The 72,089-nt window shown below is 36.2% G+C and overlaps 3 protein-coding genes and 1 long non-coding RNA gene across 9 annotated transcripts; 3 read left to right on the forward strand and 1 right to left on the reverse strand.

Annotated features, from left to right (window-relative positions):
• Positions 1–19,247: 19,247 nt before the first annotated feature.
• Positions 19,248–20,178, forward strand: LOC110803401 (uncharacterized). Its single transcript, XM_022008907.2, has 2 exons — positions 19,248–19,399; positions 19,708–20,178. The coding sequence occupies exons 1-2, from the start codon at positions 19,342–19,344 to the stop codon at positions 19,995–19,997; spliced, it is 348 nt and encodes a 115-aa protein (XP_021864599.1). The 5' UTR covers positions 19,248–19,341; the 3' UTR covers positions 19,998–20,178.
• A 3,486-nt stretch (positions 20,179–23,664) lies between these two features.
• Positions 23,665–30,648, forward strand: LOC110803402 (pentatricopeptide repeat-containing protein At1g77360, mitochondrial). Of its 5 annotated transcripts, none has more exons than XR_008927985.1 (4): positions 23,665–23,880; positions 25,998–26,064; positions 27,715–29,282; positions 30,079–30,648. XR_008927985.1 is itself a non-coding variant. In XM_022008908.2 (3 exons), exon 3 carries the CDS (start codon positions 27,744–27,746, stop codon positions 29,187–29,189), a length of 1,446 nt encoding a protein of 481 aa, XP_021864600.2. In that variant the 5' UTR covers positions 23,665–23,880; positions 25,998–26,064; positions 27,715–27,743; the 3' UTR covers positions 29,190–29,422. The 5 variants fall into 5 exon arrangements, 3 of the variants coding, with proteins under 3 accessions (XP_021864600.2, XP_021864603.2, XP_021864602.2); XR_008927986.1 differs by having other exon boundaries at positions 30,215–30,646; XM_022008908.2 differs by lacking the exon at positions 30,079–30,648 and having other exon boundaries at positions 27,715–29,422.
• A 133-nt stretch (positions 30,649–30,781) lies between these two features.
• Positions 30,782–35,619, reverse strand: LOC110803405 (probable purple acid phosphatase 20). 2 transcript variants are annotated; one of them, XM_056837012.1, is made up of 5 exons: positions 35,302–35,619; positions 32,367–32,658; positions 31,698–32,275; positions 31,377–31,465; positions 30,782–31,042 (listed from the first exon to the last, which is right to left on the reverse strand). In XM_056837012.1, the coding sequence occupies exons 1-5, from the start codon at positions 35,467–35,469 to the stop codon at positions 30,892–30,894; spliced, it is 1,278 nt and encodes a 425-aa protein (XP_056692990.1). In that variant the 5' UTR covers positions 35,470–35,619; the 3' UTR covers positions 30,782–30,891. The 2 variants fall into 2 exon arrangements, with proteins under 2 accessions (XP_056692990.1, XP_021864606.2); XM_022008914.2 differs by having other exon boundaries at positions 30,782–31,078.
• A 13,458-nt stretch (positions 35,620–49,077) lies between these two features.
• Positions 49,078–52,212, forward strand: LOC130466994 (uncharacterized). Its single transcript, XR_008927154.1, has 5 exons — positions 49,078–49,890; positions 49,986–50,070; positions 50,145–50,267; positions 50,924–50,988; positions 51,946–52,212. It is a non-coding gene; the product is annotated as an uncharacterized lncRNA (long non-coding RNA).
• Positions 52,213–72,089: the final 19,877 nt, after the last annotated feature.

The raw sequence follows: 72,089 nt of genomic DNA on the forward strand, positions 1-72,089 counted from the left end.
TTCCGGCAATATCATCGTTTCCGGAGTATTCATTCCTTGCCTGTGACGATCTTAGCTCCCACTGAAACCAAGATCCGTCGGTTCCGAATATTCATAGATGGAGTATTTAATGCTATTAAATACTTGATCCGTTTACGTACTATTTGTGTGACCCTACGGGTTCAGTCAAGAGTAAGCTGTGGATTAATATCATTAATTCCACTTGAACTGAAGCGGCCTCTAGCTAGGCATTCAGCTCACTTGATCTCACTGAATTATTAACTTGTTAATTAATACTGAACCGCATTTATTAGACTTAACATAGAATGCATACTTGGACCAAGGGCATTATTTCCTTCAGTCTCCCACTTGTCCTTAGGGACAAGTGTGCATTTCCTAATTCCTTTGTCGCTCGATGCTTGCTCTTGAACATAAGGTAAGAGTTGTCATCCTTATTATGTCCAGAGGTGTTCCTCGGTTTCAGAGTTCAACTGATCAAATAAACAGATAATCATAGCCTATGATTCATCCGAGCACGGCCATGCATTTCACAGTTTCTAGCTCTCCGAGTGGCCTTGTACAACTTTTAAGCATCTCATCCCGATTTATGGGAGGACAATCCCAATCTTGCGATCTTGAGATTAGACTTCGTTTGATAGGTGATTACCTGAGCGTTGCCTTTATAGCCTCCTTTTATGGTGCGACGGTTGGTCAACGTCAAAGCAACCAGTTCTCAAACAAGTAATCTTCAAATCACTCAGGTATTGAGGATTTAGTGTCTAATAATTTAATGAAATTTACTTATGACAGACTTTCATCTCTTACAGTAAAGTTTCATAGGTCTCGTCCGATACTAGTCTTCCCAAAGTAAGTATCTATGCAAATGATTATGACATTGCCATGTCCACATAGTTCAAGAAACAGAACTACTAGTCATCTTGCATTCTAATCGTCTAACGTTTTCTATGCGTCCAATTTTATAGAAAACTCCGATTAGGGACCATTTTCAACCTTTGACATTCAAGTTCACTTGATAGACATTTCTTAGTCACAGGACTGGTCCTGACAGTCTATCTTGAATATATCGTCAAATTGAAGGGACTCATCATTTAATAAACCACAAATTAAATGGAAAAATGAATTCTTTTCATTTATTGTGAATGATTAACCAATAATGTTTTACAAAGATTTAAACTCTAAAACTTTAAAACATTAAACAGAGACATCAAAGCCATTCTCCAATATGCTTGATTCCCATAGCTGCAGTGTGCGAGTTGTGCTTCGCCTGCGGCAGAGGTTTAGTTAATGGATCTGATATGTTGTCATCAGTTCCAATTTTTCTTATCTCGACTTCTTTTCTTTCAACGAACTCTCGTAGAAGGTGAAATCTACGAAGTACATGCTTGACTTTCTGGTGGTGTCTAGGCTCTTTTGCCTGTGCAATAGCTCCGTTATTATCACAATACAGGGCTATTGGTCCTTTAATGGAGGGGACTACACCAAGTTCTCCTATGAACTTCCTTAGCCATATAGCTTCCTTTGCTGCTTCATGTGCAACAATGTACTCCGCTTCAGTTGTAGAATCCGCAATGGTGCTTTGCTTAGCACTTTTCCAGCTTACTGCTCCTCCGTTGAGGCAGAAGACAAACCCAGACTGTGATCTGAAATCATCTTTGTCGGTTTGGAAACTTGCGTCCGTATAGCCTTTAACAATTAATTCATCATCTCCACCATAGACCAGGAAGTCATCTTTGTGCCTTTTCAGGTACTTCAGAATGTTCTTGGCAGCAGTCCAATGCGCCTCTCCTGGGTCTGACTGGTATTTGCTCGTAGCACTGAGTGCGTACGCAACATCCGGGCGTGTACATATCATAGCATACATTATTGAACCAATCAATGATGCATATGGAATCCCATTCATTCGTCTACGCTCATCAAGTGTTTTTGGGCACTGAGTCTTGCTTAGAGTCATTCCATGAGACATGGGTAGGTAGCCTCGCTTGGAGTCCGCCATCTTGAACCTATCAAGCACCTTATTGATATAAGTGCTTTGACTAAGTCCAATCATCTTTTTAGATCTATCTCTGTAAATCTTGATGCCCAATATGTACTGGGCTTCTCCTAGATCCTTCATCGAAAAACATTTCCCAAGCCAAATCTTGACAGAGTTCAACATAGGAATGTCATTTCCGATAAGCAATATGTCGTCGACATATAATACTAGGAAAGCAATTTTGCTCCCACTGACCTTCTTGTATACACAAGATTCGTCCGCGTTCTTGATGAAACCAAAGTCACTAACTGCTTCATCAAAACGTATATTCCAGCTCCTGGATGCCTGCTTCAATCCGTAGATTGACTTCTTTAGCTTGCATACCTTTTTAGCATTCTTTGGATCCTTAAAACCTTCAGGCTGTGTCATAAACACAGTTTCTGTTAAAACGCCGTTTAAGAAAGCAGTTTTGACATCCATCTGCCATATTTCGTAATCGTAATATGCAGCGATTGCTAACATTATTCGAATAGACTTTAGCATTGCAACTGGTGAAAAGGTTTCATCGTAATCCACACCGTGGACTTGCCTGTAACCTTTTGCAACCAATCTAGCTTTGAAAACTTCAAGTTTCCCATCCTTGTCCTTTTTCAGTTTGAAAACCCATTTGCTTCCAATGGCTTGGTAGCCATCTGGCAAATCGACCAAATCCCATACTTGGTTTTCAGACATGGAGTCTAATTCAGATTGCATGGCTTCTTGCCATTGCTTGGAGCTAGGGCTCGTCATAGCTTGCTTGTAAGTCGCAGGTTCATCACTTTCAAGTAATAGAACGTCATAGCTCTCGTTCGTCAAAATACCTAAGTACCTTTCCGGTTGAGATCTATATCTTTGCGATCTACGCGGGGTAACATTTCTAGATTGACCATGATTCTCACCAGATTCTTCTAAAGATCTCTGAGTTTCATCCTGAATGTCATCTTGAGCATTCTCTAGAGTTTGTTGTTCGACTCGAATTTCTTCGAGGTCTACTTTTCTCCCACTTGTCATTTTGGAAATGTGATCCTTCTCCAAAAAGACACCATCTCGAGCAACAAACACTTTGTTCTCAGATGTATTGTAGAAGTAATACCCCTTTGTTTCCTTTGGATAGCCCACAAGGATACATTTGTCAGATTTTGGATGAAGTTTGTCTGAAATTAATCGTTTGACGTATACTTCACATCCCCAAATCTTAAGAAAAGACACATTTGGAGGCTTTCCAAACCATAATTCGTATGGAGTCTTTTCGACAGCTTTAGACGGAGCTCTATTTATAGTGAGTGCAGCTGTATTTAGTGCATGTCCCCAAAATTCTAATGGAAGTTCGGCCTGACCCATCATTGACCTGACCATGTCTAGCAAGGTTCTGTTCCTCCGTTCTGACACACCGTTCCATTGTGGTGTTCCAGGAGGAGTCAATTCTGATAGAATTCCACATTCTTTCAGATGGTCATCAAATTCATAGCTCAGATATTCACCGCCTCTATCAGACCGCAGTGCCTTAATCTTCTTGCCTAATTGATTCTCTACTTCACTCTGAAATTCCTTGAATTTGTCAAAGGATTCAGACTTATGCTTCATTAGGTAGACATAACCATACCTACTGAAGTCATCAGTGAAAGTGATAAAGTAGCTGAAACCACCTCTAGCATTTGTACTCATTGGTCCACATACATCTGTATGGATTAAACCCAATAGTTCATTTGCTCTTTCTCCAACTTTAGAGAAAGGTTGCTTCGTCATTTTGCCAAGTAAACATGATTCGCATTTACCATAATCCTCTAAGTCAAATGGTTCTAGAATTCCTTCCCTTTGAAGTCTTTCTAAGCGTTTCAAGTTTATATGGCCTAATCGACAATGCCACAGATAGGTGAGATCTGAATCATCCTTTTTGGCCTTTTTGGTATTTATGTTATATACTTGTTTGTCGTGATCTAATAAATAAAGTCCATTGACTAATCTAGAAGATCCATAAAACATCTCTTTAAAATAAAACGAACAACTATTGTCTTTTATTATAAAGGAAAATCCCTTAGCATCTAAGCAAGAAACTGAAATGATGTTTTTAGTAAGACTTGGAAAGTGGAAACATTCTTCCAGTTCCAAAACTAGCCCGGAGGGCAACGACAAATAGTAAGTTCCTACAGCTAATGCAGCAATCCGTGCTCCATTTCCCACTCTTAGGTCGACTTCACCCTTGCTTAACTTTCTACTTCTTCTTAGTCCCTGTGGATTGGAACATAAGTGTGAGCCACAACCTGTATCTAATACCCAAGAAGTTGAATTAGCAAGTATACAGTCTATAACGAAAATACCTGAAGATGGAACGACTGTTCCGTTCTTCTGATCTTCCTTTAGCTTCAAGCAATCTCTCTTCCAATGCCCCTTCTTCTTGCAGTAGAAGCATTCGGATTCAGAAGTGGGTTGACTAACCTTTCTCTTTGCAGATTTGGCGCCAGTTTTCTTAGTTGGGCTGGCTTTGTTGCCACCTTTCTTAGCATTCCTCTTCTTTCCAGATTTCCTGAACTTGCCCCCACGCACCATAAGCACATCCTGCTTATCACTTTTGAGCGTCTTTTCAGCGGTCTTCAGCATACCGTGAAGCTCAGTGAGCGTTTTGTCCAGACTATTCATACTGTAGTTCAGTTTGAACTGATCATACCCGCTATGAAGAGAATGGAGGATGGTGTCTATAGCCATTTCCTGAGAAAATTGCTGATCCAGCCGACTCATATTCTCAATGAGTCCAATCATTTTGAGAACATGTGGACTTACGGGCTCGCCTTTCTTAAGCTTGGTCTCAAGAATTTGCCTATGAGTCTCGAATCTTTCGACTCGAGCCAGATCTTGGAACATGTTCTTCAACTCACTGATGATTGTGAAAGCATCTGAGTTGATGAACGTTTTCTGCAGATCCGCACTCATGGTGGCGAGCATTAGACATTTCACATCCTTGTTGGCATCAATCCAACGATTGAGGGCTGCCTGAGTGACCCCGTCGCCTGCAGCTTCGGGCATCGCCTCATCTAGGACATACTCCTTTTCTTCCTGCATAAGAACTATTTGCAAGTTCCTTTGCCAGTCAAGGAAGTTTTTCCCGTTCAACTTCTCCTTTTCGAGAATTGATCGAATGTTGAATGAATTGTTGTTTGCCATATTAAAAACTACAATTGAAAAGAATAAACAAATAAATAACCATTCACAGTTTCTCTTAATAAACTTAAATTCTAGCATACATGCATAATTCAATGTTTATCAAGCATTTTATTCAAATTATGTGCTCCGGCAGGTGTGAATAAAATGATTCCAAGATCCTAAAATCATTGAAGAACTAAGCACACTTTGTCGACTTAATCCTAGAACATCTTAGGTAAGCAAAAGCCTTTTGCTAATATTCTAGAAACTATTCTTGGTTGATAGGTACGTCTAAGAACTTATTAGGTAAACCTATCGAATTTGCCACGACATAAAAGGACTCCTTACTTATATCGTTGAGTTTCACCAAAACTAACATGTACTCACAATTATTTGTGTACCTTGCCCCTTTAGGACCAATAAGTAACACCTCGCTGAGCGAAAACTATTACTAGATTGATGTAAAGGATATCCAAGCAAGTGTATATTTTGGCATGGCACCTTTTAACTCAATTTTTAAGTTTGGAACTTAAGGCTCTTACTATGTTGGTTAGATTTTAAGTGAACTAAAATCCTTAATCATGCAACATAATCAAGCTTTTGATCTCATGCATTTTAAGACATATTTAAAGCAATAAATAACTTAAAACATGCATAAGATATTTGTGATCTAGTATGGCCCGACTTCATCTTGAAGCTTTGACTTCAAAGTCCGTCTTGAAAATCTCCGTGGGAGGCACCATTTTCTTCAAATAGGATAAGCTATAACTAATTACAACTATTTGATGGTTCGCAGACCATATTGAATTGAAAAATAACTTTGGTACTTTAGACCAATTACATTCAAATTAATGGTACGCAGACCATATTTTCTATCCTATTTGGGCCATACTAGTCACTTCATAACCTGCAAAACAGTACATATACAATATATACCATTCACCCATTCATTATCATGAATGGCCCACATAGCTGGTTAGTAAAACACATTATGCATCACGTAAACATTTGCAGCAATTAATCAAGGGCACCAATAATCTACCAATTATTCAGTCCTTATTAATTCTAATCAAGTTGTTTTAACCTTAAGGATTTGTAGACCTAATCAAGAGTTTATGACTAAAAGCGCTCCCACTTAAACCAATAAATTCATATGCTTTACCAATTTTAAACATAAAAATGTATTTCTAGTCTAACCGGAAACATACAAATTTAATTAAAATTTAAAGCTCATATAAATTTATAATTGAATCCAAAAAGTTTAATTTAATTTCAGTCGCATTTAAATTAATTCATGATTTTAATTTTAGTAAAATAATTAGAATAAATAACATTTATTATAATTATAATATTCAAAATTAAAATCCAAGAAAATAATTTAAATTATTAATTTTAAAATTAATTAAAATTACGTGAACTGAAATTTTCAAATTAAACATTCAGAACGATCTAATCGTAACGCAAACACCCTACGCGTTGCACGCCCATGGGCCGCACGCACACAGCCATTGCTGGCCATGTGCGCGCAGCCCATGCGCTCGTCGCATAGCTGCTGCATCCCTATCGCAAGCCTCCGCACGCATTGGTGCTCGCTGCGCGCGCCAGCGCTCATCGCACGCGGGCTATCGCTCGCAGTGCGCGCGCGACATCGCTCGCTGGGCGCGCGAGCCATCGCTCGCTGGGCGCGCGACATCGCTCGCTGTGCGCGCGAGCAATGCTAGGCGCAGCGCTCGTGGCACGCGAGCTTGCGCTCGCTGCGCGCGAGGCTGCGCGCTCTTGTGCGAGGCAGCGCGCGTTGTGGCGCAGCTCGCTTGCTGCCCACACGTGACTGCCTTGGCTCGCCCTACGCCCATGCCCATTCGTCCATTGGTCGTGGCACACGACACAAGGCAGGGCTGCTGCCTTGTGCTCGTGCACTACGCCCTTGCTCATTGCATTCGTGCCGCACGGGCGACGAGCTCCCTTGCTCGTCGTCGCATGCCCGCATTATACAACACCCCTTAAGGGTAACACGAAGCGTCCATTGCTTCGTGCGTGCAAGTTATATGAACGAATCGCATAAAAATTTAAAATTTATATTTAAAATTAATGACAAATTAATAAATAATATTAATTTCATAATTTTTGGGCGAAAAATCGAAAATTTATTATCCAATTGATTTCCGATTGTTATGGATTCAAGTCTAGGTCATAAAAATTTAAAATTTATCGTAAATTTACAATTTTTATGGTGGTTTTTAATCATAGGTTTCTAATTAAATTACAATTAATTATGAAAATCAAATTAATTCTAAATTATTCTAATTTTCAACAAATTAATCATAATTACAAATTAGATTGCATAATTAACAAGACTAGGCATTCAAACTTGTTAAACATATGCAGTAGGTCAATCAAAATTCAAGATTTATCAACAAGAATCGCAAATATTTAATTTAACATCTTAAATTTACGAAATTTTTGCATTCGAAAAACTAAAACCTTCGAAAAGTCATAGTTAGGCTTCGAATTTGAGAATTCTGGGTTCGGCAAAAAATTACTATTTTTGTCAAAATTTTAGAATGCCTTTTACATGCGGAATTGACACAAAAATCACTCAATTCGGATGAGTAACGAAGAAACTGCCGAAAAACTGCGTACGTATAATTAAATAAACGCAATTTGCAATTAATTAACAATTACGAAAATTAATCACCCCTTTTAATTCTTGCAAATTTGTAATATTTAACCATGTTCATGCAATTTAGATTATGAAAATAATAAGGGGCTCGTGATACCACTGTTAGGTTATGATACATATGACAATTCATAAATCATGCGGAAAAACCATAAACCCATGAAAACATATTATTTACACATAATCATTTAGCATAGATTAGATGCATACTCTTTGTTGCGTGCCTTCCCTAGCTGCGCCCGAACCGAACAAGAACAAGTCTTTAGGACTCCAAGTGTCGTCCCTCCGTAGATAGTCCACAGCACGTCCGGATCCGCCTTAAGATTGACCAACTAGAATCGCCCTTAAGGTACTATTATTTTCGGCACTTTATAGGCAAATGTGTGACTGAATTTTTCTCTCAAAAACTCACTTTGAATACTTTGAAACTTGTGTTATAAATTGTGAGCCCTAGCCTCATATTTATAGCGGTATGGAAAGGGAATCGAAATCCTATTCAGATACAAATTAATCAAACCTAGAATCCTACAAGAACTCTAATTTAATTAATTTATCAAATAGAATTAGGAATTTAATCATTAACCGAACTCTGCATGTTTTAGGAAACGTGCACGAACACAAACTCTTGCTCACACACGCACGGCAGCCACGATGGGCCCCATGCGTGCGCGCGAGCAGCAGCCCACTCAGCGCCCGCGCGCGCTGCGCGCTGCGCGTGCTGTGCGCGCTGTGCGCGCTGTGCGCGCTGTGCGCGCTGTGCGCGCTGCGCGCTGCGCGCAGCCTGCTGGGCCTGGCCTTGCGCTGGGCCTGGCGTGGCTGTTTGTGCGGCGCGCTTGGCTTGCTGGGCGATGGCCTGGCTTCGTGCTGGGCCTCGTCCGGCAGGCCTCGTCCGATGCTTATTCGTACGATGCGCTTCCGATTAAATTTTCCGATTCCGGAATTCATTTCCGATACGAACAATATTTAATATTTCCGATTCCGGAATTAATTTCCGTTTCGAACAAATATTTAATATTTCCGTTTCCGGAATTATTTTCCGATTCCGGTAATATTTCCGATTCTGACAATATTTCCGTTTCCGGCAATATTTCCGATTCTGGCAATATTTCCATTTCCGATAATATTTTCCGACACGTACCATGTTTCCGTTTCCGGCAACATCTACGACTTGGATAATATTTATATTTCCGATACGGTCCATATTTCCGTTTCCGGCAATATCATCGTTTCCGGAGTATTCATTCCTTGCTTGTGACGATCTTAGCTCCCACTGAAACCAAGATCCGTCGGTTCCGAATATTCATAGATGGAGTATTTAATGCTATTAAATACTTGATCCGTTTACGTACTATTTGTGTGACCCTACGGGTTCAGTCAAGAGTAAGCTGTGGATTAATATCATTAATTCCACTTGAACTGAAGCGGCCTCTAGCTAGGCATTCAGCTCACTTGATCTCACTGAATTATTAACTTGTTAATTAATACTGAACCGCATTTATTAGACTTAACATAGAATGCATACTTGGACCAAGGGCATTATTTCCTTCAGTAGCCTCCCCTCCTTGCATGTAGAAGTTCAACTTAAAGTTATGAAAATCTTCAGGCAAGGATCTGATGACTATGTCAGTTGCCAGGTCCTTAGGATAAGGGAAACCCAATTTCTCCATGGTCTGAAAATGTCCAATCAAATCGAACACATGCGGACCAACGGGCTTCCCCTCTTCCAACTTGGAATCCAGAAGTTTGCAGTTTGCTTCAAATCTCTCCAATCTAGCATTTTTCTGAAACAAAGTTTTCAGTTGCTGGATTATGCTGTAGGCATCCAGACCATCAAAACGTTTTTGATACTCTGGTTCCATGCAAGCAAGCATCAAGCATGTTACTTGCAAGGAGTTATCCTCTAGAGTTTGTCTAGCTCGCTTTTGAGCTGCAGTAGCATTTTCTGGCAAGGGTTCAGGTAGAGGATTGTCAAGAACACTTTCTTTTCCTTCCGCTCTGAGAACAATTCTCACAGCCATTTGCCATTGTAGGAAGTTGGTAGCATTCAGTTTGTCTTTTTCAATTAGAGGGCGCAAGTTAAAAGTAGAGTTGTTTGCACCAGACATGATAACTACAATAAAAAGTAAAGCAAGATTCAATATAATGTTTATCAAAAGTAGCAATTAAACAAATTCAATTCACTACTACCCTTTATTCAAAATTAGAAGTCCCCATTGAATAAAGAATTAACCAAGATCCCCTCCCACTACAATCAAACGGACTTTGGCCCTGCTACTTTAATGTATAGTATTTGAGGTAAGTAAACATTTTACTAATTATAACTGATTATAACTCTTGGTAGACAGGTTAACAACTCTTTGTATTTTCCTATCTCTTAGCTTCAAAACCCAAAACTTTGTCTTTTGATAGTTTTGTTGAGTTAAACCAAACATTAACATGTAAGTTTCAAAAACCTACCCTACTATCCCCGGAATTATAAGCAACACCCTGCTTTGGCAGAACCTATTACTCATGATCTAAGGCTTTATAGGTGTTGTATGGAAAAGCACTTAAACTCAATATTATTTTGGGACCTAAGTTTACTATGTTGGTTAATTAAAAGTGAACACATTGCTTTAAATAACCACATACATAAACTCAATAAGCATTTTAAGGCAATATAAAATGCATAAAAATAAATGTGATCCTAGTATTGCCCCTAAAAAATAAGCTCAAATCTTCTTGGGTTCCTGTTCATCTTTCTTGGATCTCCATCCTTGAATTTTTGATTGAACCTTCTTACTTCATCGAACTCATAATACGAACTTTATAATCTAATTTAAACTTTTAAATTAAATTACAACAATACAGAACGATGCGCAGATCGTATTTCAAAATTTACAAGAATACAAAACGATACGCAGATCGTATTTTCTATCCTATTTTGGGCCATACTAGTCACTTGCCTGTAACAAAATATCATAATATTCCATACACGCATATAATATTAAAATATATTAGACAAAAATTATTTACTTATTAACTATTAATAAGCAAATAACATTTCCAAAATAATACTAAAAACTTAAACAATTTAAGTTTAACATTATTTTAATTCAATTAATATTTAAATATGGCTAGAATAATCTCATTAATCTAGAATTTGCATTCATTGAAAATTACGAATTATGCTCAAAACGAAGATCTGATTTTCCAATTTAAAAAAAAAAAAAAAAATCAAATTACTCAAACTTTTTGGAAATTAATTGTATTTCCAACTTCCAAAACTGATTTAAAAGAGCTGATACATTCAATTGGACTTTTAATTCAAGTACTCAAACTGATTTTGAAAAATCCCCTTTCTTCTTTTCTCTTTTTTTTTTTTTATTTTTTTTTTTTTTAAAGCAAGAGAACAGCAGGCAGGCATGAGACCCGCCCCTGCCTCGCCGTGAAGCACAGAAAAATCCCTTCACGCCGGTCATCTTCCTGACCCAGTCACGCCGACCGACCCGACCACCAGAATAATCCGGCAGCCCGGCCGAGCAGCGAGCCAGGCCAAAACGACGAGTCCATCGCAACTGTCATTCAGTTGCAACAGCACGATCCTACGCTGCCTTACTGCCGCCCATCCGCCGCCCCTTTTCCCGCTGGAACGCCGCCCTAATTATCCCTCCACCGTGGCTCCACCGTCGCGGGTGGTGGCCACCCAGCCATGGAGGTTGTTATTTTAATTTGGGTAACAATTACCTAAATTAAATTAATCTTTATTCAACTTTTGTTAAAGATTAACAATTTAATTAGGGTTTAATTATCCGAAAATAATGGAAAAAAATTTGAATAAATTAACAATCCTTAAACTGAATTTTAGGGTTGTTAGAAGTTAGATTTCAATTTAAACTCTTTATTAAAATTAAATCTAACAAGAATTCAAAATTTAAGGCATAATTATCTCATTTTATTCAAATAATTCAAGAAAATAACAATTATAATCCGAAAAATTCGAATTAAATTACCAGGCAGATCTATTGAATTTTCTTAACAAATAAAATCAAAAATTTTAATTGTTATCCTTAAATTTTATGATTAATCGAATTAAACATAAAAATTAACCAAATTCAATAATTAATATACAAAAATTCCAAAAATTAGTTAAAAAATTACCAAAAAAATTCGGCTATTGTATAAATATTAGGGGATAATCAGTAGATTTATTTAACAAATTAAAAATCAAATCTTTAATTGTTAACAAACTATTTCCATGATTAATCTTATTAACCATTAAATAATTTAAAATCTGACGAATTTAATTTTAAAAAATCCGAATTTTTTTATGAGATATTAACTGTTAATTTCGACCCTGTGATAAAAATTTCGGAATTTTATAAATTTATTTTGAGCAAAAATTAATTAAATCACGATTTAATGATTCCAATCAATTAATATCATATATTAATTTTGCAAATTCAAGCCATAAATAAATCTTCCCTTAATTGAATCAAAATAATAATGTTGCATACAATCATGATCATAAAATATTATGCAAGAGGCTAAAACTGATACCACTGTAGGAACATATAGATGCATAAAGCGGAATTTCAGGAAACAATTTCCTAACATCTATCACAGGATCACATGCATAACAATAATATAGATCAGATTAAGTCGAAAGAATAATCACCTTTGTAGCGTGTTCTCCCGTTCGTATGCAAGCTTCAAAGATCTCAGGGCCCCACTTGTTGCTCCTCTACTTAGTCCACAAGCACCAATTGAATCCCACGTATGCTAGTACGGAAGAGAACAATCACGATCAATCTCTTGCTTTGTTTGGGAAGAACGACGTTTCAGAGAAATAGAATTAGGGTTTTTGTGTTTTCCTTTTTGTCAGATATTGAAAGAACGTGATTTCTAAATCCCTAACATTATAACTATTATAATGTGAGAGTTTTAGGTTAACACAAAACCAAAGCCCAACATTCTTTCCCTTAATAGACCGGTTGCCATCGGGCCTTTTGGGCCCATTCCAATTAGTGCTTATATGTGTGACCTTATAGGATTAAATTATTTTAGTTGTAGGTCCAATCAATATTGTCCTACTAATCACATTTATTCTCTAGCAAGCAAATATGATTACTAAAATAATTAACTTATTATCTTCATAATTAATTCCTATTTGTATTTAGTAATTGCCGAAAATGTCTAAGGACATAATTCCTTCAGTTGGTTCAGTTAGGGTCCCTTCTTCTTACCTATTAAAAAAAAAAAAAAGGGTTTATGTGACCAATGAACAAATTTATGATTAACCTATCAATATATATAGTAACAACTTTTTTTTTTTATCATACTCCTAGGAGGAAATATAAATTTATCTTATTTATCTTTCCAACACGAAATAATGTATAAAATTTAGGAGCATATTTTCTCAAACTATTAGGTTAACGTCTAGAGGGTGATAATAATGTCTTAGACAATCACAAGAGAAATTAATTTATGTTTTACATTAAAGGATTGATATTTTCAAAAACGGTGATGGACATATGGTGTATGTGATTGTTCCAAAATAATTGACAATAGCGTTGTTTACACCATCAGAAATACATAGCACTCCTCTTTTCTTTGTTATGGTACCGACTATTTCATTCTTTTCTTTTTGGCAAATTTGTCAAAAAGGATCTTTTATAACTCAAATTTTGCGAGAAAGGATCTTATATAATTTTTTTTGTGAAATCACACCTTAATGTAATTTTTTTTGCGAGAAAGGACCCAAGGGAAATTTCCGGCATTGAATAAGCTTTTTCGACCATTGACTTGCGCGTGAACATCACATGTGACTTAACTTGGCTAAAGAAGTTGATTTTCCCGAGTCTAGAATTTTCAAACTTGATTTTATTTCGTTCTTTTTTTCAACTTTAGAATTTAAAGATTAGAATTTTGGAGGAAAATTGGGTGTACTTAGCAAAATAAAGCCACACGTGCTTCTCACGTGCAAGTCAATGCCCGGAAAAGTCCAGTAAATGCCGGAAAATTACTTTTGGTTGTCTTTCGTAAAAAAAAATTACATTAAGGTGTGAATTCACAAAAAAAAATTATATAAGGTCCTTTCTCGCAAAAAAAATTTACATTAAGGTGTGATTTCACAAAAAAAATTATGTAAGGTCATTTCTCGCAAAATTTGGATTATAAATAGTCCTTTTTAGCAAATTTGCCTTTCTTTTTGTTGCAAATTTAGACCTAATAAAAGATATCGCTCCCAGTAAAAGTTTTGAAGGTCAAGATTATTATTGTGAGATTTTGATACGCTCTGTATTAACAAAAATATAAAAATAGAAGTAACTGGTTTTTTTTTATTAAATTCGGTTAAATCTGATTTTATATTTTTATTCACTTTATTTCCACATAAGTTCAGTTATGTTTAGATAAGATCAGTGCAAGAAAAATAATAGGGTTCAAATACAATTTATAATTAAAATAAGTTCTGATAATTCCAACAAATCCATAAAAGTTTAAATAAGTTTAGGTAAGTTCAGATAATACAAGATTATAAATATAAGTAAACATCAAGTGAATAGAATGCACCTTTTATATATAAAAAAAAAGTGAATAGAATGCACTTTGAAAGTAGAGGTGCTTAAAATATATGATGACATATCTCACCCTATTTTAGTTGTGGAGAAGGTAATTTTTACAAAATTATGACTACGGAGTGTATTATATCGTTTCAGAAAGTTGTTTATGTTTCAACTTTTCACATTTAAAAGTACACACATTAGGCATAATATATTTAGTTACGTATTATAAATATTTTGAAATTACACATTGGGATAATCAATTGAAATATAAACATTTACGTACTACACGTGAAATATTACAAATACATAATGTGGATTAATCTTCAAAGAACAGAGATATTAGCAGGCCGAGTAAAATTGCGACATTAGGTTTCACGTTGTACCTATTCAATTAATTGCAAAAATTAGATCGAGCATAAAATTTAACTTCCCATTGCATAATTTTCCCAATATGTAAAGTAGTTTTTTTTTTAGGGTATAAAATAGTTGATTTTAATTAAAGAAGTTATATATAACCCCTAATCTATTTAGTTCCATTAAAAAATACAAATTATGTATGAGTAGATTTTAAATTGTTGTAAACTTAATATTTTAACTTTTTAAATCGTGCAATTGCATGGGTACTATACTAGTAATTATATATTATTCCAATAATTAAAATTACTATTAGGAGCAGTTGCATGAATCAATATGATACAATATTCTCACCAAAACCCAGTACTATGTAAATCTTAAGCTTTTTCTTAGAAAATCAATAAGAACAGAAATGATAAGAACCTGAACCAGATGTAACCCGACTAAATCTGTCAACCTGACCCATTTCAGACCGTTATCAAATGAACTCGACCCGATATGAGTCTGATTCGATATTGATCCGAACATATTACAATTCGGCTAAACCCATTTATAATATGGAGCGTTCCAACCCGACCCAAAATAAACCCAAACCAATATGCAGGCCCGGTTCTGGGACAGCACGGGGTGAGCGACGGAACAGGGCCCCTAAATTTTAATTCGGTATATAGTAAAAATTGTCTCCCTAATGTACATTAAAACTAAGTTGGATTATTGGTTAAGGTAATGGGTTACAAAACCAATGGTACTGGGTTCCATTCTCCCTTACAATGAAATTTATTTTGCTTACTTTTAGAGCTGTATTTCTTATTTTTTTTTTAATTTTTTTTTTTTGGAATTTTCATTCAGTTATGGTTTTTAGCATTTTCGGAGATTACAATGCTCCAATTTCCTTCAATTTCTTTCCTTCGGTTGTCGTTCAATGTTCCCCAAACCAAATCCTCCAATTAAATTTGATTTATTCCTCCCGTAGTCTTTTTAAGTGATTTCATTAATGTTTTTTTTTTGTTATGTTTATCATTTCGACAAATTTAGGTAAGAGATGGTTTTTCGTTTGATAAAAGTTAATTTTTTTTATTATTAAAGTAATGAATTGAAGGCCCCATTTTGAAAAATTGCATAGGATCCTATTATTATGACGTGATTATAGCCCGGCACTGCCAATATGAACTTGTGCTTAAACAACCCGACCCGAAATAAACCCAAACCGATATGAACTTGTGTTTAACCAACCCGAACCGACCCGATCTGTTATTTTATGAAGATGACCGTTAGCAACCTTTTTTACTTATTTACAAATTCGTAAATTCAGATAAGGTAGAGAGTTATCATTTTTTAAATAACTCAAAAAAAAGTGAAAATCAATCTAATATATATATATATAAAGGGGAGTTTTTTGGGGAGCAATGAGAGCGTCCACCTAGGATTTCCATGTCACAAAATTAAATAATTGATTTTTAAATGATAAAATAAAAATCTAATGTAATATATATATATAATATATATATAAAGGAAGCATATTTGCTTAACTATTAGAGCGCCACCTAGGATTACTAATGGTTTCGGCCAATGAAAAATAAGATTTCTAATTTATTTTTGAATTAAAAAAATCGAGTGCCACGTAGATAATTAATTAGGTGCCATGTAGATATTTAAATTAATTAATTAATTACTAATATATACAATTCCATCCAAAATCAAACGCTTTAATAATTATAAAAATAAATCTAAAATAAAATTCATCCAATTCGTTTTGGCCAATGAAAAAATAAGACTTCAAAATTATTTTTGTATTAAAAAGTCGGATGAAATGTAGATAAATAATTAGGTGCCACGTAGATATTTTTATTAATTATTTTCTTATATACAATTTCGTCCAAAATCTAACACTATTATAATTAAAAAATAAATCTAAAATAAAAAAACCAATCTAATCTAATATATAAAATATAACAGTTGATATATATAGGAGTTTATATTAACGTAACAATTTAATAGAAACCGTGCATCGCACGGGCTAAAATCTAGTAAATATTATTTTCAGATAAGTGTTGAAAATTCCAATAAAAAATATAAGATAAAAAATATGATTAAGTTTAAGATAAAAAAATATCAGATAAAAATATATGATTAAGTTTAAGATAAAAATTAAAATTTTATGTGAAGATAAATACAACAATATTTTTATATAATTATAGGTTAATTTCTAGGTTAAAGTAATCTACCTATTTATAAATCCCAAATCCACAACCCCCTGCCCCCCTCCCTAACGTTTGCTGCGTTTTTTGTTTTGTTTTTTTGTTCTTTTATATTACTCCTTTTTAGTTTTTACTATTTAATAATTTATGTGTATCCGTGTAGGATATTAACACATAAGGAGTATTATATTTTAAGAATGATCGAGGTATGATTTTATCATTTCCTTTTTAATAATTTATAAAAAATTATTGCTTCTTAATTAATAAAGTGTTCTATTCCGACGGTGGTGAATACTCCGATGAAAACTTTCACTGAAGGAGCAACATCACATATATAATTTTTCATATAATCGATTAACTTTTGATTTCGTAAAACTCTAGATTTATTATTAGGTTTGAATATACGTCTACGATGAAGACGAATGTCCGGCCATGTATTAAATATCGACCAATTATGTTGGTACAAGCGGCATAGTCGACAATGAAGAACTACCAAATAAAACTTTACAATAGAAATTTCGGAGAGCCACGTATGATTTTCACGTTATCAAATATAATTAACTAATATATTATTTAAGATTTATTAATTAGTATTCTTTATCATTTATGTACGAAGTAAAAGATAAATTTATCAAATCTTATCCTTTCTTCAAATTCAAGCCGATCATCGTAAAAATACATTTACCCCCTATATAAGGAAGATATATTGATGCCGGTAGGCATGACGATATTGAGGAATCATTAATTCATTATATATAGTATTAGTACGGAGTATACATTTTTATATGTAGTTAACTAAACATTTCGATTTTGTCAATGTTTAATATGTTCTTTGATGATTGAATTCTACTGACCTGTCTGACCATTAACAATGCCTTATACTCCGTATAATATTTTTATCGAAATACTAAGAGCTAGGAATCTAAGATCGTTTCAAAGATGAATTTGACCATGGGTGTATGCGAGCCTATTGGTTAACATTCTAACGAACAAATACTCAAGGGGTACGGTCACTAACTACATTGTTAATACTGTCATTTTAATGCATAACATATATATTTTAGAGTCCATTATAAATAATGACTATTAAGGGGTCGCCTGGATTAGGTATAAAGGAGTAGAATGAATAAAGGAGTAAAAATTACAGGCCATTTTTAAAAGCTTGGATTGAGGGAGATTGATCCTGGAGTAATGTTTTCCCCTCAAATAAGGGGTAAAACATTACTCTAGCCCCCATAGGGTAATTATCTCCCCCATAACAATTACTCCTCTCTTTGAACATTATCACCTAAAACACATGGCTTGTACTTTTACAGCCATTATCACCACCAGTATGGTGTCGTGGCTTTGCCGGAAAACCTATCTCCTTCACCGAACGTTTCATTTCTTGGATCTCATTTACTCAAATTTCGTAACCTCGATTCACCATTGCCATCAAATCTCTTTGACCACTAATTTGCCAGATTTTTTTTTTCTCTCCTTCACTCAATTTTTATTTTGAAGATCTATAAATTGGGTGAAGAAATTGGCATAAGGCCTGGCTTCTTTGATCTTGGCCTTGAATTTCGTTCATGTTGATCATCAGCCAACCTTTCACCGATGGCGTGGTAGCAGCTAAACAGCACCGCCGCCATGAATGGTGGTGCTACATAGCAATGGCTTTAAATAGAAAAAATGAGATAGAGATGAGATTTTGAAGTTCTTTCAGAAGTAATTTTTACTCTTGTTCCAAACCTTAAAAAGGAAAATGTATTCCCCTTGATAATTTCACCTGTAATACTTCCCCCCTTATATTTTCCCCCAGTAATAAGTAAACCCAATACAGGCGACCCCTAAGGAGTAACCCTGAACAGAGGGGCTCTTATGTTTTTCTCCTTATCTTTTCAAAAAAATATAAAATAAAATAATATATATATATATATATATATATATATATATATATATATATATATATATATATATATATATATATATATAGGGTCCGAGGTGATTAACAACTTAATAAAAATTTAGTTGTAAAATATGTAAAATAATATTTCCTTATAATATGTAAATTTTTTTGTAAAATCTATAATTCTATTGTTTGATGCACGGACTTAAATCTAGTTTTAAATAAATCGCACTTTAAAGTAAATTAAAATGTACATACACAAACAAACAATGTAATTAAATTTGAGTAGTTGCGTGAATATCATTAAATAAGATATAATAATCCAATAATTAATGGTTCTGGATACATCTACATGTGAAACCACAAGGTTGTTATGGGCCATGGAGATTTATAAAGCTAGCCCAATAAGGATTGTGAAGGGTAGCATTGAGGAATGGATGCTATAAATAGAGACAATAGCTAGGATCCGAAGTTTCTCATAAAAATCTTAAGCTTTCTCTTATTGCAATTCTAAGAAACTGTCCAATATGTTCAATTACTTGAAGCTTGTTCTGCTCTTAGTTTTCTTCATGCTTGCTTCTTCAGGTTTCTTCTTAAACAACCCTCCACTAATTAGAAAAGTGGCAATGAAAACCATATCAGCTTTATTAATTGTTTTTCTTAATGTTCGTTCTATTAGTTGTGAGTTATGAGGCCGGTTATCTATCTAGTGGATAGATGTAGCATTATCCCGATTTTACATATAGTGATTGTCTTTTTACATATAGTGATTGTCATTTTCCTAGGATCGGAATGCATGATAAATTACAGCAACGATGATTTAGCATAATAAATTTATTTAGGTAAAATTTTGTAATAAAGAAACATAGTGATTTGGTTTGCTGGTCTTACAGATGCAAAGATGATCCAATTAGGAGGAAGTAAAGAGGAGCCGCAGCTGATAGAGGCACAACTGAAATCAGTGGTGGATTCATATGAAAAAGCTAAAGTGGCTGAGTTCGAGTTGCTCCAAAAGATGGTGGAGTTAAGACGAGCGACAACATCTAACGAAGGCGGTCATGGTGGTGCTCTGAAATGTGATCCATCAGGAGCCTCATGTAGCGCTGCTTTCCAAGCCAAGAATGTTTGTTGCTCAGGGATCTGCGTTCCTATTGTTCTCACCTTCTACGGCGTTTGTGCTTAGTATCACCGACCGTAGTCCTACTTCTTCTGTGTCATTATCTAAGAGAACTTACTGAGGAGTGAGGACTAGTTTAAATTACCAGAAGTATGCATGTGTATCTCATCTGTGTGTTTAATCAATTACGTATGTGGTTTCTTGTAACATATATGAATAAATAATGGATTATCCTTGGTTTCGTACACATCATAATTCATAAGTAAATAATAACATATACTAGACTTTAGCCCATGCGATGCACGATTTCTATTAAATTGTTACGTTAAAATAAAACTCCTACATATATCAACTGCTATATTTTATATATTAGATTAAATTGATTTTTTTTTTTTTTGGATTGAATTTCATTTTAGATTTATTTTTTAATTATTATAGTGTTTGATTTTGGATGAAATTGTATATAGGAAATATTAATAATTATTCGGATTTTTCATGAAATGCCCCTGAGGTTTGTGTTAATGCACCAAATACCCTTAAACTTTCCAAAATGCACCAAATACCCCCGAGATTTAGTATAAATACACAAAATGCCCACAAGGCTAACGGACGTTAAGTCCCCGTTAGCGTATGTTTACATTTTTGCCCTTAATAAACCGTTTTCTTTATTTATCCTAACATTAACCCTTAATTATATTAATTAACCCTTAATTACATTAATTAACCTTTAATTATATTAATTAACCTTAATTACATTAACTAATCCTTAATTAAATTAATTAATCCTTAATTAAATTAATTAACTATTGTCTGAAAAAACCAATTACCCCAAAAAAATTTGGATTCTCCATTCCAACCTTGTTGTTGCCTTTGTTCTGTCTCCTCAAGTCCCACCACCACCATGTCAAACCCCTAATTCCTCTCTCTCCATTATCAACACCAACCATAGCTCCATCCTTGCAACCACCTCCATCCTCACAGAATCAACGAATTAGAGGAGAGAGAATGCAGCCATGCCGCCACCACCAAACCCCACCACCGCCATGCTACCACCATCAAACCCCACTCCCCCTTCCTCACCGGCGGCGTTTCCCTCCCCTCCCCCACCTTACCCACTGCTGTCGCCACCACCAAACCCGCGTTTCCCTCCCCCTCACTTCCCCCACCTTCCTCATTCCCCACTGCCGCCGCCACCAAACTCCACTTCGCCTTCCTCGCCAGCGTCGTTTCCCTTCCCCTCACTTCCCCCTCCGTTACGGTCAAGGCAACTGGCAACAATGGTTGATTAAAATCCCCCATTACTGATTTGGGGATCAATTTTTTGGGATCTGGATTTTGAGAGAGGAAAATCGATGTATGTGTTTGTCTAGCGGTGGCGGTGGCGGTGTGGGGTGGTGGTGGTGAGGAAGAGAAGGGGTTAGCATGGCGGTGTGTGGTGGTGGTGAGGAAGAGAAGAGCTGTCATGGTGCTTCCAACCCAGAAAAATTGGCTGCCATTTTTAACAGGGAAGAAGGAAGGGGGGAGAGAGAAAAACAAATGAAAAAAGAAGAAATTAAAAGGAAAAGAGAAAAATTAAATTAAATTAAAGTTAAAGTTAACGGATAAGTTAACGGAGTTAACGGAAAATAGTCATTTTGGGCATTTTGTGTATTTATATTAAACCTTAGGGGTATTTGGTGCATTTTGGAAAGTTTAGGGGTATTTGGTGCATTAAGACAAACCTCAGGGGCATTTCATGAAAAATCCGATAATTATTTAATAAAAATATTTACGTGGCATCTAATTATTTATCTACGTGGCATTCGACTTTTTAATTCAAAAATAATTTTGAAGTCTTATTTTTCATTGGCTGAAACCATTAGATTTCCTACGTGGCGCTCTAATATTGGATTAATGTTTGATTTTGGATTGAATTTAAAAATAATTTTGAAGTCTTATTTTTCATTGGCTGAAACCATTAGATTTCCTACGTGGCGCTCTAATATTGGATTAATGTTTGATTTTGGATTGAATTTTATTTTAGATTAGTGTTTGATTTTGGATGAATTTTATTTTATATTTATTTTTTAATTATCAGAGCGTTTGATTTTGGATGGAATTGCATATATTAGTAATTAATTAATTAATTTAAATATCTACGTGGCACCTAATTAATTATCTACGTGGCACTCGATCTTTTTAATTCAAAAATAAATTAGAAATCTTATTTTTCATTGGCTGAAACCATTAGTAATCCTAGGTGGCGCTCTAATAGTTTAGCAAATATGCCTCCTTTATATATGTATATTAGATTAATCTGTAGGCGAGCTGCAACATTCGAATTTCGACCAGTCTGGTTCTTCTTAAGCTGCAAATATCAGGAAAATAATCAAGGTTACGTTGCAGAACTTAATTTAATCTAATTGGAACGTAACGAGAGCTACGTAAGAATACCTCAAGACAGGATTACGAGGCCTAAATACATGGATATACATAGGAACATAAATGATATTATTCCCCTGCAATCCGCAAATACATCTATGTTGTTAAACAAATTCACAAATTCTTATTTACAAAGGTTGTACAATAAATATTGTACACCGTAGTAAAAGTTAACCCAAAATGCTTAAAAGTTAAGCTTATATATGTAAAAGTTATCTATTTTTAAGTGATTTTTTTTTTCATTAAACTTATTTCTTCAAAATCACTAATAATGTATAAAAATAATCATTTAACCCTTTAAAATATTTATCTATAATTTTTTTTTACTAATATAAAAGTTAATCAAAACTAGGTTAAAGTTACCAAAAAATGAGTAAAAGTTATCTTGGTGTACAATAAATTTATTGTACACCTTGTGCGCGCAAGATCTTTTGAAACAAATTAAACTCCATATATACAGATTGCTATATATGTTAATCGGGAAATGGTCTAAAAAGAAAGGATTTTTTTTGCTAAAAAGGACATTTTATAAACGTTTTTTTTACGAGAAATGACCTTTTATGACGAAAGTGGTGAAGTGGGACCTAAAACATAAAAAATCTTGTTGACTGGGACCTTTTACCGGTTTCTTGGAGTTGACCCAAGATTCTGGCAACGACTTTGACACGTGGTAACCGGAGAAGGCCACGTGTTCATTTAATGATAAAACCCAAATCTAAAATAAAATTTATTCAAAATCAAACACTAATCTAAAATAAAATAAATAAAATTTAAAATCAAACATTGATACAATATTAGAGCGTCATATAGAAAATCTAATGGTTTCGGCCAATGAAAAATAAGATTTCAAAATTAATTTAGAATTAAAAAATTCGAGTGCCACGTAGATAAATAATTAAGTGCCACGTAGATATTTTTATTAATTAATTATTAATATTACGCATATACAATTTCATCCAAAAACAAACACTCTCATAATTAAAAAAAAAATCTAAAATGAAATTTAATGCAAAATCAAAATCAAAATAAAAAACTAATCTAATATAATATATAAATTTGGTATATACATAGAAGTTTATTTAAACATATCAATTTAATAGAATCCGTGCATCGTACGGGCTAAAATCTAGTTTTATAAAAATAATTAACCAAAAATCAAATATGGAATTGGATAATTTCAAACCCATACTTGATTTCAAAATATGCTGAACCAAACACACCCTTAGTCATTTATTTTCCATTTGTCTACTTGGGCCAGGCCCAAAATTGTAACACGGTTTCGTATAAACGCTATGCAAGTGTGAAATACAGAGTATCTTCTTCAACCTAATTTCAGTTTTCTAGTAGAAAAACTTTGATACAATTAGCAAGTTTGCTTGGGAAACGTGAATATTAGATTGAAATCTCGTTCCCCATTCGTATCCGGGATGAATTCAGTTTCAAATACGTCTGTATTCTTCTGAAACGGTTTTTGGCGCGTTCCGAAACGCGTTTCCCGGTTTCCCCGTTCCAGGACGTTTCGGAAACGGTACGTCGTGATTTTTTTGGCATTTCCGTGCACCGTAGGTTGAGAGTGGAAATTTCAGTATTTGTAAGGGAGTTATCGTGTATATGCATGGGTTTAGTTCATTGATGATAATTGTTGGTGTAGATGATATTGCTGCTGCTATTTATGTTGTTAATTTGTCTTATGTTTATGTTCACGAATGAACTAGAGAATGATGATACTTTATCGGTTGGAATATTAGTGAATATCATGTTTTATATTAGTGATTAAGTTATTGAATTGGGTGATTGAATATGTGAGCTAATTACTTTCGATTACAAATCAGAGGAATTGTAGGAATGTAGTGCTCAAATCCTTAAACCCACAGAGGTCATTTGATTGGAAATTCGGAGATTGGTATCGGTTGGAATATTAGTGAATATCATGTTTTATGTTAGTGATTAAGTTATTGAATTGGGTGATTGAATATGTGAGCTAATTACTTTTGATTACACATCAGAGGAATTGTAGGAATGTAGTACTCAAATCCTTAAACCTACAGAGGTCATTTGACTGGAAATTTGGAGATTGGTATCGTCGTATGTGGATTACAAATCAGAGGAATTGTAGGAATGTAGTACTCAAATCCTTAAACCTACAGAGGTCATTTGATTGGAAATTTGGAGATTGGTATCGCCTGGCAACATGGTAAACCGTCCTCGTCTCTAGTGTGACTGTTCAAGGTCTCCCGGGTCACAATAAAAGCTAGAGTTGGGAGTGTGCACTAGAGATTACTGAAATTAGTTTGCCAACGAAGATTAATGTGCGGGGCACTTGGATACATATCAAAAGGACTTTCAGGGTCTCCCGGGTGTATCTATAGTTCAGCAGATTGTCAGGGACACCCAGGTCTAATTAGAAGGGAGAATTAAGGGATTTTTGAAATAGAAGGGACGGTGTTGAGATGATTGGTAAAGATCTCCAATAGCAAACAATAAATAACCTCATTGGCTCACTTAACTACTAACGTAACTCAATTTGTTTTATCTTTTGTTATTCAAAGTTATTTGGAAATAATATGGCTTGAATATCGTGTATACTCGATATTAGTGTATTATTTTCTGTTCCTTAAGTGTGTGCATACGTTTTCTCAATGCTCGATTAGGGTAGGGTTGTGGTACTCAGCTTTTGCTAACATGTGTATTTCTTGTTTGTGTTTGTTGTTTTGTGTTGTTCTTCCGGGATTGAACCTGCGGCAACCCATTTTATTATGGTAAGCAAATGACTATTGTGTCCATAGGTGTTGTTGATTTCATAGGTTGCTTCGAGTGAGGATGATGATGATGGAAGTGAAAGTATTATAAAAGGGATTTTCAATCGTATATTCTTAATAGTTAAATTAATTTATAAATTTTATATAATTTATAAGTTTTACTTTAGTTAACTAGAGAGGTTTGTAATCTTGAGAATAGCCTTGTGGAGGCAATACTCCGATTCTTTGTTATTGCTCCCACTTATGTTTAAAAATACACAGTTTATAAATCCCATTTTGAATAGATGTTGATGTTATTGAATTATTTCAGGTTTTTAAATAATCTCATATCTGGGTTTGTTCGATTTACAAGGGACATTCTGTCGGATTTCATACTCAAATTAATAGTTTTATTATTTTAAGCTAATATTTTAATAGGGTATATAATTGGGGTGTTGCAATAATCCCCTAATAGCCGCGTCTCCCTCGTCTGATTTCCAGACGCCTTCTTCTTCTCCTCTTTCTGCTTCTCCGCCCTCCTCCTCTGATTCCACCTCGATTTCCAGCCTTCTCCCTTCAATCAACTTTTCCAGATTTCTTTTGAAGTTGCCCTAATTTTTTTATGTAAGTGTATATGCCAATCTATAAATTCTATCCAACGACCCAATTGGTTGTATCGCATTGATGTTGTTCAATGTTTGAATCATTGAATTTCCCAGAAAGGTATAGTGTTGGTCATAACATATTATGTTGCTGATTTGTATTCTTCAATCTTCAGTTGTATTGCTGTTTGGAAGTACTCCTTAGTTGATTAAATTCTTGATTTCTGGGAAATCATTCCATTTATTAAATGTCATTAGAATGTCTGTGTATGTTTGATGAGCTCATTCAATGGATCATTTTATAGAAACTATGACCAGTTGAACAAGGCTCTTGCTGGGACAGATCATTCATGGACTTCTTTAACGTTGAAGGTAAGCTAATTCAGCTTTAACTCAATTGTTGTATTTTTCAAGAATTATGAAATTATTTGGAATACTTGTTTGATGCCTACTGCATTTTCAATTTGGAAACTATTATTAATGGACACTTGCTGGGACTACTTACTTGGTACCTACAGGCTACTGTCATTTCAAATGGATTCCCAAGGCTTAAGTAGCACTCTTTTGTGTTCACAGTGTTATACTTGCCAGAACTATTACTAGTATATTCTTTCATTGGTTGTAAACTTGTTAGCTCTCAACTGCTTGCATTTCTTTCCTCCGCAAGGGCATGTGTCGTCACACTTTGATGTTTTATTCAACTGACAACTACTTGTATTTTCTTGTTTTATCACCCCCTCCTCGCAGCTGTGTACTGCTCTAGATACTTCAAAGAACTTGATAGAGTCTGCCAACTGAAACGCCACAATGCTTTGCTAGAAATTATTATGCTAGATACTGCAGATTTTATGCTTTGCTAGGAATTTTTATTTTTATTTTTGTGGGGATTATTGAGATGTTAAATTGATATTAATCCATTGCTAATGGGGGTTTCTGGTGGTGAGTTGTTGATAGTAAGCATGCTTGAGGATAACATAAAAGTCTGTTCTCATTCAATTTGTATTGGGGGGGGGGGGTGTATACGTAGAAAATGACCATGGAAGGTGAGAGATTTTTAGTGGGCATGAGCGTGGTGGGTGTCAGAGGGTGCATCATTTATTTGCAACTACTATAATAATAACATTAATAGTATGCTTTAATTTCATAAACAAAAAAAAGTCTAGATTCCAGAGTTCTCAGCAACAATAATACAAAAAAGTATTGGAGATCCTCTTTCTTTAATTTAGTTTCTTATTCTAGGGAAAAGGATAATGAGAATAAATAAAGGCAGGCATTGAAGGTTGCGACTTATAGAGAGAAAGCTCATTGATAAGATTGAGAATTTTAAAGAGGTTAGACTGAGGAGAGAGATAGAATAATAACAGATCATAAGAGAGGGAGGGTAAAGTGTAAAACTAAAACAGATGGAATTTCTCATGTAGTCATGTTCGTTTTAATTTACATTTCAAAACCAAATGGAATGATAGAATAGTTAGTGGAAATGTGAAGGCAGAACTTTTGCTCCTTATTGTGCATGCATAAATGAAATCCAGAAAGAGGGAATAGAAACAGATGTAGCTAGTTTACATCAAATTATTACTGTATTCCAGAGTAGCTTAGCACTCCGTAGCTAAAAGTCTTCGCTCACCTGTTACCATTGGACATTCTTTTTCAGCAAGACTAAAATCTAATCTTCTGGTTCTTCGTGAACCAAAAAGAATTAAGGGTCATTTATATAGGTGTGGTGATGTTTCGTGGTAATCTCTCTATTGGTTTAAGGAAGCGGTGTTGTTTAGTGAAAGCACACACCAGTACACCACCTTCCAGTATTTTTTCCTGTGTCATAACAGATTAACAGACCGCATTTTCTGCCCTTTCGCAATGATCTTCGTACAGTTATACTGATGTTCATTAGATATGTAATTTTGGTTTAATAAAAACAAATATTTTACAATGTTCAGTATATGTAATTTCTAGTTGATTATTTTTTAGTATTGCTGCTGTTGAAGATTATAACATCTTGGCTTTTATATTATTTTTCAGTATTGCTGCTGTTGAGGTGATAAAAGAAGATGGTTAGGGCTCACTTCCATAGCAAGAAATTCACTTCAATATGGGGTGTTGGTACTAGAACATACACATCAGATGTAACAGTTAAAGATTTATCTGATGCGGCGTTTAAAAAAATATGTAGAATCATGATGTCATGTCCTAAAGTAGGACTAGATGTCAGACTTGATCATAGCGGAGTTGAGCCTTCGCCTGAGATAGTTGAGGAAGTTCTAAAGAGATTTGAAAATGCAGGTATGATATCATATTGTTTCTTTGAATGGGCCGGAAAGCAACATTATTACACACATAGTGTTGAAGCTTATCACACAATGATTGGCTCTTTGGCCAAAATAAGGCAGTTTGACATCATGTGGAATCTTGTGAGCACTATGAGGAACAAGGGGATGCTAAGTGTTGATACATTTTGCATTATCATGAAAAAGTATGCTAGGATGCAGAAAGTGGATGAGGCGCTCTACACATTCAATGTAATGGAAAAATATGGTATTACTCCTAATCTAGCTGCATTTAACGGGCTTCTAAGTTCTCTATGCAAGTCTAAGAATATAAGGAAGGCCCAAGAGATCTTTGATAAAATGAATGAACAGTTTGTTCCTGACTCAAAAACTTTTAGCATACTGCTTGCTGGTTGGGGAAGAGAACCAAATCTCCCCAAGGCAAGGGAGACTTTCAGGCAGATGGTTGATGTTGGTTGCAAACCTGATATAGTGACTTATGGTATAATGGTCGACATCCTTTGTAAAGCAGGGAGAATTGATGAAGCCATTGAAACTCTTAGGAGCATGGATGCTAAGGGTTGTAAGCCAACATCTTTTATTTATAGTATTTTAATTCATGCCTATGGTATAGAGAATCGAATTGAAGACGCCATAGATACATTTATGGACATGGCTGAAAATGGCGTGGAGGCTGATGTGGGAGTATACAATGCCCTAATTAGTGCATTTTGTAAAGTAAATAAAGTCAAAAATGTTTTTCGAGTCTTAAAAGAGATGGATGGTAAAGGCGTTATACCTAATGCTAGGACCTGCAATATAATATTGAACAGTTTGATTGGGCAGGGACAGACTGATGAGGCTTACAAAGTGTTTAGAAAGATGATTAAAGTGTGTGAGCCTGACGCAGACACATATACAATGATGATAAAGATGTTTTTTGAGAGAGATCAGTTGGAAATGGCTATGAAGATGTGGAAGTACATGATGTCAAAAAGGTTTATTCCAAGCATGCATACTTATTCAGTTCTTATAAATGGGCTGTGTGAGAAGGGTCAGGTCAGCGATGCATGTGTATATATGGAAGAGATGATTGAAAAGGGGATTCAACCTTCAGTTTTGACCTTTCGCAAGTTGAGGCAGCTGCTTATAAAAGAACGTAGGCAAGATGTACTGAAGTTTCTGCAGGATAAGATGAATCTTTTAGTTAAAGAGCCTTTGTGTGTTTAAAAGGCTGCGAAAACTATGATGTAAAACAACAAATATATAGACTGAGTCAGACGATACATATCACCCTTGCTCAATTGGCCGTTGGAATTTGAGGTTAGTTCATTACTACTTACTAGTCATGGTTTTTGCTTTCCCTTATGATTGCCATAATCCTAGAAGTAGAAAACCTTTTGTTACTTTAGTCACTAGGTAAAGTATTATCTTTAATGTGATTAGTTATAAATTCGCTGCAACTCTGATTGAACTTTGCTTTGCACTTTCTTTATTTGGCATAAGAGTGTTGACATTGAAATGAGTGGAGATCTAAGAGTGTTGACATTCTCCTATCCTATTATCTCCATCTATGTTAATCAATGATTTGCAAAAGTTTGCTTATAGATGCTTGTCAAATACAGCTGTGGCTGCTGTGTTTTTCTCTGACAAACTATGGTGGTTGCTCTAGTTAACCGGCTAATTATTTTATCTTTATTGGTCGTCTTGACAATTCCTTCGAGACCACTAATCTCTTTCTTTACCTTCGTGTCGTGCTAAGTGCATTAGCACTCGAAAGAATGCTGTATTAAGGTCTAGCAATGCAACTTACACTTGTAATCAATGGTTAGTTGTTGATGAGATTGTTGTTTGTCTGATGATACCCTATATGGTCAACATCTAGTAGGAATCCTGGAATTATCTATTGCTGTAACGTTCTGAAAAGAGACGTGGAGCTGAAGTTGTCTGCTTTAGTTTCCAATATAGTGATCTACCCTAAAATTTTGAGTAAATAAATATGTTCTTGCGTTAATGGCTGTGCCTTGTATTGAAATGAGATTTTTGTGATATTTAGATTTCTTTGATTAGTAATACTGGTAACAAGTTTTGGGCTTAGATTAATTATTTATGCTTTTAGGTACATCTATTTTGTTCCCCAGAAGTTGCTTGTTAATTTTCTTGTGCACAACTAACTTTCTTGGACTCCTTTATTACACCGGAAGGGGTTATATTTGAATCAGATGCCAGGGACCCAATAAAATTAGTATTTTCAGGTGTTGATCCTAATTTATTTGGATTGAGGGACGGTTTTTACATATACTTCTCTCTCAAGTCTCAAGACAGCTTATCTTGTGAAGAACATGTTAGGACTTAGGAGTCACAAGAAGAGGAAAGTGTTGTAGCGATTGGCTTGGATGTCTAAAATGGTTGTTGCAATGTTCAAAGAGATGCAGTATAGAGGTAGAGCTATAGTTTCCTGTAAGATAAACTCAGAGGTATAGCTGTTTTCTTTTCCATCATGAGTGAAATGGTGTCATTTCTGGCATGTTCTTCTATCCCTTCAGTTTCATTTAGAGGACTGGTGCGGTTTTGTAGTTGTCTATAAATATTCCTTTCTATAAATGTAGTACTAAGTTCATCGTAAGAGAAAAAAAAAAATCATCTGTGATTTTTATTTAGTAGTCTAAAATCATCTCATTTCGTCTGCAGAAGCTTTTTTGAGCAACACTGATGCAATTATCATTTACCTTGCACTTAGTTGAAAATTCCTTAATTTGAGCTCTCAAGTCTCAAGCATTCATATTTATCAGCAGAATAGGTTGCTTAAACAATAATCATAATTACTCAATTACCCTTCAATTAAATATCATACGAAAATACAAAGTACTGTAGTATGTATTATTATATTTACAAAAATCAAATAAGCAATATAACCTAATTACTGAAGTAATTACTGAGGGTTACAATCCGGATGAGAAAAAAGGCTGGTTAGCCAAACTGAATCACCTGCTACTGAAAGATTATCCTGATTCCTGTGCCACGTCCACTGAGCATGGCTTGAGTTGATAACTTCCAATTGTCCATGACCAAAACTTGCTTCTCTGAAAATGGAAATCTCAGGCTTTGGATCTGTAAATCTGTCGAAAATCGGTTTAACAAAAAAATAAATAAAAATACAATAATCCTGCTCTAAATATCCCTTTCAGTAACATATCTATGGATCAGAGCTTCCTATCTAGGAATACAAGTAGAAATGGGAGCTTCCTAGCTGGATCTGCCCCTGCCTCCAAAGTGTCTACTTAAAGGTATACCCAAATATATAATAGAATTTGCATACTCTTATTACCTACAAAATGCTTTGGATATTTCAAATTTGATTCAAGAGGTTCCTTGAAAATATTCATATTAATTGAGATAAAGGCTAAGAGTACATACTTTGTGGCAAGTCCTTCACGATTGCCTCCATCTCCTATAGTGATATGTACAGGGCCACACTTGTTAGCTTTTCCATCGTAAACTCGAGTCTGTTCAACAATTCAAGTTGAAATGCAAACACCATTAGAGATAAACAATTAAAATAAGAGGATCATGCGAGTTTTATTTAAATCATTTATACATAATATATGTATGTCTTTTTTGAGCTCTTGAACCGAGCAATTAAAAATTAAAATAAGAGGATCATGCGAGTTTTATTTAAATTTGTTTTATGTCAAAACGGCACATTATGCAAACAAGGTAAGAGAGAATTTGACTTACAAAGCGCTCATAAGCGTGCACATGCCCAACAAAAATAACATCAACCCTTGCATCATAAAGTAATTGCTCCATGGCCTTTCTCATATTCACTGATTCATACTCCTTTGAGTGAGCCTTGTTAGAATTATACCATGGAGCATGGAAAAGCACCATAACCCACGGCGTCTTTTTCCTGTCAATCTTGTTCAAGTCACCCTCGAGCCATTTGTATTGACTTGAGCCTTGGCTAAAGTCGGTATAAGACCCAAGCATGATGACATGAACCTCACTTGCCACATCAAAAGAATAATATAGGTTGGAGGGAGACCCACTCTCTTCGAAAGGCATATGCCATCGAGCATTGTAGGATGTAAACGGAGTTCCATGGAGTATCGGTATCTTTTCAATCTCGTGGTTGCCATGGGTTACCATCCAAGGTCTCTGGCTAGCCAAGGGTTCCACTAGACGCCCAAATGAGTCCCATTTCGGTTGCCAATAGTCTGCGTATGATAAGTCACCTGGGAGTAAGAGCATGTCGTAATTGGCTTGTGATATGTGTTGTAGTGTTGAATCTGTCCATCCTGTCTGCCCTAAATCACCTGTTTGTGAACGTCATATATACAAAGGAATGTAAGTAATGAAAATTTCAAGACAACTTAACATATACAAAGGAAAGTAATAAGAATGTACCTATAACAACAAAATTGATGGGCAATTGAGGAGGTGTAGTCTTAAAAAAGAACTCTCGAGAAGCATCAGCACTACAAGAATAGTAATAAACCGTATTAGGGTTCAAAGGGCCAATGACAACCTCGTGGATGTGGCCAGACTTGTAAAGAAGATAGTAATAAGTTGTAGAAGTTCCAATAACAGAAGTATCATATACTCCAGATGACATACCATACTCTACTTTTGATAGAGCTGGTTTTCGAGTCATCCATGATATTCTCATTTTATCTCTTCCCACCATCGAGATATGTACCTATTCATTATAGATTAACCACCAATTAAATATTCTGAAAATGATAAAGGTTGCAACATGCGACCTTTAAGCCGTGTCACAACGATGACATGTCGTGATTATGTGTCATGATTTAAATTAGAAACTAAAATATTGAACTTATTTAATCTATTATACATTTTTCAAAAAAAAATGTAGGAAAATCTTAATATTCTAATTTATCTCTTTCTTTATATCGATTAACTTAATTATATATATTTCATAGTAAAAATATTGCATTGGTAGTAAAAATATTCTGATGACGCATAGCCTATGTGGCGTCTATATGTACCAATTAAACTCCGACACGTAAGATTGCGACACATAAATGTTGTCGCAACTTACGACATTTATATAAATTCATCATTTTTTAATCTCAGAAAACTAAGTTTCTAATTAGTTTAAATAAGAGCTATCGATTATATGTAACTAGGTTGACCGTGGGAAGTAGAATTTCCTAGGAATAAGTTTTCCCCATGTATTAGCATTTCTTAGGAAGTAGATGATATTGTTTGGTTAAACATGGGAAATAAATTCTCATGGGAAGTTCCACTTGCCTAGGGGAACCTAGGTAAGCAACTTTCTCCATTTTGTAGGAAGTGGAATTTCTTAGGAAGGGTGACTTCCCATGTTTTTGTCAAACAAATAACCCTATAATCTTTCACTTCCTAGGAAGTCATAGTTCCCATTGTATTTCATGTCAATCAAACATCGCCTTAGATATACGAAATGCCTTCTTTATCCCATGCCAAAGTGTTAAACACTATTTCCCATATTTTTTTCACCATAAAAAATCAAACAAAAGAAAATTGTAGAACTTCATAGATTAATTATGCAGTTTTATTTTTACTCATATTTTCGCATTGAACCGTTTCAGTGTCGATCAATTGACGTACACCGAAGTTATATGTGTACCAAATATATATGGCGTAATATTTCTAATTACTTTTAACATTTTACGTGGACACCAAACTTCTTAACAATTGGTTTATGAATAGCTGGAGAATCGGGATTTGTTGATTTTTCCCCGCTTGCTAGTACAATTTGATTTGGGAGATGTATACAATGCCATAAGCCCATAACAACATATGAAGTACGTAGCACTTTTTTTTTTATATTTACAAGGTAAGAATAAGGGGTCCTATTAAACCAATATTTATCACTGGTTAACTAGTCTAACTATTCAGGTATTTGCTTGAGCTACTTCCAGACATTTTACCGTTGATGGAGCTCAATCATGTGACCTCCAAGTTACAAGGTGAGCTACCCACCAATTTCACCAATTTGTGTTGTTAGTACGTACTATGTATATATGCTTGTCCTTTTGTCTAAAATTAATTAGATTAGATCATATTCTAAAAGCACACTTACAGTTTCCTTAATACATCGTTGAATACTGTATCAAACACCAATAGATAGGAACGTCAAACGAAAGATTTTTTTCTTTTTATTATAGTATATTACATCCATTTCAAAATGATCTTTACACTTTCCGTTTTAATCCGTTATAGAAGTATAATGTTTTTTACACTTAATTTTATTCAATTTTTGGATATGAAAATTTACTATCTTATCCATTTTACCCCACTATATTATAATTTTTCACCCACTTTCTCTTTCTTTATTCCTTTTTTTTTCTTACACTCACGGCTCACCCACCTTTTTACACTTTTTTACTTTATCCATATTTTATTATATTTAACCAATTTTTCTACTTTTATCTTACTATTTATACGAATAGTAACCGTAAAGATTTTTATGAAACAAAAGTATAACTTAATTTGTTCCAATTAGATGCGTATCTGTGAGGTTTTGCGTATAAAGTACAGGGCGTATGAAATGATTTGTGTGTAAACAAACTTACACATGGTCGTTGACTTGCAACATGGTGTGAGTTGTGAAACTTGTAAGTTTCGCGTGCCCTCAAAATGTGCGATTTTAATAAGACTCTTTATAGAGAATATGCCATATTGAAGTAATGCGAGGACACGTCTACGAACAACAAAATAAAACTATAATAAAATTACAGAATAAGTCGATCATGAGAAAGACTAAGCATATTGATGCAACAAAATGCAATTAAGAATGTAAATAAACAACATAGAATTTAACGTCTTTAGCTAACAATGTAATAGCTACAATCATAGGTAGATAAGAAGAAAATTTTGTTAATTTTGAGGAATACAAATTACAAATTTAATACAAGTAGGTTATGATTTAAACAGTTTATACGTTATAATACTTTCTAGGCCTCTTGATAGATGTGAAAATGACCCAAAATAATCCCAAAAAGGTAGCCCGGCAAGATCCAGTACCGGATAGTTTCGAGGGATTTAACCGATTCAAGACATATTCAACAATTATATTATTTTAAAGCAAGAGTAAGAACATTTTTGTAAAACGGAAAAGAGACTAACAGATTTAGAAAACTTTTTAATGCAAGTAAAACTAAAATTTAAAACTCGGTATCTTTTAGTTTAACCTCCCCAAAATTAAGCAGATCATTAAGGAGGAAGCTAAGTTTGAAATTAATACTACTAGCTAATTAATATATACGGAGTACTTGCACCATAAGTAAGTTAAGAAAAAGAAGAAAATTAAGAAATATAATAAAGAGGGGGTTACTTGTTGTGGAGTGGTGGAGCCTTGAGAATCCGTCGTATTTGTGCGTGTTCGATGGTTGTTGGATGCCATATCACCGGAAAATGCAGCCCAAATGACGGCGGCGATTATCATTATAAGACTTGTATTAGCCATTAAAAAAGAAGGTATTATCTTATTATCACTTCGCATCAAGATTCAAGAATATATATCAAATCAAATATATTTAGCTTCATAGATATAATTAAGATGACAAGGCGTATAAAAATACTTTTAAAATATTAAATATTGATTGGAGAAAGAAGGTGGTAAAGTGGAGTATTATGGTGCAATAAACATCTTTTCTACGTACAAAACCGTCTATATATAACCAAGGTACGTAGTGCTATGACATTGCCATTCTTATTTTTATATGTGGGCTCCACTACTTATGTTTTGTACGTGGAGGAAAGAGCATTTTTATTACGTACAATTTTAGAAATGCAAAATATGTGACTTTACACATTTTAGGGAAATTTCCAACAAAACAAACAAAAATAAGCTACTTTGTCAATTTGTACGTAATGCATATTAACTGATTTAGGAATCCGGAATCTAACATGATCATTAAGTAGTAAAGATGAGATAAATCCACTCTACCTATTCTATACTTTATTTAGAAATTAATAAAATGTTTTTCTTACAACGTTATGTAAATTTTGGATACACGTTAAATAAAGTATAAGAAAAATGTCTTCTAACTACATACGTGTATCACTTAAATGCGATGCACGAGTACTTAATTTTCTATCTCTAATTCCCGAGCTTCCTACTCTAAGGATATTGCTTTTTGCCTTTTTAGATTTCTACCTGAATAGAAAAGATTTCAATGGTTCAAAATTAGTGAGTTGTGGATGTCTTATCCTATACTTGTATACAATGGCGGAGCCAGGATTTTACGTTAGGGGGGGGGGGGGGGGGCGGTTGTTGTCGTACCAGTGATGTCGGGTTTTTTTTTTTTTTAAAAAAAACTTAATTAAATCAATTTATAGTATTAAATATGAAGTATAGTATAATCAGAAATTATAAATATGTAAAATCAATTTTATAGCCAAACATAAAAAATGAGATTTTTATGCGCTAAAAAAACATAAAAAAAATGAGATTTAGAAGGTGTAGAAAATAAAATAAAATAAAAGAAGCGCATTAAAATGTAGGGTACGAAAGGATCGAACCTAGCATTTCAAACACAATTTCGACAAACATTACAACCACTGGGGCAAGGGAAGTCTATTGCTATATTTTTATCAGAAATGATAAAGGTCGCAACATGCGACCTTTAAGCCGTGTCACAATGATGACATGGCATGTTTATGTGTCATGATTAAATTGGAAATTAAAATATTTAACTTATATTATCTATTACACTTGTTATAAAAAAAAGTAGGAAAATCTTAATATTCTAATTTGTTTCCTTATTCATATCGACTACCTTATTTACATATTTCATAGTAGAAATATTGGATTGATAGTAAAAATATTATAATGACGTGTATCCTACGTGGCGCCTATATGTACCAATTAAACTGCGACACGTAAGATTGCGACAACTAAATGTTGTCACAACTTGCGACATTTATCATCGTCCTATTTTTATTGTTTTATTATATAAGCATTTTTCTATCTTTGGGGGGCGGCTGCCCCCCCCAGCCCCCCTGTCTCCGCTACTGCTTGTATAAGAGCATCTCCAATGGTTATAGCTAGGAACTTAATTGCTTGTTATTTTTAGAAATTTTAAGTTATTAGTTTTACCATTGGAGTTGAAATAATAAATTAGCTTGACCAAGTAAATTAAGCTAATTTGTTTGAAAAAACATACTGAATGAAATAATATTAAATTAAATTAAATTAAAATATTGATTGACAAATATGACTACATTAAATATCAAGCTAGTAGCTAACCAAGTAAACTAGCTAGAAAAGAAAATAGCTTGAAATATTATGTGCATGGCATGACAAACTAATTTAGAAATTAGCTTACTATTGGAGATGATCTAAGGTTATATGGATGACTTTGTCTTCAATAATTAAATGGGATTCAGTTTCTCTCAACAATTAAGGTTAGAAATTTATTGTATTGGAACCAATGGAGGACCCAAGACTTTATTTCAGGGGTGGCATAATGTCATAAATTTGTGTATTTAAAGTGGGTAACTTGTAGGTCGTACCTTTTCAATGTTAAATTTTGTGTTAATCGATTAATTGCATGAAACTTCAAATTGGCCGAAACATTTTTTAATCAATATATATAACTAAGTGTAAAAATTTTGTACAAAATTATAGTTAACTGTAATGATTATAATAAGGATAAAGCAGTAAATGATAGAATTAAATTTATTTTGTTCTCGGCAAAGTATATTTTTTATATAGTATAGTCCAATTAAATATAAAGGTGGAAAAAAAATAAAGCAGACTATACTTCAATTGGGGTAACATAAATAAAAAATACTAAAGCTAGAGACAACAAATGAATTTATTAGAAAAGAAACGAATTAAAAAGAAAATGAATGAAACAAATAATCTGAAAATGAACAAAAAGTGATGGTCATGTTTTGTGTGTAGTTCAATTAAGTATAAAGATGGGAAAATAAAAGCAGAAAGTATTTCGATTTGTTATAAAATTAGTTAAAAAAAACTAAATAGACAATTAGTGAATTGGTTAGAAAAAGCGAATTAAAAAAATAGAAATAAAACAAATAAGATATATTTTTCAAAAAATTCCAAAACTAAAACTTAACTTCCAAAACTCTTCAAAAAGTTACAAAAAATTATTTATCATATTTAGGTGTGACACCTTCAATTCAGGCACGAAGCTAATTATAAAAAAATATCACAATATACTTCGTACACAACCCTTGGCCAAGCGGTGCTAAAAACAGTACTCTCTCCGTATTTATTTAAGAGATACATTTGGCTGGGTACGGGTATTAAGAAAAAGAATTAAATGAATTAAAGTAATAAAACAAGTGGGGTTGAGTAGATATTTTAATAGTAAAACAATTGGGGACCATGTCATTTAAGGGGGTGGGGTGTAGATATATTATTTAATTAGATGTGGGGGTGAGGGTGGGGTGTAGATATATTATTTAATTAGATGGTGGGGTTGATAAGTTATTAAAAATGGCAAGTGTATCTCTTAAATAAATACGACCGGAAAAGACAAGTGTATCTCTTAAATAAATACAGAGGGAGTATTATTTTTCTTTAAAGAACCACGACGTCGGCGATTTACTAAACATCTTAAAACCACCTTTAAACTTCAAATTAATTAATTATCAAAAAAAATTGAGAAACTTAGTGTAAAATAACCCAAACAGTAAGATAAAATAAGCGGTAGTTTAAGAACAAAACCGATTAAGCGTAAAACATACTCCGTATGATACTAAACCAAATTAAGTCAAACATTAATTGGGAAAAGTTAAGCACTAAACCAAAACATATGTTGGACACAACTGGTAGTAACGCACATCATGAGCTTGTTGCAGCCATCAATGACATTGCTTATCTGATCAACTGGTGGTTTAGCATATTCCCTGGAGCGTAACTTGGTACGTGGCTCATCAGCTTGCAGGTCATGCTCTTGCTATGACAGTTGAACACGGGCTACTGTAACTGTCAAATGTAGAAGCCAAACCACTGTCAACATGAAATTCAGACTCCACTTCAGCATCACTAGTTCCAGAAACATTCTCACTTCTAGAAGCAGTATCACCAAATGAGCTGGAATTCTCAGTTGCATTTTATTGGAGTACAAGCAGCATCATGAGTATTATGTGGATCCGCACAATCAGGCAGTCGGATGGAAATCGAACTCATAGGCTCAGTTATATCGACATAAACATCATCCAAGAAAGCTTCCATTTCACGGAAGGTATCCTCATAGCTCATGCACCTCAAGCTTTTACTCGGCATCCTCATAGAGCTTCTAGAATCCTTGCGAGCTAGGACAGTCATTATTGCATATCTTTCTCAGTATGTCTAGCTTCTAGACCTGTTTCAATATGGATCAAGGGGGGGAAATACAAGCTTATTAGTTATGTTTCATCATTGATGAAATGCTAATGGCTCAGAACCAGAAACCATACTGATAAACAAATCAGTAGTTGAATCCAAGTTTGTTAAAATTCAGATATTAATTACAATATGATCAAGGAACACAATAGAGTGAAGGGAAGGAATATCTGATAGTTCAATTATAATACAGAATGTGAATAGGACAGATGCCAAACAGAACATAGCTTGCTCAAAACATACTTTGTATCAAACAAAAGTAGTGTATCATTCATTATGAAAACTCCTGCGACATAAGTCCAATCAATCTTGATTTAAGGTTCCTTATGAAACTAAAACCTGTTAAGAAAACCTTGTTATAGATGTCACAAAAAGAAAAAAGAAAAAAGAAAAAAACTTGTTCTACATCCAAACTTTTGTCAGTTTTCAATAAGCTTTCGTTTGACTCTCTGAGTTTCTCGTTTCCAAGAAAGAATACTCTTAATACGCCATTAATGACAGCTATTCTTACTCAAATTCTTCAAAGTTCACTATCAATGACATTTCCTTCTCACATTAGACCTTAACGAACAATAGAGTTACCATATTTCATTAACCTCTGAAAGCTACCCCCTCCCACCCTACCCTCGTGATAAAAGCTAAATCCCTGATTAATCTTTTTGTCCCATATTAGTTGCCACAAACTCCTTGTTATACTCCCTCCGTCCCTAAGATTGTACCGAATGCTTCTATTCACTTCGTTATTAAGAATTGAGTAAGCTCAAAACCAAGTGGGTAGATAGATTTATCTTTTAGTTAAATTAAATAATAGTGAGTAGTGAGGAGAGAAATGTGTGGACCACCACCCAGATAAGTATGGGCCAAACAAATAGGGACATCCATTTATGGTATATGGGGTAATCTTTTAGGGACGGAGGAAATAGTCTCCAAGGTATAAAACTTTCCGCACATATATTTTCAATTTTGTATTGAAAAATGTTACTAAAAGTACATTTTTTGAAAATAGACACTGAAATGAATCGAAATATCTAACAAGTCCTACATGACTATATTTTTCCTTACATTTGAATGAGAACTAATGGTCAATGTTTGTGAGATTTGACGTTGCAGAAGCCTTATTGGCAATAAAGAGTATAAAATTTAAGTATGACTCTTAGCTTGTCATAATGTATTTGAAATTGTTGTAGCTTTACCCACCAATCTCATCTATACCAGCACAAAACAATTATGCTATCATTATGGACACTATTTTAGATAAATTTTAAGCACTTCCTCAAAAAAAAAAAAAATTAAGTTAGGGGTGTAGATGAGCTGATTAAGCTTGTTTGGGTTCAGTTATTTGATAAGTAACAAGACGGTAAACAAGTTTTAAAACCCGTTTAAAAGATCATGAACGCAAAAATTGGTACATTTGTTCACAAACTTTTATGAACTCTTTTATTTAAGTTGATGAACGAGCTCAATAAGTTTCTTAAAATTGGCTCATTTTGTTCTTTAAAACTTATTTTTTCAATTATTTTCAAAAAATCTAAAATCAAACATTATAATATCACCAACAATTTACCACATATAAACTTTTTTAGATATAATCATACACCGACTTTTCTTTCCCCGATTAATCCGCATCAGTGAAGACATCCCTTAAACAAATGAAGTGTAGAATAATGATCTTTTTCTAAAAAAGAAATAAAAACCTTAACTATTGTGAACACTCCAACTCCACATTATTAGGCACAGACTCTCAAAGGTTGAATCTTTTCTTCAAAGAAGGCATTCAAAACTCAATACGTGATACTCGTACTAGAATAATTGAAGAGCATAGCTATAAAATTCCAAAAGCTTGCTTATTAACAAAGCTCCTTTATTTGCTTGGCTCAATAAATAAACTAGATTTTCATAAGACAAACTACTAAATGAACCGAGCTCAAACAAATAGGTGAAAACTCAGACTCGCCTGACTTAAATACACCTACACCTGAACAACGTACTACTTGACTCGACTCAGCTCATTCACACATCAAAATTCTGAAACTCAGACTAGACTAACTTAAATGAACTTAAACAATATTGGCTTGACTTAGCCCACTCACATATCAAAAATAACTCAGACTCGCCTAACTTGAAAGAACCTGAACAATGTAGTATTTGGCTTGACTCAGCTCATTCACGCATCCTAAGTCTAATGGTAGGGTCAATAGAGGCGCCCGCCTTGGGCCCATAAGAGACTTAAAACAAGACCAAAACAAAACCAACAAAAGACCCAACAGAGTATATATTGTTCCGGTGTTGTAACGGTGGAAACAATGGGCTTCGAATGAAGGCCCTTTCATGTGTGTCGAAGATCTTGCTAGCTTGAATGAGTTGTGTCCGAATTCACATGCATAAAGACAAAGTTACTAGCCTCGTGGGTGTTTCCGAGGAAAGCCCCTCCGATGCCTAAGTAAGAACGATGCTCGGTTTCTAGAGAGAAGTTCTCTAGAGAGTAGTCTTAAGGCGATAAATTGGACGTACCTTGAGGTGTGAGCCTTGGCGGCCTATTTATAGTGTTTGTGTAATAAATGCCCATAGGTCAATTATTGCTGTTGGGCCTTGGGCCTTGGTTGGTGGCTGATCAGCCCCTTTTGGAGTGTAGTGGGTTTGATGTTGTTGATATTGAGCCATTGTGCTTTGGACTTAGTGGCCCAATTGGAAGCCAATTGGGAGCCCAAACAACATGCCCCCCAGACCAGACCCATTTAGAATTAAATGGGTGGGTTTCCAGATGTCAGAAGTCCAAAAGCTCCCTCTCATTTTTTGAAAAAGAGACGATTTGAATTCGTAAATTGATGACAAGTGTTGAGAAGTGTCCTCGAAAGTGTTTTCGATTGGTTGGTTGGGAATAAAGTGGAAGTTGGGTGATTTTTAGAACGTGGCCTATAAATATCGCACCCTTTTCCTTATTTCAAACTTTATTCGCTCAAAAACTTTCCAAATTTCTCAAGAATTCCGGTGGTTTCTTCGAGTGTTTTCTTCAGATCTTCGCAAATTCGCTGAGAATCTGCTTCGGGATCTTACTTTGTTCATTTCATCGGCGTTTTTCGTGTCGGGAAAGGTAATTTTGTTTCCCGTTTTCGTTTCTTTTTTCTTTCTACCTTTTTCTGTGCTTTTCGCCATGGCTGGGGGGAGATGGAAGAAGAAGTCTGGTGTGGTGTCCTCCTCTAGTGACGAGGAAGAGAATCGGGTTCCTGAGGGGAAGGTAAAGCAGGTCTCTTCCGAGGTTGATGCCGAAGAACGCTCGGAGAGTGGAGCTCGCGCTGAGTCCAGTCAAGGAACTGGTATTACTGGACGCTTTCCGATTCGGTCTTTCTTTCCGAGGAGATGGGAAGAAGCTGACCCAGCGGGGAGCCTCGTGCCCCTCTTCAATGACCCATGCGAGATTGATGGGCCTGATGGTACGGCAGTTGATGGACATTGGTTAGTTGATGCGAGAAAGGGGCATTATCATCGACTGGCCGAGGATCTTTATGGTATTCAGTACGCCTTAGGCTACTGGTGCGAGCTCCCTACTCTGAAGCATGCAAGGGTGACTCGTCCTCCCCCGTGTTAGTTTATGATTCATATGACAAAACATAAATCATGCGGAAAAACCATAAATCCAGGAAAGCATATTATTTACACATAATCATTTAGCATAGTTTAGATGCATACACTTTGTTGCGTGCCTTCCCTAGCTGCGCCCGAACCGAACAAGAACAAGTCTTTAGGACTCCAAATGTCGTCCCTCCGTAGATAGTCCACAGCACGTCCGGATCCGCCTTAAGCTTGACCAACTAGGATCGCCCTTAAGGTACTTAGAATTTTCGGCTATTGTAGGCAATTGTATGACTGAATTTTTGCTCTCAAAAATCACTTTGAATACTTGAATTGTTTCTATAAATTATGACCCTATGCACCTATTTATAGAGGTATGGAAAAGGAACTGGAATCCTATTAGGATACGAATTAATTAAACTAGAATCCTAATAGAATTCTTATTTAATTAATTAATTCATCCTTTTAGGTTTAGGAATTCTAATCATATGTCGAAACCTGATAGCTTTAGGATTCGTATAGCACACAAACACACACACGCACGCACAGCAGCCCACGAGGGGCGCCATAAGCGCGCGCGCAGCCCGCGAGCTCGCAGCCTATTGCCACGAGGCCCACACGCAGCAGCAGCCTTGGCGCGCGCTGGGCCTGCCTTGCGGTGGGCCTGGCGCAGACTTGGCTGGTGCGTTGTGGCGCGCTGGCTTGCTGGGCGATGGCCCGGCTTCGTGCTGGGCCTTCGTCTGGCAGGCCTCGTCCGATGCTAATTCGTACGATACGCTTCCGATTAATTTCCCGATTCCGGAATTCATTTCCGATACGAACAATATTTAATATTTCCAATTCCGGAATTAATTTCCGTTTCGAACAAATATTTAATATTTCCGTTTCCGGAATTATTTTCCGATTCCGACAATATTTCCGATTCTGACAATATTTCCGTTTCCGGCAATATTTCCGATTCCGGCAATATTTCCATTTCCGATAATATTTTCCGATACGTACCATGTTTCCGTTTCCGGCAACATCTACGACTTGGATAATATTTATATTTCCGATACGATCCATATTTCCGTTTCCGACAATATCATCGTTTCCGGAGTACTCATTTCTTGCCTTGTGACGATCTCAGCTCCCACTGAAACCAAGATCCGTCGATTCCGAATATCCATAGATGGAGTATTTAATGCCATTAAATACTTGATCCGTTTACGTACTATTTGTGTGACCCTACGGGTTCAGTCAAGAGTAAGCTGTGGATTAATATCATTAATTCCACTTGAACTGAAGCGGCCTCTAGCTAGGCATAGCTCACTTGATCTCACTGAATTATTAACTTGTTAATTAATACTGAACCGCATTTATTATACTTAATATTATATGCATACTTGGACCAAGGGCACTATTTCCTTCAGTCTCCCACTTGTCCTTAGGGACAAGTGTGCATTTCCTAATTCCTTTGTCGCTCGATGCTTGCTCTTGAACATAAGGTAAGAGTTGTCATCCTTATTATGTCCAGAGGTGTTCCTCGGTTTCAGAGTTCAACTGATCAAATAAACAGATAATCATAGCCTATGATTCATCCGAGCACGGCCATGCATTTCACAGTTTCTAGCTCTCCGAGTGGCCTTGTACAACTTTTAAGCATCTCATCATGATTTATGGGAGGACAATCCCAATCTTGCGATCTTGAGATTAGACTTCGTTTGATAGGTGATTACCTGAGCGTTGCCTTTATAGCCTCCTTTTACGGTGCGACGGTTGGTCAACGTCAAAGCAACCATTTCTCAAACAAGTAATCTCAAATCACTCATGTAATCCCCCGTAAATTTATAAATTTTATTAATGTATTTTAACATATAGTTAATTATATTTAAATAGAATTTACGAATTATTATCGGAATTATTATTATTTATTTTTTTTTTTTAAAAAAAAATATTTATTAATAATTTGTCGTTTAATAATTATTCGTTTAATGAAAATAATTCTTATAAATAATTCTTGTTTATTCTTTTTATGCTTCAATGTTTGATATTTTATGATTATTTTGAGAGATGGGTAGCATAGAAAAGGGCATATAGAATAGAAGCATTGTGTCTGCATTATGTCAACAAGATTGTACTTTCTCTACCTGCTAACTGTTGTGTCTTTCCTATGCTTTGCAATTGCTATATATTCTTACTTATTGTGTATTGTGGGATCATACGGTAAGTGAGAGTACTAATTACTAACATAGAAACTATGTTTAATTGTTATAGATCACTAATCATGTCTGGCGTGGAAAAAAAAAATAGAATAAGGAGCAACTCCGATCTTATTAATCTTGAGTGATGATGAAAAAGTGATGAATTATGAACCTGACAATAGTAGAATTCGTAGTGTAGAGCGCATTTGTCGCGAAGTAATGAAAACAAGTGCATATGGTAGTGATGATGAGGCAATTCGTGAGTATGACCGTGCTGTGGGTCAAACAAAAATGGATATCTACAAAGCCTTTCTGAGGGTTGAATCAGATTCTGAGCCTGAGATTGAGTTTGAGTTTGAGCCTGAGCTAGAGGAAAATAATCATCAACTTCAAGGTCTACGAAGATCCTCAAGGCCAAGAAAATAAGCTTATTATTTTGATATGGATAATGATGATGAACTTAAATATGAGCTATTCACCCTAGAAGGTTATAGCGAATCAAAGGACAAGTCTGATGATGTCTCCCTTTAGCCTTGTTTACATATTTAGTTGTGTGTGAGAAAAATGTTGGACAATTCGCCCAACCATAGTTTATGTTTATATCATAGAACTTTTATTTTATTTTGAGGACAAGTGTGTTGTTAATATTTAGGGATTGTTATAAACATTCTTTTGAGGAATACAAGTTAGATTATTGATTATCCAAAGGATCAAAAGTTTATTTTGGGACGCAAGGGGAATGTTTCTTCTTTTATGCTACCTTGTTATTCCTGATGATTGGACTGTGTTTCTTATTTCTCAGTTGAATGCCCTGTATGTGAATATCATTCATAAATGATTGAGGGGATTACCTTCGTAAATAATTGTTGCACTTCGTAAATGTTTGTTTATTTTACGTGAATTTTGGATGTTGGTGTGATATTACTTTGCTAGAGGATAATATAAGTAAAGTTTTGAACCTGAATTAGAGTATATTAATTTCAGGTCGCGTTCTAGGATGACCAACAGTAATGACCTAGCTGTTGTTTTTCGCCTCTTGGTGGAAAAACTAGCCCATGAAAGAACTGAGCGCTCCGATTCTGCAGGAGACATGTTTGAAAGACTTGCGAAAGTTAAGCCACCATACTTCGAGGGGCAAGCAGACCCGACCTTCCTAGAAAACTGGATTAGGGAGTTTGAAAAACTATTTTGGGTGGTAAACTGTCCTGAAAATATGAAAGTAGGTCAAGTCGCCCTTTACCTAAAAGATGAGGCCGATCTATGGTGGAAAGAGAATGGAACTAGGCTAAGTGTTGTTGAAGGATTTAATTGGGACTCATTTGTTGTTGCATTGAGGGAAAAGTTTTATCCTCCTTTCATAGCAAAACGAAAAGCGCAGGAATTCATAAACCTGGGGATGGGGAGTATGACCATCGCTGAATATTATAGCAAATTTATAGCGCTGTCGGAGTTTGCACCTGAGGTTGTAGCCACAGAAGAGATAAAGGCTCAGAGGTTTGAGCAAGGGTTGACCGATGAGATCCAGTTAGGATTAGGTGGAGAAACCCTTACACCTTTAGATAATGTGTATGAGAGAACCGCTCATATTTATGGTTTTCAGTCCATAAGGGACAAGAAAAATGTTGTTGGAAAGAAAAGAAAAGTGTTTAATGTCCGGGAAAACCAAGGGAATTTCAAAAAGAATATGAATGAGAATAGGAATGGGAATGGAAATGGAAATTATCGAGGAGGAAACAGTCAGGGGCACAACAATAGGAGTCAATCCGTGAGAATGTATCACTGCAAGAGGTGCAACAATAATCACCCTGGTAAGAATTGCAAAGGAGAATTAGTGACCTGCAACTATTGTCAGAAAAGGGGGCATAGGGAGTATGAGTGCTTCACTAAGCACAGAAAGGAACAAAATAGTAATGGAGATGGGAACCAAGTGAGATTTAACCAGTCTGGAGGTCAAAATTCAAAGCCTGGAGGGGCACAAAACAATCAAGAGAACTATAATAAACCTGCAAATGATAACAACAACCAGAATAAGGCTCCAGGAAAACCGTTCATGATGACTAGAAATGAAGCTGAACATTCTGCAGACGTAGTTCATGGTACTTTTTCTATTAACTCCGTGCTAGTTAAAACATTATTTGATTCGGGAGCAACCTATTCTTTCGTTTTGTCATATGTTATTAAGAGTCTGAATTAGTAGATTTTGAAATGATTGATTTACCTGTTAGTATACCTACTGGTGTAACCATAAGGTGTATAAGATTATTTAAGAACTTGCCTTTGAAGATAAAAGATTGCGTTTTCCCTTCTGATTTGATAAAAGTTTAATCTGAGGGACCTGGATGTAATTCTGGGGATGGACTGGCTAAGTTTGTACAAGGCTAAGGTAGACTGTGAAATGCAGAAAGTAAGTTTAAGGAACCCTATTGAAAGGTTGAGCTCATGTAGATGTTTTGAGAAGTCCAAGAACCTTAGTTATTTCTGTAATGCAAGTGAGGAAATTGATGAATAGAGAGTGTGAACGATTTTTCTGTAGTGTGTTAGAGGTGAGTAAAGAAGTTGGAGTTAAAATTGAGGATGTTGCCATTGTGAGTGGATTCATTGATGTGTTTCCGAGCGAAATTGCAAGTATGTTACCAGCTAGAGCATTTGAGTTCTCTATAGAGTTAAATCCTGAAACGACACCTATAAATTATCTAATTAGGACACAATTGCAAGAGTTGTTTCGTTAAGGAGTATGTTAGGCCTAGTGCGTCACCGTGAGGAGCTCCTGTGTTGTTTATTAAGGAGAAAGATAAGAGTATGGAATTATGCATCGAATTTAGGGAACTAAATACCATCAAGAACAAGTACCCTTTGCCTAGGATAGATGACATGTTGGATTAATTGAATTGGGCGAGTGTGTTCTCGAAAACTGATTTGTGTTTGAAGTACCACCAATTGAGAATAGCTGATAAGGGCCTAAGACCTCATTAGGATTCGTATTGTCATTGTGGGTTTAGAATAATGTCTTTTGGGTTAACCAATGCACCTGCATTAACTATGGATTTGATGAATAAGTTTTTCCACGAATTCCGAATTAAGTTCGTTATTATGTTATAAATGATATCCTAATTTATTCAAGGAATGAGAAAGAGCATGACAAACACTTGAGGATTATTTGGAGATGTTTAGAAAGAATCTACTTTTATTAAATGAAGTATACAAATCTTGAAGTTATGTGTGTATAAGTGACAACCGACAGAAAAGTGAAGGACTAAATTGATTGAGAACTATGTTACGTAAGGGAATAAATTTAAGAGAAAATTTGAGTGGTCCAGGATCGTTAGAAATAATTTGGCGTCTTGAAAAGGTGAAAGGAAATATATGAATTGGTGAAAGAGCTAGGAGTTGTGCCCAAAAGTTATACATCCGTGAAAGACATAATGAGGTTTGGTAAAAAGGAAAAGTTGACCAGAAGGAATCCCTGTAGATCCTGCTAAGATTCAAGCTGTGAGTGAGTGACCTATTCCAAGAACGTTTGACTTCCGCATTCGTTATCGTGTTAGTTGAAACCTTATGAGGCTAATTAACCTACTCATGACCTATAGCTAGCTGCTATTATGTTCGCTTTGAGGTTTAGAGACATTACCTTTAGGGGAAAACAATTGAGATCCTTACCAACCATAAAAGTCTGAAACTTTGGCAAAAAGGTCTAGTGAACTTGGGGACGACATTGAAAATGAGTACTGCTTTCCACCCTGCGATCAACGGACAAACTGAGATTACTAACAGAAAATATGTTGAGAGACTGTGTTATTGACTTTAAAAGTAATTGGGAAGACCATCTAGATTCGATTGAATTTCTTGCAACAATAGTTACTATGTGAGCTTTAAGATAGCACCTATTGAGGCATTGTGTGGAAAGAAGTGTAGAAATCCCACTTGCTACGATTTTAGTGGAAATATAGCATTGGGGAGAAGATTCGATGAAGTAGAAATATCCAAAGTTATTCCCTGAGATGAGTTACGAGGGCGTAACTCGTTTTCTTTAAGAGGGGTAGAATGCGATAGAAATTCGCGCTTTTTACCTATTTTTATGGTATTTTTATGCATTTTTATGCTTATTTTAGCAAATTATGCACGTTGACGCAAGTAATTAGATTCTCTGCATAAGAAAAGCGTGTTCATGAGTAACACAAACAACTTTAAGTTGGCAAAAGAGTGCACATGAGTGGCACAAGTACTTCTTTAGTATGAATAAGTTGAAAACTTTTGAAAAAGGTGTGAATTTCCGTGTCAAGTTTCGGGACGAAACTTCTTTTAAGAGGGGTAGATTGTAATCCCCCGTAAATTTATAAATTTTATTAATGTATTTTAACATATAGTTAATTATATTTAAATAGAATTTACGAATTTTAGAAATAAATATGTAATTAACGAATATTTATTTTTATATATTTTAAATATTTCAACGATTTATGAAATCAAAAATAATTTTAGAATTTTCCGTTGAAAAGAATTAGAATTACAAAAACACGTTCGATTGAATTTAGAAAACAATCCTAAGCGGTGTTGATTCAAGTTCTAAACTAAATCCTAACTCTAGCCCAATTGGGTGAAGCCCAAAATAACAAAAAGCCATAACACTTTACTCCATCCTCTTTCTATTTCACGTGAAAAACCAAAAACCCCAAAACCCTTTCCCTCCTCAATTTCACGTAAAGAAAAAGAGAACAGAACCCCCTCCTTCAATTCTCCCTCACGCTGCTTCCCTTGCTGCTGCCCAGCCGCCGACCACCTATCGCCGCCGCGACCACCGTCCTCGTCGTCGGTAATCTCTTCTTCCTTCCGGTTTTCCTTTTCTTGATTTGTTGTCCCTTTCGTTTCTCGCCTCCCTAATGCTCGTGGTTCTGTTGCGTGAGTCAGCCGCCACCGAGCTGCGACCACCACCGCCCACCGTGCAGCGCCAGCCGTGCCACCAACCGCGTTCAACACCGCTGCCCAGCTGCCGGTATCTCTCATTCTCTCACCTCTTGCTTCGTCCTTCCCTTTTGCCCCTTAACCGTGTTCTGCTTTCTTGCACAGCACCACCGGCAACCACCGTGCAGACACCACCGTCCGCCGCACTCCTCCGACCAGTGCCGCCGCCCATCTCTGCTGCCGCGCCGCCCTGCCCGCCGGCCAGCACCTCCCTCTCTCCCATTTTTGGTTATTTCTAAACCCTTAAAACTAATTAATGTTTAATTATGTTTTAATAATTTGATTTATGTTCTTGAATTAAATTTATAATCTTTATGGTTTGAATATGATTTTCAGATTTGGTGTTGATATTAAAAACGAATTAATTTTCAGTTTTGATTAATTAAAATTAAGTTAGGGCTTAATCATGATTTATTAATTTGAATTATGTTTTCTTGAATTAAAGTTATGGGTTTTGTGATTTAAATTATAAATTTAAGATTATATGAATTTTATAATAAAGTTATTAATTTTCAGATTATCTAATTACATTGTAATATTGGTTTGTTATTGTTTAAAGTATGAAATTCAAGGCTTTTATGATTATTAATCATGATAGGTTGAGTATGAATTATTGAATTGGTTGTTTTGAGATACTAGGAACGTAGATTGACCTTGGTGAAGCTTTTAAATGAATTTATATTGCTGAAAATTTAAAGTACGATGTTTGCAAAAAGTTTTCAACGAATTTCAATCACTAGTTCAATAATTATGATGCTAGGAAAGCAAATGTTTAAGTTTTGATATTGGGGAAAATTCTAAATATGTTTAGGATGTATTTAGAATGCTTTGTTATTGTTGTGAGTTATTAGAAGTTGATTGGGAATCTTTATTGGTTGCTTTAGGCGGAGAATTCTCTCTAGGCGACTTTTGAAAGTGTTAAAGTGGCCTATTAGTTTGTTTACACAAGGTACGTACATACCTGTGTGCTTGGAATGTGTGCTAATTGTTGAAACCATGTTGAATTGTTGATAAACTTGGTTATGTTGATATTGTTGATGAACTTAGTCAGGTTGAAATTGCATGTTTAATACTGTTGGATGGACATATTAAACCTATATTGCATTTTGAGGATTTTAACATGTTAGTATGGATGATTGATGCAAACATGTTTGATTGGGAACACTAGATTACTTATATATAATTCAGATCAGTTGATTGTTGTTCCCTTTTAGCTTTTCACTACTTTATGAGGGCGGAGGACCTTATTTAGTAAGTTGAAACCTTATACCCATATTCAGGGGTTGATCAGTATTAAAGAAAAGATTGGAGTTAATTGGAATGAGTCTTGTTTGATGCCTTTGTGATCACTTACTCAATTCCAAGATAAAAACAGTTATAAATAAATGTGAGTTGCATGCCTTATGTGATTGTTGAGTCATAACAGGGTGTCAATTTGTAAATCACGTAAAGTGAAACTGAGTAGCAATAGCTTTAGACTGTGCACGTCTAAAGTGACGGACAAACAGGAGTTGGGGTTCATGGTGGTAGCCCATGGCCTTTCATTCGGACCGGATTGATCACCGCGTCCTATTTTCAGTCAAACGTTCCTCGATATCGCAGGTCACTGAGGTTACGGAGTCGCGCCCGTACCTCGTCTAGCTAGAAAACTCGGTCCATTGCCTATTTCAATTAAAATAATATTATTGTTATAAAAGTCTAGTCCAGTCTAGCCTAGTCTAGTTAAGTATGGTCGTCAGATTATCATGCTTTGTCTGCCCTTAATTATGTTTAATAGTATCATGTTAGGATTACTATTATTGCTTTAGTATGTAGTACTCAGCTTTGCTGATTACGTGCTTTGTTTGTGTGTGTTGATCATGGCTATGCCTTATTGATCCTGTGATGACCCATCTTTGGTGAGCAGTCTCTAAGGATCAATAAGCGTTGCCCATCTACAGGTTTGAAGATGATGCATCATTGGGATCGGGATTAGAGAGCTTGTAGTTCATTTGATTTTCTAAGTTGGTTTTGGTTTGTTTAAGTGGACTCTAAAACTTATTGAATTAGTAACATTAACTTTGTTTTTCGTTGATTGGTTTTTGGGATTTATTCTGAAAATGATTATTTATAAACCTACAGTTAGTTTTATGTTTTCCGCTGCAAAATTCTGAATAAGCCGTTACGTTTTCACACGGGCGATAATGCCTTGATAATTCTCTACGTTTTATATTAAAATGTTCTTTTAGAAAAGAGAGAATTGTCGGGGTGTTACAACTCAGGTATTGAGGATTTAGTGTCTAATAATTTTAATGAAATTTACTTATGACAGATTTTCATCTCTTACAGTAAAGTTTCATAGGTCTTGTCCGATACTAGTCTTCCCAAAGTAAGTATCTATGCAAATGATTATGACATTGCCATGTCCACATAGTTCAAGAAACAGAACTACTAGTCATCTTGCATTCTAATCGTCTAACGTTTTCTATGCGTCCAATTTTATAGAAAACTCCGACTAGGGACCATTTTCAACCTTTGACATTCAAGTTCACTTGATAGACATTTCTTAGTCACAGGACTGGTCCTGACAGTCTATCTTGAATATATCGTCAAATTGAAGGGACTCATCATTTAATAAACCACAAATTAAATGGAAAAATGAATTCTTTTCATTTATTGTGAATGATTAACCAATAATGTTTTACAAAGATTTAAACTCTAAAACTTTAAAAACATTAAACAGGGATATCAAAGCCATTCTCCAATATGCTTGATTCCCATAGCTGCAGTGTGCGAGTTGTGCTTCGCCTGCGGCAGAGGTTAGGCAATGGATCTGATATGTTGTCATCAGTTCCAATCTTGTTTATCTCGACTTCTTTTCTTTCAACGAACTCTCATAGAAGGTGAAATCTACGAAGTACATGCTTGACTCTCTGGTGGTGTCTAGGCTCCTTTGCCTGTGCAATAGCTCTGTTATTATCACAATACAGGGCTATTGGTCCTTTAATGGAGGGGACTACACCAAGTTCACCTATGAACTTCCTTAGCCATATAGCTTCCTTTGCTGCTTCATGTGCAGCAATGTACTCCGCTTCAGTTGTAGAATCTGCAATGGTGCTTTGCTTAGCACATTTCCAGCTTACTGCACCTCCGTTGAGGCAGAAGACAAACCCAGACTGTGATCTGAAATCATCTTTGTCGGTTTGGAAACTTGCGTCTGTATAGCCTTTAACAATTAATTCATCATCTCCACCATAGACCAGGAAGTCATCTTTGTGCCTTTTCAGGTACTTCAGAATATTCTTGGCAGCAGTCCAATGCGCCTCTCCTGGGTCTGACTGGTATCTACTCGTAGCACTAAGTGCGTACGCAACATCCGGGCGTGTACATATCATAGCATACATTATTGAACCAATCAATGACGCATATGGAATCCCATTCATTCGTCTACGCTCATCAAGTGTTTTTGGGCACTGAGTCTTGCTTAGAGTTATTCCATGAGACATGGGTAGGTAGCCTCGCTTGGAGTCTGCCATCTTGAACCTATCAAGCACTTTTTTGATATAAGTGCTTTGACTAAGTCCAATCATCCTTTTAGATCTATCTCTGTAAATCTTGATGCCCAATATGTACTGTGCTTCTCCTAGATCTTTCATCGAAAAAACATTTCCCAAGCCAAATCTTGACAGAGTTCAACATAGGAATGTCATTTCCGATAAGTAATATGTCGTCGACATATAATACTAGGAAAGCAATTTTGCTCCCACTGACCTTCTTGTATACACAAGATTCGTCTGCGTTCTTGATGAAACCAAAGTCACTGACTGCTTCATCAAAACGTATATTCCAGCTCCTGGATGCCTGCTTCAATCCGTAGATTGACTTCTTTAGCTTGCATACCTTTTTAGCATTCTTTGGATCCTCAAAACCTTCAGGCTGTGTCATAAACACAGTTTCTGTTAAAACGCCATTTAAGAAAGCAGTTTTGACATCCATCTGCCATATTTCGTAATCGTAATATGCAGCGATTGCTAACATTATCCGAATAGACTTTAGCATTGCAACTGGTAAAAAGGTTTCATCGTAATCCACACCGTGGACTTGCCTGTAACCTTTTGCAACCAATCTAGCTTTGAAAACTTCAAGTTTCCCATCCTTGTCCTTTTTCAGTTTGAAAACCCATTTGCTTCCAATGGCTTGGTAGCCATCTGGCAAATCGACCAAATCCCATACTTGGTTTTCAGACATGGAGTCTAATTCAGATTGCATGGCTTCTTGCCATTGCTTGGAGCTAGGGCTCGTCATAGCTTGTTTGTAAGTCGCAGGTTCATCACTTTCAAGTAATAGAACGTCATAGCTCTCGTTCGTCAAAATACCTAAGTACCTTTCCGGTTGAGATCTATATCTTTGCGATCTACGCGGGGTAACATTTCTTGATTGACCATGATTCTCACTAGATTCTTCACCAGATTCTTCTAAAGATCTCTGAGTTTCATCCTGAATGTCATCTTGAGCATTCTCTAGAAATTTGTTGTTCGACTCGAATTTCTTCGAGGTCTACTTTTCTCCCACTTGTCATTTTGGAAATGTGATCTTTCTCCAAAAAGACACCATCTCGAGCAACAAACACCTTGTTCTCAGATGTATTGTAGAAGTAATACCCCTTTGTTTCCTTTGGATAGCCCACAAGGATACATTTGTCAGATTTTGATAGAAGTTTGTCTGAAATTAATCGTTTGACGTATACTTCACATCCCCAAATCTTAAGAAAAGACACATTTGGAGGCTTTCCAAACCATAACTCATATGGAGTCTTTTCGACAGCTTTAGACGGAGCTCTATTTATAGTGAGTGCATCTGTATTTAGTGCATGTCCCCAAAATTCTAATGGAAGTTTGGCCTGACCCATCATTGACCTGACCATGTCTAGCAAGGTTCTGTTCCTCCGTTCCGACACACCGTTCCATTGTGGTGTTCCAGGAGGAGTCAATTCTGATAGAATTCCACATTCTTTCAGATGGTCATCAAATTCATAGCTCAGATATTCACCGCCTCTGTCAGACCGCATTGCCTTAATCTTCTTGCCTAATTGATTCTCTACTTCACTCTGAAATTCCTTGAATTTGTCAAAGGATTCAGACTTATGCTTCATTAGGTAGACATAACCATATCTACTGAAGTCATCAGTGAAAGTGATAAAGTAGCTGAAACCACCTCTAGCATTTGTACTCATTGGTCCACATACATCTGTATGGATTAAACCCAATAGTTCATTTTCTCTTTCTCCAACTTTAGAGAAAGGTTGCTTTGTCATTTTGCCAAGTAAACATGATTCACATTTACCATAATCCTCTAAGTCAAATGGTTCTAGAATTCCTTCCTTTTGAAGTCTTTCTAAGCGTTTCAAGTTTATATGGCCTAATCGACAATGCCACAGATAGGTGAGATCTGAATCATCCTTTTTGGCCTTTTTGGTATTTATGTTATATACTTGTTTGTCGTGATCTAATAAATAAAGTCCATTGACTAATCTAGCAGATCCATAAAACATCTCTTTAAAATAAAACGAACAACTATTGTCTTTTATTAAAAAGGAAAATCCCTTAGCATCTAAGCAAGAAACTGAAATGATGTTTTTAATAAGACTTGGAACATGGAAACACTCTTCCAGTTCCAAAACTAGCCCGGAGGGCAACGACAAATAATAAGTTCCTACAGCTAATGCAGCAATCCGTGCTCCATTTCCCACTCGTAGGTCGACTTCACCCTTGCTTAACTTTCTACTTCTTCTTAGTCCCTGTGGATTGGAACATAAGTGTGAGCCACAACCAGTATCTAATACCCAAGAAGTTGAATTAGCAAGTATACAGTCTATAACGAAAATACCTGAAGATGGAACGACTGTTCCGTTCTTCTGATCTTCCTTTAGCTTCAAGCAATCTCTCTTCCAATGCCCCTTCTTCTTGCAGTAGAAGCATTCGGATTCAGAAGTGGGTTGACTGACCTTCCATTTTACAGATTTGGCGCCAGTTTGCTTAGTTGGGCTGGCCTTGTTGCCACCTTTCTTAGCATTCCTCTTCTCTCCAGATTTCTTGAACTTGCCCCCACGCACCATAAGCACATCCTGCTTATCACTTTTGAGCGTCTTTTCAGCGGTCTTCAGCATACCGTGAAGCTCAGTGAGCGTTTTGTCCAGACTATTCATACTGTAGTTTAGTTTGAACTGATCATACCCGCTATGAAGAGAATGGAGGATGGTGTCTATAGCCATTTCCTGAGAAAATTGATGATCCAGCCGACTCATATTCTCAATGAGTCCAATCATTTTGATAACATGTGGACTTACGGGCTCGCCTTTCTTAAGCTTGGTCTCAAGAATTTGCCTATGAGTCTCGAGTCTTTCGACTTGAGCCAGATCTTGGAACATGTTCTTCAACCCACTGATGATTGTGAAAGCATCTGAGTTGATGAACGTTTTCTGCAGATCTGCACTCATGGTGGCGAGCATTAGACATTTCACATCCTTGTTGGCATCAATCCAACGATTGAGGGCTGCCTGAGTGACCCCGTCGCCTGCGGCTTCGGGAATCGCCTCTTCTAGGACATACTCCTTTTCTTCCTGCATAAGAATTATTTGCAAGTTCCTTTGCCAATCAAGGAAGTTTTTCCTGCTCAACTTCTCCTTTTCGAGAATTGATCGAATGTTGAATGAATTGTTGTTTGCCATAGTTAAAACTACAATTGAAAAGAATAAACAAATAAATAATCATTCACAGTTTCTCTTAATAAACTTAAATTCTAGCATACATGCATAATTCAATGTTCATTAAGAATTTTATTCAAGTTATGTGTTCTGGCAGGTGTGAATAAAATGATTCCAAGATCCTAAAATCATTGAAGAACTAAGCACAGTTTGTCGACTTAATCCTAAAACATCTTAGGTAAGCAAAAGCCTTTTGCTAATAGTCTAGAAACTATTCTTGGTTGATAGGTACGTCTAAGAACTTATTAGGTAAACCTATCGATTTTGCCACGACATAAAAGGACTCCTTACTTATATCGTTGAGTTTCACCAAAACTAACATGTACTCACAATTATTTGTGTACCTTGCCCCTTTAGGACCAATAAGTAACACCTCGCTGAGCGAAAACTATTACTAGATTGATGTAAAGGATATCCAAGCAAGTGTATATTTTGGCATGGCACCTTTTAACTCAATTTTTAAGTTTGGAACTTAAGGCTCTTACTATGTTGGTTAGATTTTAAGTGAACTAAAATCCTTAATCATGCAACATAATCAAGCTTTTGATCTCATGCATTTTAAGACATATTTAAAAGCAATAAATAACTTAAAACATGCATAAGATAAATGTGATCTAGTATGGCCCGACTTCATCTTGAAGCTTTAACTTCAAAGTCCGTCTTGAAAATCTCCGTGGGAGGCACCATTTTCTTCAAATAGGATAAGCTATAATTAAAACTAATTACAACTATTTGATGGTACGCAGACCATATTTGAATTGAAAAACAACTTTGGTACTTTAGACCAATTACATTCAAATTAATGGTACGCAGACCATATTTTCTATCCTATTTGGGCCATACTAGTCACTTCATAACCTGCAAAACAGTACATATACAATATATACCATTCACCCATTCATTATCATGAATGGCCCACATAGCTGGTTAGTAAAACACATTATGCATCACATAAACATTTGCAGCAATTAATCAAGGGCACCAATAATCTACAAATTATTCAGTCCTTATTAATTCTAATCAAGTTGTTTTAACCTTAAGGATTTGTAGACCTAATCAAGAGTTTATGACTAAAAAGGGCTCCCACTTAAACCAATAAATTCATATGCTTTACTAATTTTAAACATAAAAATGTATTTCTAGTCTAACCGGAAACATACAAATTTAATTAAAATTTAAAGCTCATATAAATTTATAATTGAATCCAAAAAGTTTAATTTAATTTCAGTCATATTTAAATTAATTCATGATTTTAATTTTAGTAAAATAATTAGAATAAATAAAATTTATTATAATTACAATATTCAAAATTAAAATCCAAGAAAATAATTTAAATTATTAATTTTAAAATTAATTAAAATTACGTAAACTGAAAATTTCAAATTAAAATTTCAAAACGATCTAATCGCAACGCAACAATCCCACGCAACGCACGCCCATGGGCCACACGCACACAGCTATCGCTGGCCATGTGCGCGCAGCCCATGCGCAGCGTCGCATCGCTGCTACTCACCATCGCAAGGCATCACGCGAGCTGGTGCTCGCTGCGCGCGCCAGCGCTCGATGCACGCGAGCCATCGCTCGCTGCGCTCGCTCGCCAGCGCTCGATCCAAGCGAGCCATCGCTCGCTGCGCGCCTGCCTTTCCCGCACGCGAGCTTGCGCTCATCGCACGAGGCAGCAGTATGCGAGCTGGCGCTCGCTGCGCGCGAGCCATCGACGCTGTGCGTAGCGCTCGTGGCACGCGAGCTTGCGCTGTGGCGCAGCACGCTTGCTGCCCACACGCGACTGTTGTGCCTTGCTTTCGCCCCTGCCCACACGCCCATTGCTCACAGCCCACGACACAAGGCAGGGCTGCTGCCTTGTGCTCGTGCACCATGCCCTTGCTCGCTGCATTCGTACCGCATGGGCGACGAGCTCCCTTGCTCGTCGTCGCATGCCCGTACTATACAACACCCCTTAAGGGTAACACGTAGCGTCCATTGCTTTGTGCGTGCAAGTTATATGAGCGAGTCGCATAAAAATTAAAATTTTATATTCAAAATTAATGACAAATTAATAAATAATATTAATTTCATAATTTTAGGGCGAAAAATCGAAAATTTATTATTTAATTGATTTCCGATTAACATGGATTCAAGTCTAGGTCATAAAAATTTAAAATTTAACATAAATTTACAATTTTTATGGTGGTTTTTAATCATAGGTATCTAATTAAATTATAACTAATTATGAAAATCAAATTAATTCTAAATTATTCCAATTTTCAACAAATTAATCATAATTACAAATTAGATTGCATAATTAACAAGGCTAGGCATTCAAAATTGTTAAATATATACAGTAGGTCAATCAAAAATTCAAGATTTATCAACAAGAATCGCAAATATTTAATTTAACATCTTAAATTTACGAAATTTTGCATTCGAAAAACTAAAACCTCCGAAAAGTCATAGTTAGGCTTCGAATTTTAGAATTCTGGGTTCGGCCGAAAAATACTGTTTTTGTCAAAATTTTAGAATGTCTTTTACATGCGGAATTGACACAAAAATCACTCGATTTGGATGAGTAACGAAGAAACTGCCAAAAAACTACGTACGTATAATTAAATAAACGCAATTTGCAATTAATTAACAATTACGAAAATTTATCACCCCTTTTAATTCTTGCAAATTTGTAATATTTAACCATGTCCATGCAATTTAGATTATGAAAATAATAAGAGGCTCGTGATACCACTGTTAGTTTATGATTCATATGACAAAACATAAATCATGCGGAAAAACCATAAATCCAGGAAAGCATATTATTTACACATAATCATTTAGCATAGTTTAGATGCATACACTTTGTTGCGTGCCTTCCCTAGCTGCGCCCGAACCGAACAAGAACAAGTCTTTAGGACTCCAAATGTCGTCCCTCCGTAGATAGTCTACAGCACGTCCGGATCCGCCTTAAGCTTGACCAACTAGGATCGCCCTTAAGGTACTTAGAATTTTCGGCTATTGTAGGCAATTGTATGACTGAATTTTTGCTCTCAAAAATCACTTTGAATACTTGAATTGTTTCTATAAATTATGACCCTAGGCACCTATTTATAGAGGTATGGAAAAGGAACTGGAATCCTATTAGGATACGAATTAATTAAACTAGAATCCTAATAGAATTCTTATTTAATTAATTCATCCTTTTAGGTTTAGGAATTCTAATCATATGTCGAAACCTGATAGCTTTAGGATTCGTATAGCACACAAACACATACACGCACGCACAGCAGCCCACGAGGGGCGCCAGAAGCGCGCGCGCAGCCCGCGAGCTCGCAGCCCATTGCCATGAGGCCCACACGCTGCAGCAGCCTTGGCGCGCGCTGGGCCTGCCTTGCGGTGGGCCTGGCGCAGCCTTGGCTGGTGCGTTGTGGCGCGCTGGCTTGCTGGGCGATGGCCCGGCTTCGTGCTGGGCCTTCGTCTGGCAGGCCTCGTCCGATGCTAATTCGTACGATACGCTTCCGATTAATTTCCCGATTTCGGAATTCATTTCCGATACGAACAATATTTAATATTTCCGATTCCGGAATTAATTTCCGTTTCGAACAAATATTTAATATTTCCGTTTCCGGAATTATTTTCCGATTCCGACAATATTTCCGATTCTGACAATATTTCCGTTTCCGGCAATATTTCCGATTCCGGCAATATTTCCATTTCCGATAATATTTTCCGATACGTACCATGTTTCCGTTTCCGGCAACATCTACGACTTGGATAATATTTATATTTCCGATACGATCATATTTCCGTTTCCGGCAATATCATCGTTTCCGGAGTACTCATTTCTTGCCTTGTGACGATCTCAGCTCCCACTGAAACCAAGATCCGTCGATTCCGAATATCCATAGATGGAGTATTTAATGCCATTAAATACTTGATCCGTTTACGTACTATTTGTGTGACCCTACGGGTTCAGTCAAGAGTAAGCTGTGGATTAATATCATTAATTCCACTTGAACTGAAGCGGCCTCTAGCTAGGCGTTCAGCTCACTTGATCTCACTAAATTATTAACTTGTTAATTAATACTGAACCGCATTTATTAGACTTAATATTATATGCATACTTGGACCAAGGGCACTATTTCCTTCACCCCAAACCATGTTGTTGTATACCTCCACCATTTTGACTATGGTCTTTGGTTCCCTATGGATCCGTTTATTGCTCGTGTGTTGGAGGAGTACAATATTTCCTTGGCTCAACTGACGCCGAAGTCCATGCGGCATATTGTGGGGTATCGCTGGATGTGCGACTACCTCGGCTATGAGCCCTCTATTGAAGTTTTCAAGTAGATGCACGAGCTCGTCCGAAACTCGAATGCCGAGGCCGGTTGGTGGGCCATCAACAATAAGAATAAACGGAAAGGCGAGACCCTCTATATGACTGCGTATCCGTATGTCTCTTCGGTCCATGAGTGGAAGAAGCAATGGCTTCTGGTTCGAGTGCCGGTGGATCCGAAGCACCCTCATTATTATTCTCCCCCGAAGTGGGTTGTGAAGGTGGATCCGACAATGGCAAGGGTTGGGCCTGTTAATTGGGAGAATACGGATCACACTATGCAGCTGGAGTGGTTCAGGGCAAAGGCGGCTCGGGAGCCGTTGCATTGGCTTCCGAATTTGCATTATATTACCCAGGAGGTCATCCTCGCTGTTGCCGGTCTCAGCCGGATCTATGACAGGGGTGAGATTTTTGTGCTGAAATCGTGCTTCAGTTGAGGTGTTTGCCTCCTTTTTAAAGCTTTTTGCGAGTCTCATTTTTGTTTTATCTTTTCTTGTGCAGAGCAAGGCGAGAGAGCTATCGTTCCCGAGGTTCTCGGCTACCGAATCAACGACGGGGTTCTCACTCGCTGTCCGCCGTACGATTTCAAGAAACAAAATCTTTGGCAGCCGAAGCTAGAGGATCACCAGTTTTTGGATTTCGCCCTCGCTCATCTTTACGACGTTCGGGCTGATCCTTGGGATTCTCAGAGTCCAGGAGAGGCGGTTTCGAGGCGGACCGTTCTTCCCGAATTGGTAACTACTTCTAATCCGGTAACACTTGTGTTTGGACATTTGTTCTCGGATCTGCTTGTTTATTCTCTGTGGCGGGGGTGCTTACCCTCGTTTTCCCTTTTTTAATTGGGTTTCAGGGGCCCGAGGTGACGGTTGCTGCTCCTGTTATCTCATCTGCTTCTTCTCCCCCTTCGATTTCCGCTCCCAAAGTAAGTAGTGAACCTGCACTTGAGTTCTGTTTTCTCTTACTGACTTGTTCTAACTTTCCGTTTTTGCTGTTGGCTTTAGGAGAAGTCGAGGAAGAGAAAGGCTTCAGAGGAGAGATCTTCGCCTAAGAGGAAAAAGATTTCTAGGGAGAAATCTCCTAAGAAGTCAAAGAAGGGGATCTCTTCGTCTTCGGGGAAGGTAAATTTTCCACCCGAAGTTGTCGAGTTTCTGAGTCGTCGTCCTTATTTGACCGAGGAGCGTGTTCAACAGGTTGTGGCTCAAGATCCTAGTCTTGCCGAGGCGGGCGAGCGTTATCTTGCCGAGCAGAGGAAACGAAAGATGGCTCCTCCCAAGAATTTGCGCAGCAAGCTTCCACTTCCTGGCCAAAAGCTTAAGAGTGTGGCGGTCTTGGTGCAAAACAAACCTGTGGACCAGCCTTTGGTCGAGGAACCTGTCATGCCCTCGCCTCTTAAGACGTTGACTCCGGTGGGGGTGACTGTCGCTGACATCACTCACGAGGTGGAGAACCTTGAAGTCGATCCTTCCTTGGGCCCTTCCGCGGTTCCTGTCCCCGAGAGTGGTGTAGCAGATGGTTTGGGGGAAGATCCAAAAACTCCTCCGAAGGTGGTAGTGGATCTTACCTCCTCAGAGAATGCGGGGGGTGAACGTTTGGCTGACAAGGATGTCGAGTTCGCGGTTCCCAAGGGTGGCGAGACCGCTTTGAAGCATGGAGTGAAGAGGAAGTTCTGCGAGACGCTGGGCTCTACTTCCACTTCGGTGTTGGAGCGGTTATCTTACCCAACCTTTGACGTTCCTGTAAGGAGGGTCCCTGCTAAGGTTCGGGAAACCATGGCTCGGTTTCCTCGGGCGTCTGTTCTGGGAGAGGATCCCGAGGCCCACCCTGAGTCTATGATTGGTCCCGATGCTGCTAGGGAGAATATGCTTCGGGACATCCCTGACTGGCGTATTCCTGGGCAAGAGGCCAATCATCCTACTCAAATGGCTCAGTTTCACATGAACGAGGTAAGATGGACATCTCTTTCCTTCAATAATAATGCTTTATTTGTTTAGTTTGTTCTCATCCTCCCTTTTTCTCTTGCATAGGCCCAATTTTGGACTACCTTCGCTTCCGAGTGTCAGTATTATGACGAGGTGCGGCTGGCCAGGTATGACGAGTGTTATGCTCGTGATGTCCCTCTTTTGGATGAGAAAGCGAACACCCTTCTTTCCGAGCTTGAGGAAACGAAGGGGTTGGTTGTCGAGTTTACTCGGGAGGGGAAAGCTACGCTCGAGACACTTGGCAAGGGAATTTCTGATCTGACCTCGCGGATGGCAGCTGACGCTCAGCAGCATGAGTCTCTTAAGAAGGAGAAGGCCGAGGAGAAGGCTGCTTTTGACGTTGCGCTGAAGGATAGGGATTCTACTATCCAAAGCCTTCGGGAAAGCGCCAAGCTAGAAGTTCCAAGAGTCCCTTGAGCGGATTCCCGTGTTGGAGCATGATGTTGAAGAGCTCAAGACCGAGGTACGTAGGCTCGAGCAGGAGAAAGCTCACATGTATACAGCCGAGCATTGCCGAAATCAGTATTGGGAAGGGATTCATGGGGCTCGTCGCATGTTTGCAAAAAAACATGCCTGACTTCAAGTGGGCCGAGAATGTGCCCAAGTGGCTCGGCGCCGAAGACAACATGTTGGAGTGTCAGGCTGATCGAGACGACGCTGCTGCTGAGCGTGAAGAGGCTGCCAGGGAGCAGCAAGCTCGGAGGCTTGCCTCGGAGGGCGACACTACTGTGGGCCCTTCTTCGCAAGCTGCTCCTCATGGGCTCGCTGGTGAGGTCCCTTAGGAACTCGGGCAGTCGCCTTCTTCAGAATCGGCCGGTTCCAGTTGAGGACTTCCGAATTTGTGCTTTTGACTCTCCTTTTTTGCCTCGGCGCTGCGTAGTACTTAATAATTTATTTTTGCTTTCTTTGTACTTCGGTAGGCCGAAATCGTATGTTGATGGCTGCCGTTTTTAGCTGTGTTTTCATTTTGCTTTCAATTTTTGAGGGTCCTCGGGTTTGTGCCGAGCTGACTGATGTACTCGTATTTTTGAAGGAAATAATGCCCTTGGTCCAAGTATGCATTCAATGTTAATTCTAATAAATGCGGTTCAATATTAATTAACAAGTTAATAATTCAGTAAGATCAAGTGAGCTGAATGCCTAGCTAGAGGCCGCTTCAGTTCAAGTGGAATTAATGATATTAATCCACAGCTTACTCTTGACTGAACCCGTAGGGTCACACAAATAGTACGTAAACGGATCAAGTATTTAAAGGCATTAAATACTCCATCTATGGATATTCGGAATCGACGGATCTTGGTTTCAGTGGGAGCTGAGATCGTCACAAGCAAGAAATGAATACTCCGGAAACAATGATATTGTCAGAAACGGAAATATGGATCGTATCGGAAATATAAATATTATCCAAGTCGTAGATGTTGCCGGAAACGGAAACATGGTACGTATCGGAAAATATTATCGGAAATGGAAATATTGCCGGAATCGGAAATATTGCCGGAAACGGAAATATTGTCAGAATCGGAAATATTATCGGAATCGGAAAATAATTCCGGAAACGGAAATACTAAATATTTGTTCGAAACGGAAATTAATTCCGGAATCGGAAATATTAAATATTGTTCGTATCGGAAATGAATTCCGGAACCGAGAATTTAATCGGAAGCGTATCGTACGAATAAGCATCGGACGAGGCCTGCCGGACGAAGGCCCAGCACGAAGCCGGGCCATCGCCCAGCAAGCCAAACGCACGCCACACGCCCAGCCAAGGAAGCGCCCAGGCCCACCGCAAGGCAAACCCAGCGCGTGCCAAGGCCACGGCTGTGTGGGCCTCGTGGCGTGGTCTGCTGCTCGCACGCACGCGCATGGGCGGCCCTCGTGGCTGCCGTGCGTATGTGTGTTTGTGTTCATGCACGATTCCTAAAGCTATTAGGATTTGGTAAATGATTAAATTCCTATTCCTAAAAGGATAAATTAATTAATTAGAGTTCTTATAGGATTCTAAGTTTAATTAATTCGTATCCTACTAGGATTCCAATTCCCGTTCCATACCTCTATAAATAAGAGCCTAGGGTCATAATTTATAGACACGGAATTGAAGTATTCAAAGGGTAAGTTTTTGAAAGAAAAATCAGCCATACACTTGCTAACAAAATAGCCGAAATTCCTAGTAACCTTAAGGGTGATTCTAGTTGGTCTTACTTGAGGCGGATCCGGACGTACTGTGGACTATCTACGGAGGGACGACATTTGGAGTCCTAAAGACTTGTTCTTTTTCGGTTCGGGCGCAACTAGGGAGGGCACGCTACAAAGTGTATGCTCCTAAATTATGCTAAATGATTATGTGTAAATAATATGTTTCCTGGCATTAAGGTTTTTCCGCATGATTTATGTTTTGTCATATGTATCATAACCTAACAGTGGTATCACGAGCCTCTTATTATTTTCATAATCTAAATTGCATAAACATGGTTAAATATTACAAATTTGCAAGAATTAAAAGGGGTGATTAATTTTCGTAATTGTTAATTAATTGCAAATTGCGTTTATTTAATTATATGTACACAGTTTTTCGGCAGTTTCTTCGTTATTCATACAAATCGAGTGATTTTTGTGTCAATTCCGCATGTAAAAGGCATTCTAAAATTTTGACAAAACTAATATTTTTCGGCCGAACCCAGAATTCCCAAATTCGAAGCCTAACTATGACTTTTCGGAGGTTTTAGTTTTTCGAACGCAAAAGTTTGTAAATTTAAGATGTTAAATTAAATATTTGCGATTCTTGTTGATAAATCTTGAATTTTTTATTGACCTACAATATATTTTTAACAAGTTTGAATGCCTAGTCTTGTTAATTATACAACCTAATTTGTAATTATGATTAATTTGTTGAAATTCGAATAATTTAGAATTAATTTGATTTTCATAATTAATGAAAAATTTAATAAGGTACCAATGATTAAAAACCACCATAAAAATTGTTAATTTGTGTTAAATTTTAAATTTTTATGACCTAGATTTGAATCCATGTTAATCGGAAATTAATTGATTAATAAATTTTCGATTTTTCGCCCTAAAATTATGAAATTAATATATTTTATTAATTTGTCATTAATTTTGAATTAAAAATTTTAAATTTTTATGCAATCGCTCATAAAACTTGCACGCACAAAGTAATGGACGCTAGGTGTTACCCTTAAGGGGTGTTGTATAGTGCGGGCATGCGACGACGAGCAAGGGAGCTCGTCGCCCATGCGGTACGAATGCAGCGAGCAAGGCGATGGCGCGCGAGCACAAGGCAGCAGCCCTGCCTTGTGTCGAGCGCTGCGTGCATGTGGGCGATGGGCGAGCAGCGATGGCACGGTACAAGCAGAGGCGCGCGCGCGCGAGGGCGAGAGCTGGTCGCCCAGCGATCGCAGCTCAGCGCGCCAACACGCGTGGCCTCGAGCGCATGCTTGCGCGAGCAAGCGAGCGAGCACATCATTGCTGCTGCGGTGCGATGGGCGGGCAGGCTGCGCGCAAGCGTAGCTTGGCTTGCTGCGGTTGCGCGTGGCTGCTGCGATGACGTGCCATGGGCCAGCGATGGTCGTGCAATCGATGGGGCTTGGGCGCAAGCCCAAGTGCTCGTCATGTTACGATTATCGAGTTTAAATTTTTAATTTTAATTTTCAGTTCGGAAACGATTTTAATTAATTTTAAAAATTCGAAATTTTAATTGTTTTCTTGGATTTTAATTTTGAATATTATAATTATTATAAATTTTATTTATACTAATTATTTTACTAAAATTAAATCTTGAATTAATTTAAATTCGTTTAATTCAACTGAAATAAATTAAATTAATGGATTCGATTATAAATTTATATGAGCTTTAAATTTTGATTAAATTTGTATGTTTCCGGTTAGACTAGAAATACATTTTTATGTTTAAAATTTGTAAAGCATATGAATTTATTGGTTTAAGTGGGAGCAGTTTTAGTCATAAACTCTTGATTAGGTCTACAAATCCCTTAAGGTTAAACAACTTGATTAGAATTAATAAGGACTGAATAATTGGTAGATTATTGGTGCCCTTAATTAATTGCTGCAAATATTTATGTGATGCATAACGTGTTTTACTAACCAGCTATGTGGGTCATTCATGATAATGAATGGGTGAATGGTATATATTGTATATGTACTGTTTTGCAGGTTATGAAGTGACTAGTATGGCCCAAATCGGATAGAAAATATGGTTTGCGTACCATTAATTTGAATGTAATTGGTCTAAAGTACCAAAATTGTTTTTCAATTCAAATATGGTCTGCGTACCATCAAATAGTTGTAATTAGTTTAATTATAGCTTATCCTATTTGAAGAAAATGGCGCCTCCCACGGAGATTTTCAAGACGGACTTTGAAGTTGAAGCTTCAAGATGAAGTCGGGCCATACTAGATCACATTTATCTTATGCATGTTTTAAGTTATTTATTGCTTTTAAATATGTCTTAAATATGCATGAGATCGAAGCTTGAGTATGTTGCATGATTAAGGATTTTAGTTCACTTAAAATCTAACCAACATAGTAAGAGCCTTAAGTTCCAAACTTAAAAATTGAGTTAAAAGGTGCCATGCCAAAATAACACTTACTTGGATATCCTTTCTTCATCGATCTTAGTAATAGTTTTCCGCCATAGCGAGGTGTTACTTATCGATACTAAAGGGGTAAGGTACACAAATAATTGTGAGTACATGTTAGTTTTGGTGAAACTCAACGATATAAGTAAGGAGTCCTTTTATGTCGTGGCAAATTCGATAGGTTTTCCTAATAAGTTCTTAGACGTACCTATCAACCAAGAGTAGTTTCTAGACTATTAGCAAAAGGCTTTTGCTTACCTAAAATATTTTAGAATTGAGTCAAACATAATGTGCTTAATTCTTCAATGATTTTAGGGTCTTGGAATCATTTTATTCACACCTGCCGGAACAATAAATTCGAATAAAATGCTAATAACTTGTTTGAATTGCATGATTGCTTTAATTTTCAAGTTATTATTCATGATAAATGTTTAGACTTTGCATGCTTCAATGTATGTTTTAATTATTGTTTATAATTAAATATCTTGCACTGCGGTAAATCCTTTTAGAAAGGTAACAGTAAATTTCCTCGATTGGTAGTGAATCCAAGAACGATTCACGGAAATGAGAGAAGTGAGCAATTTAAAATGTACGTTTCTTTTAGCAACTTTTATGGTTGTTTTCGAGTATCAAAGTCGAATGGAAAACCGATTGGTGCTTGTGAATTCAAAATATAATGTAGTTTTGAGATCATAAAGCATTGAGTTTAAACTCTCATCTTTACCAATGGTTAACAACCTAATATCTTTGTCCATTTAATTCTCGAATGAGTCTAGTCCCTAGACATTCGAATAGATCGATGCTTAGAGAACTTTAGAAGCTTCTGGTAAGATCATCTAGTTGAAACAAAATATTCAACATAAATTAAAATGGTAAGAACCTTGTTGGAGTGACATTGGACTTATCTAACAAAGTATAAAAGTCAACACTAAATAATTCAATTCTTAAGACTATAAGAAAGGGTACAAGAAATAGGAAAACAAAGGAACAAATGAAAGGAATTTACAATTCCGTTTCTACCTAAAAGTTAATGTTTAAAGAGAAGTGACCTAGAAATCAAACTTCCTTGGTATCATATACCGCTTGAGGTTCTTACTTCGGTAATAACTCAAACAATGGAAGCTAGGCTACACTAATGGCCTACAAGTGGGAAATGAAGCATGGCAATGCTACATTAGTTGTAGGGTCATCTGGTTTGTTTTAAGTCCTTTCAAAGGCTGGAACTTAATGGCTATTTTGTTCCATAATCAGCATACCTAAATTTCTGTTTTCAAACACAGAAAGACTCACACTTCAGAAGAACAAAAACAATGTTTGTTTGCTTATTTGAATGAAATGGTCATTTACGGGTTGAGTCAATATGCTTGATTAAAACAAACAAATCTTTAACAATAAAACTTTACTAGGTTCAAATCAATCTCTTGATTTTAGTTCCACTAACCTTTAGCATTGTTGCTTTGACCATATCAACAAGTTAACATTCAAAAGCTCTATTTTGATGGACTTTTGAAAGTTCATTGATTTCTAAATCAATTTAAGACAACTAGTCTTACTTGTTGAAAGTAACAAAAGATATGAACTATTGTTAGAACGCCTAGACAATAGAGTTCAAAGCTAAAGAAAGGTTTTATGACTTTATTATTTCACACAGATTTGAGTGAATATAGGTTTATTTACTCAATGTGATATAAGTTTGAATCTGTTTGGCTAGTTCAAAGATTCAGAAGTATAAATCCCACTTGGTAAGAAATCATAAAGATCTAGGATAGATCATGTTAATGATTGCTTGAGACCAAAAATGATCATCAATGATTGTGTGTTATAATTTCACAATCTAGCTCCATGAGATATGGCATATCTAAGTGGAATGATCGAAGTCAATTAGTACTTGATTCGATCAATGATGAATCATAAAGACTTTTCCTATAATTTCTAAAACAAAATGCTCAACTACCACCAAACTAAACCAAATTCGTCAAAGCTATTGAAAAGTAATTTCAGGATATCTTTTCAAATATATATATCTAAAGAGTTGCTAAACTCAGTGGGAGCTTAGTGTCTGTTATTCAACAAACTAAGGCCCAAGTATAGATATATGTTTCATTGTGATTTATTCAAATGAGACACAAGGGTATTGTTTCTACCACGAATTTTTGAGAACATAATGTTTGTTTGCTCGAAATAATGTCCTTTTGGAGATTCTTTCCAAAATGACAAGTGGGAGAAAATAGACCTCGAAAGTCTTCGAGGCGAACAACAAACATAAACGGACATTCCGGAGGCTTTTCGAAGTGCTTCAGAAAATCCGAACTTATTCTTTAAGGACTTTAGAAGTGGCTTTTAAATAATAGACATCTCTTAGAAGACTTTACAAGTGCTTCAAGGAGAACAAATATTCAAAGGACTTTCAAGTGGCTGTTAATATTCTATTGTTTGATCGATGTTCTATACCCAAGTAGGCATAGATTTCAATTCATTGAAACTATGAGATTCTTCTATTAGGTAGTGAAGAATCATGGAGTTCAGGTCACTGAAGCTATGCTATTCTTCTATTAGATAGTGAAGAAACCTACAACTTGCAGTCAAACTATTATCATGTAGATTAATAAGTTTGTGACTTGTAAGAAAGCTATGACGAAACCTAGATTCCCTGAAATGGTTAGAGGCCATATATAGACTCAAATGTTTTAAATGGTTAGAGGCCATAAAACATACTCAATGTTTTGATGACAAAATTGAAATTTTGTTGATTTGTAAGAATAGTTTCACACCTATTGGTTGCAAGTTTGTTTTAAGGAATAAAAACCATCAAACATGGAATTGTGTTCACACACAAAGCTAGATTAGTTGCTAAAGGTTACAAGCAAATTCACGGTGTGGATTGTGTTGAAACCTCATGCATAATCGTAATGCTCAAGTCTATAATTCAAGCAATGATTGCATATTGGTACATATAGCAATTGGACGACAAAACGTATTCCTCAATCAAATGTTGGAATAAACTATGTACATGGTATGTCATAGGATTTGTGGATCCAAATAAATGCTTGAAAGAGAAAGCTAGCTTATAAAATCTAAGTACAGATTTAAGCAAGCAATTGGGAATTGGAACTATATTTTAGTGAAGCTAATAAGTATTTTACTTTCATAAAATTTACATAATTCTTATAGATATATAAGAAGTTTAGTGGGAGTACGTAAAACTTAATTGGTCCTATGTGTATCACACACATATCTCTGTATTGTGAAATAACATTCAAAAGCTAATGACTTAGATTTGAAATTATTCATCAATGATGGACCATGGCGAAACTTAGTACATACTGGGTATTAAGATCTATTTACAAAGATCTTATGATATTGTTTTAGATTAAGTAATGGCATTTACTAAATCAGACACGAAAGACTCCATTGGAGATATTCGACCCATATGAATAAATCTAAGTAAAGAATGTTTGAACTATGTATAAGCATTTACTAAGTTAAAACATCAAAGGATCTAAGTGAGATTCTTAACCTATATTATATGTCAAAGAATTTAGATGGATTCAGTATCTACTGAAATTGAATGAGCTAAAGTTACATGAATAGAATTCAATTGAGAATTATTCTGCAAAAGAATTTATCATGTATGATATAATATGAGGATCGCCAAAAATGTATCGTATGGCTTTAGGTATAAACGAACATATACCAATCTCTATTGATCTAAGTGAAGATCAACTAGATTGAGATCAAGAAAAACTTATGGTACTTGAAAAGGTACATAGGAATAGTTCTTGATTCAAGGAAATAAAGATATGCTAAATATTGATGCTACACGCATAAACACTGGCAAAGGATCAAGCAAGATTCCCTTGGAGTTAACCATTGGCAAGGACGAGCTATAGAGCATCGTGTTTTGAAAATGGCAACATGGGTTGGAGACCATGAGTTGTTGCGTGGGAAATTAAAATATTAATTTCTATGTTCCAAAGATACAGCTGGAAAGTCTTCCACATATTTGTGAACTGCTTGGATAAGAATATCCAAACAAAGCATCACTAGCAACCTAAACAGTTGAAGTAAAAGTACTTATTGCCTAAGAAGCAATAAAACAGAGTTGTTTATATTAATGAGTTCTTCATTGAACTTGGGAAGATCACATGTCTGTTGACTTAATGGTTCTTCATTGCAAAATGCGTAGAACCACTAATGTAGCAAGAAAGACTAGATCACAAAATAAACATACTCAAAAGATCTTATCATCATATCTCGAAGAACATTCGATGAAAAGGATATTAAGATTGGCAAAGCATGATAACTAAACCTATGCAACAAGTGAGAAGCAACACTCACATTGTAGCACTGGAAATCAAGCATAGCTTTGAATTCCATGAACTGTTTTAAAGATGG

This window comes from Spinacia oleracea, chromosome 2 (genome assembly GCF_020520425.1).
Source record: "Spinacia oleracea cultivar Varoflay chromosome 2, BTI_SOV_V1, whole genome shotgun sequence".
NCBI lineage: Eukaryota > Viridiplantae > Streptophyta > Magnoliopsida > Caryophyllales > Amaranthaceae > Spinacia > Spinacia oleracea.

What these genes read in the sequence shown, in the direction of transcription:
- LOC110803401 (XM_022008907.2), top strand. Translation starts at nt 19,342, where the DNA reads ATGTTCAATTACTTGAAGCTTGTTCTGCTCTTAGTTTTCTTCATGCTT. An exon ending in CTTCATGCTTGCTTCTTCAG is followed by an intron (nt 19,400 to 19,707) that starts GTTTCTTCTTAA and finishes CTGGTCTTACAG; the next exon opens with ATGCAAAGATGATCCAATTA.
- LOC110803402 (XM_022008908.2), top strand. Translation starts at nt 27,744, where the DNA reads ATGGTTAGGGCTCACTTCCATAGCAAGAAATTCACTTCAATATGGGGT.
- LOC110803405 (XM_022008914.2), bottom strand. Translation starts at nt 35,469, where the DNA reads ATGCGAAGTGATAATAAGATAATACCTTCTTTTTTAATGGCTAATACA. An exon ending in CATCAATTTTGTTGTTATAG is followed by an intron (nt 32,276 to 32,366) that starts GTACATTCTTAT and finishes GTTCACAAACAG; the next exon opens with GTGATTTAGGGCAGACAGGA. An exon ending in CGTGAAGGACTTGCCACAAA is followed by an intron (nt 31,079 to 31,376) that starts GTATGTACTCTT and finishes GATTTTCGACAG; the next exon opens with ATTTACAGATCCAAAGCCTG.